The sequence below is a fragment of the Hibiscus syriacus genome, unplaced genomic scaffold (genome assembly GCF_006381635.1).
Source record: "Hibiscus syriacus cultivar Baekdansim isolate YM2019G1 unplaced genomic scaffold, ASM638163v2 tig00110505_pilon, whole genome shotgun sequence".
NCBI classification, from domain to species: domain Eukaryota; kingdom Viridiplantae; phylum Streptophyta; class Magnoliopsida; order Malvales; family Malvaceae; genus Hibiscus; species Hibiscus syriacus.
In genome coordinates, this window is record NW_024062765.1 from 1,165,638 (window position 1) to 1,237,726 (window position 72,089).

The 72,089-nt window shown below is 35.0% G+C and overlaps 1 protein-coding gene and 2 pseudogenes across 1 annotated transcript; all 3 read left to right on the top strand.

The window, feature by feature from the left end:
- The first annotated feature begins 13,561 nt into the window (after window positions 1-13,561).
- LOC120129976 lies at window positions 13,562-23,765 on the top strand. The gene is made up of 12 exons (XM_039147350.1): window positions 13,562-16,415; window positions 16,481-17,148; window positions 17,205-18,444; window positions 20,439-20,637; window positions 20,716-20,866; window positions 20,990-21,113; window positions 21,245-21,319; window positions 21,727-21,817; window positions 21,897-22,167; window positions 22,253-22,295; window positions 22,369-22,472; window positions 23,142-23,765. The coding sequence occupies exons 1-12, from the start codon at window positions 13,562-13,564 to the stop codon at window positions 23,583-23,585; spliced, it is 6,264 nt and encodes a 2,087-aa protein (XP_039003281.1). The 3' UTR covers window positions 23,586-23,765.
- Window positions 23,766-24,493: 728 nt separating this feature from the next.
- On the top strand, window positions 24,494-43,361 carry LOC120129851 (annotated as a pseudogene).
- Window positions 43,362-44,515: 1,154 nt separating this feature from the next.
- On the top strand, window positions 44,516-45,050 carry LOC120129977 (annotated as a pseudogene).
- Window positions 45,051-72,089: the final 27,039 nt, after the last annotated feature.

Sequence of the window (72,089 nt, forward strand, 5' to 3'; positions counted from 1 at the left end):
TTATTTTTAAGAAAAAATGGTTCTTAAAATAGATATATTAAAAGTTTAAATATGTTTAATTCGATGTTCTTTATAATGTTGTATAAATGATAATATCAACCGAACTAAATTTAATAAATAATTTTAAGTTAGTTTTTATTTTGTTTATTCGTAATTTAAATCATAAAAACGAATATGATATGTTTAATATATCATATTTTAACAAATTTGTATTTTATTTATATAGTAATGAAACTGAAAATTTCGATAATTGAATATTTATATAAAATAAACATGTACAAAGGAGATTTAGCTCGAATGTTCTTGTATTTATAGTTACATGTTTAATATGATTTAAGACTGGTTTAATATTACTTTAAAATGTTATGGTTTAAAATTTACAATCATTTAAATTTAATTCAACAAATTCCAATATTATTTTATGAGTTATTCAGGTGTTGGAAAAATAATATTATTAGTTGTACTTGTTGGAAAGTTGATCATCATCAAAGACAATAAATTTACAACATTTTTGTAATAACTTAGATTATTACTTTTAATCACTAAAAATCATCTTAAAGTCTTGTTTATATCGATACAATATATTTATTTATGTAGATTTATTTTTAAGAAATGTTGTTTAATACATTAATTTTATATTTTTAATTTAATATATTAAAATTTTTAATGCATTAACTTAGATTAATTTATGTAGTTTAATACATTAACTTAGATTAATTTTAATTTAATATTAAAAATTCAACTAGTTAAGAATAAAATATATAACAATGACAATCTAATAAAATTTATTTCGATGTAATCTTATATTTTTCAATTAAATAACGTAAATGTTTTTATAAAAAATCAAATAATATTAATAAAAAATTCTGATGATGTGTCAGATAACAAAATATTACAAAATTTATTTTAAGATTTAATTGCATCATATGTCCCTAAACTATGATGCCTATTTCAAATTGGTCCCTAAACTTTTGAACATTCTAATTTCATCCTCAAACTATGCTTTCATTTTCAATCAGTCCCTGAACTTTTGAACATACCAAATTCATCCCCAAACTATATCCCTCATTCTATATTAATCCCCAAGCTTTTAAATAATCTAATTTCAACTTTGAAGTTTAGAATGATTTAGGGGGACATTATTGGAATGTTTGAAAGTTTGGTGACTAATTTAGAATAAGGGTCATGGTTTGAGGATTAAATTGGAATGTTCAAAAGCTTAGGGACCAATTTAGAATGTGAGTCATAGTTTAGGGATGAAATTTAAATGTTCAAAAGTATAGGGACTGATTTGAAATAAGAGTCATAGTTTGGGGACTCATCTTGTAATTAACTGTATTTTTAAAGATAAACTTGCATTTTATGCACCAAATATACACTTAAATTATGTTAAGTTAAATATTACGAGATTTTTCACCCGCCCACCTCTTCCTTTTGTAAGAGTCTGGGATAAAACCCAGCTCCTTTTGTTCATGAAAAAACAAAAGATGAGGGCAAAGTGGTCCAATACAAAAACATTTCTTTTATTTCAAAATTTCAAGCTCGTCCACATAACAGTCATTGTCTTGAGTTCAAACTTTAAATTGCTTTGGCACCAAGACCTGTCTCCCCTTTCTTGGAATTTAATTAAAATAAAATAAAATAAAAAGCTTCCAACTAACCCCACTGCTATTGGGTTAAATTTAAGGTTTGTTTATGCCTCAAATTATGAAATTATTTATGATTTAATTTAGTTGATTTATGCATAAGTTATAAAATCATCTTAATTAAGTGATTAGAAAATTATGGATTGTAGATATTATTCAAATCTTGAACCTTGGTTGCATAAATCATCTTAATCAAGATATTATTTGATGATTAAAAAGTTTGTTGAATTTGTATTTTAAAACTATCTAATATATTAATAAAAATCAAATATTGTTTGATTATAGTAGATGTTGATTTTTATAAGATTCATTATTTAATATTTTTAAATTTATGAATACAGTATGTTATGTTCTTTTGAATAGTTTTGGATAGAGGTGTAAATGAACATAGCGCTCGGTAAACTGTTCGTGAATCGCTTGTATAACGTTCATTTATGTTCGTTCGTTAAGTTAAATAAACGAGTGTGAACAAAAATTATTATGTTCATGAACAAGCTCGTTTACACGGTTATCTTTTTCCTTTTATTTTTTCACATTTTAAATATTGGTGAAGGTAGATACTAATTGAAGCATGATAAAAGTCGAAATTTAAATCGTGGATTTTAAGGAGTTTTAGTGGTGTAATTTTATCATTTTTCTTTAGCTTGCAAATGCAAGGATAAAACTAAAAATTGAATATATAAACAAACGATAAACGAACAATAAACAAACATTAAACAAATGCTAAACGAACATGTTCGTAAAATCTAAACGAACACGTCTGTGAACATATAAACGAACACATTCGTGAACATTAAACGAACATGTTTACGAACAATAAATAAACAAACATGAACACCTTCAAAAATAAATAAACGAACATGAACACAATATTAAAAATTTAAACGAACATAAATCGAACATGAACACCTTAAAATATAAACAAATGAACACGAACATAACTTTGTTCGTTTAAGCTCAGTTCATTTTTTTTTGGTACAATTCAAGCTCGGTTCATTTACCCTAGTTTTGAAAATATCATGATTTGGTTATTTTATTTTAACAAAAAGAAGGAGTTTGACATTTCAAATACAAGTTTTCAAAAAAATAAAATTAATTTAATAATTTCAACATTAAGTGATAAAATAACCATCTTGACCTAAACTAAAATAAGGAATTTTCATCTTTTGTCCAGTTCAATATGAATTTAAATTAAAATAAAATTATTTTAAATTTTAATCATAAAAATATTAAAAATATTTTTAATAATTCATAACAATATATGAATATATAAATAATGAAAATCTGCCGTTGGATCAAATTGGGGGCAAACTCGACTACTCGAGCTTGAGCATGGATTTGGGCCATCGAGGCATTCAACGTCTCCACTTCACCACCAGCTAAGGCCCATACGGTTCAGAGAGCCCAGACTCGACCATTAAAACGATGCATATTGAATAACGTCACATGGCAGCTTATATAAAAATTTTACTATTAAATTATAAATAAATTTTTAAAATTATTATTTCCTTTTATGACCACGTCACATGATAGCTTTTATAAAATTTATTGGGTGATTTTTTTTTAAATAATGCAATTGGTTTTTTTAATTCGTAAAATAACGTACTCTCGAAATTTTTTTTTTAAATGGGGTGATTGCTACAGTACATACGAAAGATGCATTGCACTCCATGCGTCTCCCCTTTTCCCCTGGAGACGCATTGCACTTCATGTGTCTCCCCTTTCCCGCCCGTGACAATGTAGTTCTCCCCCACCCGTGACATTATTGCATGGCAGTCCGTGACACTGCCCTCTGCCCGTGACACTGCCCTCCGCCCGTGACACTGCCCTGCATGGCAGTCAGTAATGTTGCATGCATGCAGTTTTTACAGCAACAATAATGCTACAATCAAGTTAGGGTTTAGGTTTGTTTGGGTAATAATGGGGTTGGGTTGAGACTTATATAGGGGAGTGTATAGGAGGGAGGAGGCACCGGGAGAAGAAAGAAAAATAGGAGAAGGAAGAAATAAAGGAAGAAGACGAAGAATCAGGAATAAAGGAAGAAGAAGAAATAATAAAGTAAATATTTTTTTGATGTTTTAATATCTTACTGAATTTAGGTTAAATTAGTTTCGTTTATAATAATATTTATATTAAATTGTTAATGTTATTAAAATTATTATTTTTCTACAAATTCGTTGAAATGACAGAACAAAATCAATAACTTCGTCTTAATACTCAATATATTTCTAGCAATTTGAGAGCGATGGTGTTATTATTTTTTAATAAAATAATATTATTTTAGACAACATATTATTAGTAAATGGTAGAAGTTTATTTTATGATCAATAATGCATATTATAATTGTAGGAAGACGATCAGCGAGTCCTCTATCATTGGAACAATATTCCTGCTAAGCCACATCCTTTAATTGAAGATCATATGGAAGAGGCTGGATTTTATTATGTTACATTTGTTCGGGAGTATAAGTTGGTCCCGGGTTTGATAAGTGCATTGCTTGAACGTTGAAGACCATAAACACATATATTTCATTTTCCGTGCGGAGAATGCACAATAACCCTAGAAGATGTGGCTTTCCAACTTGGGGTTCTAACAAAAGTGATGCCGATGGTGATGAAAAATGATTACAATACCGTGGAAGCACTTTGCAATGAGTTTCTTGGGCAGACGACAATAATCCCAAATTAAAAAGGGTGGCGTTTGAGGTTGTCGTGGTTGGAGGATCAATTTCAACTACAAGAAAATAGTACCCCAAGAAGAAATTATATATGCAACTTGAGCATATATCTTGCAGTTGATTGGGGGAGTTTTGATGCCGGATAAATCCGGTAATGTGATTCACACGCAGTATCTCCCGTTTTTGAGAAATTTTAAGGATACACGTCAGTATAGTTGGGGATCTATGATATTGACGTTCTTGTACCATGAGACGTGCAAGGCGTCATTAATCGTCAATAATATTAATACATAAGAAATCAGTGGATATCTGATGTTGCTACAATCTTGGACTTGGCATAGACTTCCATTTTTAACATCGATTTATTGAACATTGATTGACTTTCCTCTTGCCGAAATGTAATATTTCTTTTCTCTATTTTAATTTAAATTGTTAATTAGAATTTATGTAACACCCCCAACCTGTACCCGACCCAGATACGAATCCGAGGTGTCACATTGACTTTCCAAAGCACTAACATTTATAAAAATCGTAGTAAATTTAAACTTTTATTAACATAAAAACTATATTTACATCGTTAAGTTCAAAACATTACAGACTTGATCAAAGCGTACGTACCATATGACTCTATTTACATACCAACACATATATTACATAAACAGACATACTGTGTGAGGGGCTTCTGATCTGATCTTCAAGTTGTGATATGTTGCTCTACTGCTCTTAAGACTGGTCTTCTTGTTTTTCTGAACCTACGTGTAAATCACTTACACACTAAGTCATAGACTTAGTGAGGAATAAACTTATAATAATGCACTTCTTATGAATGTGAACATGCAACATAATATTCAGAATTCAATCTCATTTCATATAATTCAGTATAAACAATAATAATACTATAACATATGCATACATACTTTTCATATTATTTATAGGCCCATGTATATAATGAGAACTTAAGGTATTTGAGTACATAGAGGTTGTGCACATCTACTGTCACCACAGCTCGTATAAGTCCCACTGAGTGGCATATGAGGTTTGTCCCGAAAGACCTATGAATATGTCCCGAATGACCTATGAAACCCTCGACTCTTGGCATGCCAACTATACTTAGAGCTCTCATATTACATAACATGGGTATTAATATTTTTTTCCATATAAACATGTACTATTGTCATTTCCCTTATAATCACATATGTCTTTTCTTCTATCACATTTCTCATGTGTATATAATCATCCATTTCATATCATATAACATATATCAAATCATATGTAAACATATATAACTTATGCATGTTTAACAATGACTATAATGTATGCATGCTCATAACTATTAGACTATGAAATTAACTTAGGAAATAGACTTATTGCAAGTCTTATTTCCATTAAATTATACCTATATTATGCACTCACCTTAGCCTTGGTTCCCTGATTCAATCCTAATTCTTCGATTGTTTTGGAATATGATTACGTTCTCTATCTACATAATAATGCAATGATACATATCAGTATTCTAATTGATATATTCTAATCTTGCATTTCTTAAGCTAAAAGAAAGGTTAATTTCATTTTTTATTTAGGGTAGGTATCGATACACTCTATAGTGTATCGATACATCCCTTAACTTGTGTATCAATACACACATATGTATCGGTACCTAAATTACATTCTAAAGTTTCCATTTTGAGGGGGTATCGATACACTGACTGTGTATCGATACACTGCCCGTGTATCGATACACTTATTTCATTTGATGTTTGTTCCTTCGAGAATGTATCGGTACTAATTGAATGTGTACTGATACACCTTGCCCAGAAATCTCTGTTTAAGCACGAAAATTCACTATTTTTAGCTTCAATACTTCATGTTTCATTCCCTTTCATATTATTAACTAAAGTACACATACTTAAACCAATTTCTACTAATTCAATACATCCTTAACCTCAAAATTCCTTTCTCCATATAGAAATCAATAATCATACCAATTTTTTAATATGTTCTAAATTCAATTTTATCACTTCATACCTCTTAATTGAGTTGATGACAAGTCAAATTCCATCTCAAAGTTCTTTTATCAACTCTTTTTCATAAATTCATTTAGGAACCTCTTATCTTTAATCTTTCATAACTTCTTTCTCTTTTGATTTTAAGACAACTTAAGCTTTCCTTAAGCTTAAGTATCACCTAAGGATCAAAACCCACTCTTAAAATCAACAAATAATCAACTACCCAGAAACTCACCTTTGCTACCTTGGTTCACGATGGAGAGAAAAAAGAAGAATGAAGAGAACTCTGGAAACTTTGTTTCCTCTCCCCCAATCCTCACGTGTATATACCTCATCCTTATCACCTGTTAATTTATTTATTAGTCAAATGACCATTTTACCCTTTAATTCATTTAATAATTACTAACAATCCTTCATGAAATATTTCGCAATAAGTCCTTGAACTATTTAATTATTCTACTTTAATCACCAAATTCTGAAGTTTTACAATTTAGTCACTATCCCAGTATTGAGGATGTTACAAATCTCCCCCTTAAGAAAATTCATCCTCGAATTTTCATTGTGCAAAGAGATGGGGGTACTGATTTCTCATGTCCTCTTCACGCTCCCAAGTTGCTTCCTCTACTTTGTGATTCCTCCACAAGACTTTAACCAATGTAATAGTCTTATTCCTTAATTGCTTAACCTTGTGAGCTAAGATTTGAACCGATTTTTCCTCATAAGTTAAATCAGTTTGAACTTATATTTCCTCTGGAGTAACTATATGAGAGTGATCAGACCTATATCTTCGGAGCATGGAAACATGGAAGACATTATGAATCTTCTCCATTTCCGGTGGCAAAGTTAATTGGTATGCCATTGGTCCTACTCTTTTATAATCTCATATGGTCCAATAAACTAAGGACTCAACTTTCCTTTTAACCAAACCTTAACACCTTTAAAAATACTTTATCTCCAACTTGGAATTCAATTTCCTTTCTCTTTAGATCTGCATATGATTTCTGTCTATCAGGTGTCGCTTCCAAATTGTTCTGGATCACATGAATTTTCTCTTCCACTTTCTGAATCAACTCAGGACTGAGAACTTCTCTATCTTTAAGCTCATACCAGTTCAAAGGCGTATGACACTTCCTTCCGTATAAAGCCTCATAAGGAGCCATTTTGATACTTGACTGGTAATTATTGTTGTAGGCAAATTCAGCAAGTGGCAAATATTACGAGGGTAAGCACAACGTGAATTGGGTTATAAGGCACGCGGACTACATTAATGATTGGAACAACAGAGCTTCACACGTGTCACCTCTTGATCTAATGCAAGATGATGAATTTATTTTTCAGACTTTGGCTTACCTTCAGTATTATTGGGATCATGGAAAGTCGTACCTAACGTCGTTGGGAGAAAGGTAACACTTTAAAAAATATAAGAAAAAATTTAGTACAACCGATAAATTTATACCAAGTGGAAGTGGGAGCTCATCTCAACAACATGAAGCGGAAACAACACAACAGTTTGATGATTCTTTTGTTCCGACATACATGCCAGAGTTGATGCATCCTTAATCGACGTATGACTTTCAACAAATTACATTTATTCAAATACGACTATTTGTCAGTCTACGTTTCCAGGAGGGATGAAAGAGCATAGTGATGGGCATATATTTACAACACCAGCTGATATGCCCCCAATGAATGAGGAGGATGAGTACCATACTCCTGAGCAAGCGCAACGACCACAACGCATTAGACGTCTGCCTCGACATTATCATTCCACAACATCGACAAGAAATATAAACTCAATTGTTATTTGTATAAAAATTAATAGTAAATAAAATGAGTATTTTATTTTGTTAACATAAGTAAATATTATTTTAAGTTTAGGGTTTAGTGTGTATCAATATTACCTTTGTAATATTTAAATAAACTAGCATTTGAAGACCGTTGGGCCTGACCAATATCGATACTATGCTCATGGTAACAATACCACTATGTAAAGTAGTATTGGTACTCCTTTGAGTATCAGTACCTATTTTGCATTATGAAATTTGAGTATTTTGGAATACAACTGGTAGTATCGATACTACATAGAGAGTATCGATACTTATCTTACATTTGGTATCGGTACCACATGAACAAATATCGGTATTGTTCATGTAATATCGATACTATAAGAATAGTATCGGTACTACGTACCGAGAAAACTATTTTATGTTCAAATTCTAGTTTAATGGACTTTGAATTAATTTTGAAAACTTTGAACAAATTCAATCAAGTCCAAAAACATTTTGCCTTAATTACTAGTTAATTATTATACTAAAAAAATACATAAATCAAGTTAATTATGTAAGTATATTATAAAATCAAGTTAATTATTATAAAAAAAAATTCATATATATACATACATACAATTACATATATAATTACTGATGAGGCCTATATCTTGGTAGATTTGAACATTTTTTTGAATAACCTTTACCCCTACATAATTCGCATATCTTTGGTTGACCTTTCTCTCTAGCATGGAAATCCATACTGGTATGAATACGACTAGACTTAGGTTGACTCTTTAGACTTTTACGAAGCATTGGATTTGACAACCATTCGTCATGATCCTTTTTTGGGTCAATATGATTCATTTGGGATCTGTCTGAATGCATAGTTGTACACATTTAATATCCTATATAACTGAAAGCACTCATCAACATAACTATATGCGATCACACCAGCATACATACATGCAGCGACTGCATGAGCACATGGATATCTCCATGCCTGAAAGCGACCACAATCACACCATTTGTGTTGTAAATCAACTCTAAATATTTGGCATTCTCCTCTATCGTTGCAGCGAATGCATGACACAACAAAAGTATGACCAACTCGGTTGAAATTATGAACAAGCATTGAGGTTGTCAATCGCTCGTTTGCTTCCATTGCTTGGACCAGTGTAGGAGCCCAAGTTTGACGTCTATTTACGAGACACTCAATCTCCTTGCCTTTATTGGACCAAACCTTAGCCAACCTAAAATATGTCTCATTCACCACACTCGCTATTGGGAAATGATGTGTACCTTTTAGTACTAAATTAATGACCTCAACAATGTTTGTAGTCATGTGAATTGTATCGTCGACCCTCATCGTATGCTTGCGACCATTTTTCTTGCGGTATTTTCGAAGCCCACTTCCAAACACGTTGCTCATCATAAAATATCTTCCAATTCTCCAATCTCTTGTCAAAATTTGGTCGGCGTAGTTCGTATCCTGTTTTATAATATATATATATATATATATATATATTGTGTTAAAAATCAACCAAAAAACCACATAAATCAATACACACATGTTGAAAATAAAACTTACCCATGCTTACTATCTCACTACGAATGCGGGCGTTATGAATCTGATCGATACTATTCTTACCAATATGGTGTATACAAAATGTGGAATATGCATGCGGAGTTATCCAACAACTTCCTGGTCGTTCAATTACTGCCAAAATGCTTGTTCCTTGATCGGATATCAAGCAAACTCCATCTTCTCGAACGATATATTGATGTAGATTAGTCAAAAAAAATCTCATGCCTCTGTTGTCTCTCATTCAACAATGGCGAATGCAATTGGGAAGATATTTAGTTCACCATCTTGCACAACCACCATTAATAATACATGCTTATATTGGCCATACAATCACGTACCATCTACTTGGACCATACGTTTGCAAAATGGAAATCCTTATATGCATGACTTGAATGCCCAAAATAGTATATGAAATATTTTCTTCCCTACAACAAGTTGACCTTCTTTGTCATATGCAGACAAGGTTTGAGACTTCACTATGGTTCCCGGGATAAATCGCTTCATTGCTTGTAACAAATGTGGTAGCTCATTGTACAATGTATCCCAATCTCCATATGTCAGATTCATTGTCTTCATTTTCGCATTCCAAACCTTATCGTATTTTACTTGGTATCCAAATTGGCTTCGAATAAATGCAACAAACACTGAACAAGGGATAATTAGATTATTCTCAACCAACACCTTCACGTATTCACATATTACATCGGAGTCTAATAGTCGATGGTCTTGTTCAATTGAGGTTCACAAACATGCGTGAAGATAATTGTACCTTGTGATGACCCAAACATCGTGCCTTTAAATTTTAGAGAATTGATCTTCCACTTGCACTCTGGGCCATATTTAACATACTTCATATATATGCTTTTTTGGTTGGACTCTGCAACATAGACATCAATATAGCCTTTGATGCAATACTTTTTAATTACCAACATAGCTTTCTCTTTTCCTTTAAATTGTATCCCAACCGAAAATTCTCCAAAATTTTCGAATGATTCGACCATGTGGTATTGAGGTATATGTGGCATGTCTGGGAATTATGGTGCCCTCATCGCATCATAGTCTATCTCGTACATGTGAGGGGTAGGTTGATACGGTGTACATACTTTATTAGTGGCCAGGTTAGGTTCACCACCACAGCCAAAATTATCATCATAAGCCAAAACCGGTTCCTCATTTTCTTCATATTCACTAGAATCATCATGGTTTTCTCCCCATCGATTTTCAACATCAACATCAACAGTCAATTTCAAGTTATAAATGTTTTTCTCCTCGTACACTGCTGTTGCGGATGTTCTACCGACTTCATTTCCACTTTCCAATAGCGCCATTAAATTGTTTATCGATCTGTATGTCGGGTACTTAAACTCACTTCCGAAAGCTATTTGAGATGAATCTCCAGTCATTTTTCTTGATGACCCAGGAAAATCATATATCTTATGCACACCAACAAAAAACTCAATAACTGAAATATTTGTTGACCTATGTAATCCAATCATGGTCCAATATCATCATCTTCTTCAACTGGTACTGCAACATATTTAACTGGATTGAGACATACCATGAACCTGTACCTCAAACCATCAACTGTAGCTCGAATTTTTCTTTCTATCATTTGTTTCATTTCTACAAATGTGATGTCCCTTTTGAACATCATATTTATAGTTATTTCAGACTAAAAAACAACTCCGACCTTATTTTTCATAATATGTCCATTATAATGGACAATCATGAAAAAATTATTGCTTATTTTCTCTACAAATTCAAATTTTATATTTAGAATAGCAAAATTATGGTACACTATGATCATAAATATTAAAATTTATATTATACAATATAAAAATAATATTAACATAAAAAAATCGTAAAAATAACAAATATTTATAAAAATAATATTAACATAATAATCAATAGTCAAATACCTCAAATAAAATTTCGGAAGACAACTAACCATGTTAAATTTATCGAATAATGTAGCATGAACCGATTCTAACTTTCTTCTTTTTCTCTTATTCTTCTTTCTTTATCTTTTCCATTCTTCCTTTTTTTCTTCTCCCCGATGCCTCCTCATTCCCATACAATACCCTATACAATAACAAATGAACCCTATTATTACCCAACTAACCCACCAAACCCGTGATTGCAGTATTATTGCAACTGTTATTTCTACATGCAGACTGGCATCAGACAAGGAGAGAGCATGGAGTGCAGTGCGTCTGCGTAAGGGGGGAGACGCATAGAGTGCAATGCATATCCGGGGGAAAGGGAAGAGACACATGGAGTGCAATGCGTCTTTTGTGTGTACTGTAGCAATTACCCCATTTGAAGAAATAATTCTTAGAGTACATTATTTTACAAATTAAAAAAACCAATTGCATTATCTAAAAAAATCATCAAAATTTATTAAGTAGGGTTAACTACTTCAAATACCACTCACCTTTAAGCGTGTGCTCGAAAATACCACTGACGTTTCAATTTTGCCAATTTTAACACCGACGTTAATGTTTAACTCCAATTATGCCACTCCGCCATTAATTCGTTAACGAAACGATGACATGGCATCTCTGCGCCGTGACGTTACTGGCGTAGCTCCCTCGCCAAAATTACGTAGTTTTACTTAAAAAAATAAAGGGTAAGCTACTAAAAACCAGTAAATTAAAATGCCCCAACAGATCAAACACCCACGTATCTTCTTCAACATCTCTCTCTCTCTCCTCTTCCTCCTCTACATACCCATTATCTCTCGCTCTTCCTTTATAAAATCTCTTTCTCTCTCTCTCTCCCTCTCTCTCTTATTCAACTATTTTAATACTCAAATTGCAGACTTTTTACATTGAAACATAATCACCTAAAAAACCTCCAACAAACAAAATAAAACACCCATTAACATTTTACCAAAATCTTCCAATGATGTAACATGAAAGCATTAGGTTTTTCTTTTTGTTGGGTGAAGAACAAGTTTGAAGGAAATTCATTTCAAATTATGTTTTTAATTCCACTTGATGCTACTTCAAATAGTTTTTTCCTTTAAGTACCAATTTGAGTTATTTTCTGCTACTTCAAATAGGTTTATTGAGATTGAAAATCCATTTTTGATAAGTTTATGTGAATTTGCCAATTCATGGTTTATAGAATTATTGCACTTATTGGAAGTGGATTAGTGAAATTGTATTTTATTGGTAAAGAAAAGAAGGCAAAGACAAGGAAGGCCTTGTAAATGCTCGTTCAATATTTTTTTTTGTTTCCATAGCAACACATCGATCATGTTTTCTACCATTTTCTTCCATTTCATCAACTAAATTTCATTAATGAATTTATTGTTTATAAATTGTATTCTCTCCCTAGGTTATTAAAGAAGAGCGAGAGACAATGGGTATGTAGAGGAAGAAGAAGAAGGAAGAGAGATATGTTGAAGAAGAGATAACATGGGTGTTTGATATGTTGGGATATGTTAATTTACTGGTTTTAGAAGTTTAACCTTTATTATTTTTTTCTTAAGAAAAATTACGTCGTTTTGGATTTTTTGAGTATTAAAACAGTTGTGTCAAAATGATGTCATTTTGGTGAGAAAATCACGTCAGCAACGTCACGGCACGAAGATGACATATCATCGTTCCGTTAACAGATTAACGACAGGTGTCATAATTGAAGTTAAACATTAACGTCGTTAAAATTGACAAAATCAAAATATTAATTGTATTTTTTTAGCATGGTGAATGATATTTGAAATAATTAACCTATTAAATATATGAAAGAAAAAAAGTTGAACTTGAAAAAAAAAGAGGGAAGAAAATTGCTCTGCCACAGAGAAAAAAAAAGGTACTGAAATACTTGATTGGCGAGTCAGAATTATCGAACGCAAAAGTCCAATCAAGCCGACAATGGATCCTTCCTCCTATCTCCACCACCACAAGCACCACCACGCCAATCTCCCCAGGTACCTTCCTTTCTCTCCTCCTCTTCACCCTCCCCCTCAGCCCCCACCTCCCTATCAACAAAGCCCTAGCAATCCCTACCCCTCCCGCCACCAGCTTTCGCCGCAACTCCGGCCGCCTCCTCCTCCTCCTCCACCGCAACAAAACCAACAGCAACCCTACCAACCTCTCCTTGCCCCGCAACCTCTTGTGCAGCGACAGCAGTATTCTGATCATCCGCCTTACAACCCTCATCATCCTCAATACAATTCCAACCCCAATTTCAAATCTAACCCTAAACCTACCCATATTTCACACCAATTCCACGATGTTCCTCAACGGCGTGCGCCGGATTTCGATACCCGCCCTGATTACTGGCCTGAAAATCGGGTTTCAAGGACCCGTTCCGTTTCTAGTCTGGATCGGGAGGCCCAATATCATCAGTTTGATCGGAGACCCGCTTCTCCGGGGATTGTTAGGTTCATGCATGATTTAGAGGGGACTTCTAGGTTTAGAGATTTCGATCTGAATCAGAGAGAAAGAGAGGACCCTGGTAGGGTTCATAATGATAGGTGGATATCTGATAGATCTTCTAGGGATTTTGGGGTTGTTTCGATTGGATTTGATTCCAATTCGAATAATTCAAGATTTGACCACGAATTTGCTGGAAACATGAGACGAGGTTCACGTTTACGTGAACAGTTGATTGAGAGTGGAAATAATGAGATAAACGAAAGAGATGAGATGAGGGTTTTTCCGAGAAAAAATGATTATTATGATTCAAAAGCAGAGATGTATAGTGATAAGGGAAGTGGTAGAGAGGGTAACCATGAATTAAATCGCACTCCACGGAAGCAAATTCAGAAAAAGAGTGTTTTACTTAGGATTAAGAAGGCGAAACCAAGTCATAGGATTAGGGAAGATGAGAGATCACATTACTCGGGTTATCATAATGAGGGGAAAACTGGTACTTCTAGAGGAAAAGATTTGGACTTACATTCGGATCATGGGATGGATGAAGAAAAGAGAGAAGGTACCCCTGTAGAGCTTGATGTATCTTTCAAATCAAATTCCTTGGTGGCTAAGGCAATTGTGACTTCTAGTCCTGCACTGAAATCTGATTCAAATTTGATGCCTAGGAACACCAAAATTTGGAAAGTTATGACATTTGATAAGGGTGGTATGAGTTTTCAACCCAATAAGGGTAGAGAGGGTGGTGAAAAATTAGGAGGTTCCAGTTCTGCTGTAAATGGTGTTTCTGGGGGCATGGACACTAAACAGTCTGAGGGGAAAATGAAATCTTCCGGTACTAGTAAAGCTCAGGATGGCATTAGAAAGCCTTTCTTGAAAGGAACCAAAGTTCCCCTTAGAAAGTGCAATGCCAAAAAGTCTTCTAAGGTTGCCGGAACTGCAGATGCCCCAAATTCTGACAATAAACGAGGACCATTAGGGGGGGAAGGTACAATTCCTTGTATTGGTGGTATGCAAGACGGCTGTGAGCAAACTCGTTCTAGTGGGGTCAAGATTGCAGTTGGAGAGAATAAAGTTGAAGGGACTGTTAAGACCACTGTTTCATATAAAACCGGTGCTACTGTTGGTAAATCATCCTCCCTCAAAGTTAACAAGAAGAAAATAATTGTGAGGAAAGTGGTGAAAAAGGTTTTCAATTCTCCCTTGAATTTGGGAAATTTAGAATCAGCAAAGAATGTTGATCAATTTGTTAAGACAGGTATCTCTACTCGATGTCTATCTGCTAACTCAGTGGCTGAGAAAAGTGTTACACCTCTTAAAATGAAAGATGTTTCTGCTTCTGGAGAGCCAGTACATGGTGTTGATTCAGAGTCTAAACCTGAAGAATCTGCTCTGATTCTTGAGAATGAGAAAGTGAATGGAGCATCAAAAGGTACTGTCTCAAAGGATTTTTGCACTAATGCTGATCCTGGTAGTTCTGCTTCATCTAAGAATAAGAGAAAGAGAAACAGCTCCACTCATGGTTTGGGTTCTTCAATTAATGAAGAAACTAATGTTGCTCAGGGTTCTACTAATGCTGCTGGTAAGTCTTTCCTTGGCCTGCATATCATTTCAAATATGAAGGAGGATCATACTGAAAAACCAAATGAGACTATTAAGTCTGGCACTCCTGGTGTTGAAGATCTTAATAAACAGTTTTACCATAATGAAAGTAACATTAACTGTGATTTATCAAGATCAGAGGACATCAAAGCTCACGAGGGTACAGGTTTTGACTGTGGTTCATCTAGCCCCGAGGATAAAAATATTAATTGTGATATTGGCAATGCCAGTTCTGGTAACAGGCAGGTTTTTACATCTCCTTCCAGTCCATTAGTTGAGGATGGTGCTAATGGGGAATTGCCAGAAGCTAATTGTTCAGTAGGAAGTGACAAGGTGCCCCATCTGCCATGTGTAGAGGAAACCCAAATTAGCAGTGGTTCCATCTATGGAGATTGCTCCAATCATGAGAGGAGTACAAATGGTGCTCCTGATATTGTTTGTGTTAATTTAGGGGGGAGTAACCATGAGATAGGCCACGATTTTGTCCAATCACTTGGGGTTTCTGGCCCAGGAATCCCAGATGCTGTGGGATCAGTAGAATGCAGTAATAAAGGTGTAATTAACATCCAGAAGCGAAAAGCTGGGATTGGTGAACTAGATTTGTCCAGCTCAGTACTTACAAACATATCTGCAGGATCTCCAGATGTTCTTACCTCTGCAAATTGCGTTGACAGTACCATATGTACATCTGAGATAGATTTCAATCCTGCTGAACCTATGGTTAGTGTTATTGGGTGGCCTGATGTTGGTTTACAGCATTCTAGAGATGAAGTTAGTATTTTACGCGGAGCAGTTCAAATAATTCCATTACAGAGATCGGTGGTAGTGTTGATGGAAATGCTCCTGAGAAGAAAAAGAGAAAAATCTCTACCTCCAATTCTGGTTTGACATCACCCCTAATCAGCCAGAGTACTGCAGTTTCTGATATCTTCAAATCTGCTGTACAAGTACGTTCCAACTTCAATGATGGTCTATTGCAACTGGAACCTGAAGTTAAAGTATCTAGTACAAATGACCTGCATGTGCAGGGGATTGATTTATTGCATGCAAACAGTTCAGTAGGTGGACCTTCGGAAGTTGTTGGCTCTTTTAGTGATGCCTGCAGGGGAGATCTCCCAAGGATTGATCCTTGTTCAGCTTTTGTTGAGTCAGCTGCTCCAAGCTCCTCATACCTTCATACTTTGAATTTGGGAGGTGAGCAGTTTTCAATTGGAACACCAGTTTTTGCTATAAGTAGCCATCAAATTGATGCTATGGTTATTGAAGACGGTGACAGGGATGAAGTGCTTGTTGATGCTGCAGAAGAGCAAAGTATCATTTCTAGTGTGGTTACACCATGCAGAATTATTCCAGAACATAACACTCTCAGCTTGGATAACGTGGTACCTAGCATGGATGTGGATGATGATAATCATCTTCCTCTGAAGGATGATTTACCTTCTACCTTAAACTCTTTGATTTCTGGAGTTGACGTTAATGAAGTTTCTACAACCAACTCCAATGATGAAGCAATGCCCTCACCTGATATACTGTGTGATGCGGGTTCTCTTGGAAATCTAGTTTTAAGCCCATCAACTTGCAAAGGGCATCTCTTCCAGAAATCAGAAGAAAGACTTGTGACAATGTAACATTTTCAGATGATAAGCCTGTGATTGAAGGAGTATGCAACTCATCTACCCATTTGTCAGATTCACAGCTTAGCAAAGCTATTTTGAAGTCAAATGATGTGATTCTAACCAATCAATCAAGTGCTGGGAAGGCAGGGTTTTTGCCATCACATGAACCCGAGAACACTATTTCTCTCAATCTCCATAGTGGTGAAACACAGGGGAGGAAAACCCAGCTAAGTCTTGTTGGTCCCAAGAGTTATCCTACTCGGTCACCATTTGTTTCTTCCGCTTCCAAGAATGCAACATCTTTGACCAGTATCACAAAGCCCCGGACATGGCACCGATCTGATAATTCTTCTGCCTATCCTCTATTGGGGAACAAACCTTCCTTAAGTGCCAATCCTATGCAAAGGCAGATGCCGACTTACATTCGTAAAGGTAATAGTCTTGTTAGAAAACCTATATCAGTCCCTGGTCCTCCACAGTGTCCTACTTCTTTGAGTTCTTCAGTTTACCGACTAAAGTCTGGGATAGTGGATGAATTGAAGAAGGGTACGGGACCGAACAATAGAGCTGATGCTGTTGACTTGAGAACAACAGGTGCAAATACCACTTCTGAGAGGCACACAACACCCTCCTTATCTGGTGTCACCAAAGTACCAAAGCATGCTTATAACTTATCTGGGGAGTGTACATCTTCCCCATTAACAGAGCCTTCTACTAGTGATTGCTATGAAACTACAAGTCATCCAAGTTCTACGGAAATTAATGATATGCTCAAATCCCCAGAGGATGAACTGAAAACTTCTGAAACTCTAAACAGAAATGGTTCAGTTAACAATTTGGAAAACTGCTATGAGCAAAATGAAAGTGACTTGGTTCCTTCAAATGAAAAGTGGGTGACATACGTAAAGCCAAAATCAAATCAATTGGTTGCAACTTTAGATTGTGATCATATCTCTATTCTTGATGTTGATAAGAACCAATCCTTTTCTGCTTCTTCTGATGGTTATTACAAGAAAAGAAAAAACCAGCTAATTAGGACTATCCTTGAGAGTCATACGAAGCAGGCAGTTACTATGTCCGACGACATCTCCAACTCAGTGAGACAAATAGCCGCTAAGGTTATTTCCTGTAGAAGTTTTGGTAAGAGACGATCCAGTAAAGGTACACATTTATGAGCTTTCGGTATTCAGAATATTCATACCCATCAATTATTTTATTTATTTATTTTTCATATGCATTTTATTGAGTACCAAAAATACTACATTGAGTTTGTCTTGTAGACATTGCTTAGCTTTTTTATGACTTAAATTACTCAATTTTTTCCACGGAGCGCTGAAACGTGTGTTCTTTTGTCATTATTTTCATCTTCGGAAGTTCATATCTGTTGGCTGTAATGTTTTCCCTATTTTCTGCAGTACTTGCAATGTTGTTTTCACTTTTCCAATGCTATGGCGTCCTACCAAACTGGTGCTATGTTGGAACTTTATGCACTAACAATCATGAGAGATGGATTTCTGAAAACTGTGTCACCAGATTTATATGCTAATTTTGAATATTATTTTTTTGACCTAATTTGCCGTCCTTTCATCAATTCTAGTTGCCTATGTCCGTTTTTATCACCCTTTATATTTTTAGTTCCCCATCTGTCCCCCCGACCCGAGTATTGTCTTCAGTAACAAAATGGTCTGAATTGTGAAGAAGTTGGCTGTAATAGTGAAGGATGTATGTTGCCTCTGCCAAGTTGTCAAGTTCTGTTGAATCTTTAATGTGGCAGGTTGTGCTTCGTAAGTTAGCTGTTAAATCCGAATTGATTAAAAGAGGTATTCATGGTATTGAGGATGATTTATGCCCTCTCTGTAAATTGGCTGAGGAAAATTCCACACATTTATTCTTTACCTGTTCGGTTGCATGGTCTTTGTGGAACAATTTTTTAAACTTTTGGAGGTTTAGTTCTGTGTTTCCTGCTGATGCTATAACCTTTCTTATCGCTTGGGATGAGCTGAAAGGTAATTATGCTATTTGGACTTTCATTCCGGGGGCTATCATTTGGACCATTTGGAAGACAATAAATTTTATTGTCTTTGAAGGGGGAAAGTTTGATCAGATAGAATTATTTTTCTTATCAAGAGTTAGGCTTGCTTCTTGGTTTCTAGCTAAGAATAAGGATGTTTCTATTCATAAGGATTCTTTGATTACTGATCCTTCATTAGCGGATTCCTACTCACCCTACAGTTTATTGAAGTTTTCTTCAATCCGTGGGTACCTCCCCCTGCTGGCTTTTTTAAATTGAATGTGGATGCAACCATTAGCAATGATTGGAAGAAATCGGGTATAGGAGGTATTTGGAGGGATCATTCAGGTACAGTCCAAGGTTCTTCAAGAGTCACTGGTCCGGGACCTCCGACTTTGCTGGAACTTAAAGCTATTCAAAGGGGTATTTCTTTCTTTGCTTCTGCTCAAGGGAGGGTTAAAGATAGGCTGATTGTTGAGAGTGATAGCAGGGTTGCAGTAAACTGGATCAACAGTGTCGACTCATGCCCAGTTGTTTATGCCTTTGTTGTTAGAAATATAGTTGATAATCTTATAATTTTGGGGGGGGTTATTAATTGGGTTGCAAGGACAGCTAATATGGACGCTGATGCTTTAGCAAAGGCTGGAATAGGCTAATTTTTATGTTGTTTGCATTCTAAGTTTTGTCTTTGATTCCTGTTAGGGTGGGTTTTGTTGGCTGTTGTAAGGGTTATTTCGAAGAGATCTCTAGGCTGTAATTAGTATTTTCTTTAATGAAAATCTAAGGCACTCTTTTCCTTCTTCCGCTGATTAAGGAGCCGTTTTTAAGCTCCATTAATCAAGGAGGTTTTTAATGAGGCCTTCAAATTTTATAAAAAAAAAAGTTGTCAAGTCCCAAGTGCATACTTGTATTTACTACGAGCGAACTTTTATAAGTAATTTGTATTGCATTATGATTATTAATGGTAGCTAGTTATTTTATCTTGGGCCATCTCTAAATGTTTTTTGCGACCATCTACCTCAACATATTAAAGTTAGAACTTGGTCAAATGGATGAATCTGGAGATCAATTGCAGTAAGTTTCATTGCGTTGTACTGGCATGATCATAGGTGAGAGGTAGCTTAAATGACTGCTCCTTTTGCAGTTGTCGCAAAGACCCAAAAACCGACCAAATTGTCTCTGGTCTGGACCCTGAACGGTGCAAGGGTTTCAAATAATGATGGGAATTCACTATGTTACCCGAAGTTCCGCCCGCAACTGTTTCCCTGGAAAAGAATGGCACACAAGAGAAGCTTTAAGTTAAGCTCAGTTTCTTCATACAATAGCTCTTTATCTACAATCGGGTATATTTCTTGTTTAAGCAGCTTCTTGTTTTTATCATGCATCTGCTGTCCAAGAAAATAAGTACTTTTATTTTGCAGACGGAAAATGCTGCTATTGAGAACGAGAAATACTGTTTATACCAGGTCAACTAATGGATTTTCTATTCGCAAATCAAAGGTGTTAAGCGTTGGTGGTTCTAGTTTGAAATGGTCAAAATCTATTGAAAAGAATTCAAGGAAAGCTAATGAGGTAAGGAGCATCATGTACTGGTGGGCCAAGCTCTGACATCTTTTGTATACACTTTAAAACTGAACTGATGGAATTGGGAATTAAAATAGCTTTTTTGCTTGTAATCTTTTATGTGTTTAATAGGAAGCTACGCTAGCAGTTGCTGAAGCAGACAGAAAGAAAAGAGAACAAAATGGCACAGTTTCCAGGACAGGCAAAACGGGTCCCTCTTGCCATAAGGTTCTTAATGGTACAGAAGTTCGGCGAGGTAGGTGAATTAACAAACCTGGTCCATTACATGACAAAGTAGTGTATTGGTACTTTATCTAACGTGCATGACATATGGTTTTGAAAACTATGCTTCAATGATGTGTTTCACTTATATATATTATACTTCAGGAGAACGAATATTCCGCATTGGCTCAGTGCGCTACAAAATGGATTCTTCGAGGTGTTCCCTTCAGAGGATATCAGGTTACTCTCAATTTATCTCATGGTGAATTTTAGGCCCCTTAAGAAAAACTAAAACAATGTTTGCGGACGTAAACCTATTACGGATTGAACTCATAGTGGCAGCTGTCACTCGTAAAGGTTTACTTTTTGATCTATAATTGCACATTGGAAACATTCTTATGGACCAGTTTCGGGGATGGAATTGCCTTGTTTGGCTGGCAGATCTGTTGGCGCTTGCTTCATCTCATTGGGCTTGCAATTTATTTTTTCTTTTTGACTTTTTAGAACTTTTTTTTAATAAAAAAACAAGATTGTTACTGAACTTTCTAGTTTCTGATCAGTACCTACTGTCTGCGTAAAATCGGATGCTCTTTTTCCCTTTTGATATATTTTCATGCTGCTTCTAACTCTACTTATTTTCTGTCTAGATGATGCATCGTCATGCTTTGGTAGTCAGCAATCAGAAAACAGTGTCAAAAAATCTTATGTCCCGAGGAGATTAGTGATTGGGAATGACGAGTATGTTAATATTACCATATAAAATTCTTGACGGAATTACTACAATATATAAATCTAAAATGAACTCTGAAATCTCCAGGTATGTTCGAATTGGCAATGGCAACCAGCTCGTTAGAGATCCAAAAAAGCGCACACGTGTTTTGGCAAGTGAGAAAGTTCGGTGGAGTCTGCACACTGCCAGGTTACGATTGGTTAAAAAGCGAAAGTACTGTCAATTTTTCACAAGATTTGGAAAATGCAACAAAGATGATGGAAAGTGTCCCTATATTCATGATCCCTCCAAAATTTCTGTATGCACAAGATTTCTCAATGGTCTATGTTCGAACACAAGCTGTAAATTGACTCATAAGGTTCGTCACTTATCTGGTTGATTTGACATTCTGCTGGAGCTTGACTTCTTGGTTAACATCTGACTCTTGATTGGATATTTTACAGGTTATTCCAGAACGAATGCCGGATTGTTCATATTTTCTGCAAGGTATTACTTTTCGAGTTTGTGCTTTTGTTTTTCTAATTTTAGGCATGCAGATTCTGACAAAAATTACTTGCAGGTCTATGCACTAATGAAAATTGTCCTTATAGACATGTTCATGTGAATCCAAATGCTTCTACGTGCGAAGGATTTCTTAGGGGCTATTGTGCTGATGGCAACGAGGTAGTGCCTTACCATTTTGGAAATATTATTTCAGTAATTATTTTGCAATTTATGTCATACCTGTTTCATGTCATGTTATGGAGATATCTTCATTTGTTTGGTTGCCTCACACTAGTCTTAAATTAATATTAGACTTCTGAAATTTGACTTCTATGAAATAAGGTAAAATCTTGTTCTCAACTTTTGAAAACAAAAGAACAGAATATTTCAACCTATATTCTCTGACATGCCATCTCAATGTGTGCAAACCTTTGTAATCTGATTTTGTCTACTGTTGCAGTAGATATTTTCATTTAAAAAAATATTCACACGAATGTTTTTCCAGCGAAATGATAACATGACTTGATCAGTGTCATGGTATACTGTTTTTTAGTGTGTGTATTGCTGTTTGTGTGTGTGCATGTTTACTTGAAATTCCTTCAAAATTACTTGAATAGGTAGTTATAATGATGATTTTACATTAAACAAGTCTAGACTGTTCAACCTTTTTTAACATAACTAACATATCTATTGCCTCTCCGTCTCCGTCTCCCTCTCCCCGTGCCTCTTCTTGGAGGAGCCGATAATCATCCATTATTTTAGATATTCTATTAGCTACCCCTCTTCTCTAATGCACACACACAACGCACAACATTGAATAAGTGAAATGTAATGCATCTCTGCTCTCAGTGTCGGAAGAAGCATAGCTATGTCTGTCCAAATTTTGAAGCAACGGGGTCCTGCCCTCTGGGATCTAAATGCAAGCTTCACCACCCCAAAAACCGAAGCAAGGCCAAGAAAAACAAAAGGTCAATGGAAAATAAGATTGCTCGTGGGCGTTACTTTGGTATCGACATTTCAAAACCAAAAAGAATGGTTTCGGAAAGACTGCAACAGGTACTAGAGGATGTCATTTGCTTTGGTGGGAAATTCTCAGATTACATTGACCTTGATGCTAGCGATGATGAAGCTGGGGAACTTCATCAAGTGATTTTTGATCAAACAACCTTTGGTGACAATGATTCGTCAGATTTACAATCAGAAGATCTCGAGGATTTGATCAAACCCATTCGTATTATGAAGGATCATAAGATGACAGAATCACATCTGGCTAGTGAATCCACGAAGTGTTGAATATAACGGAGGAACTGAATATGTTGTATATAGGGAGAGCAATTTGTGTATTTTAGCTTAGTTTAACATCCATCTATAGACTTTCTTTCTCTTTTGTTTTAAGATTTCCATTTTTACAGCTTATACATACATTGCCTTGTGTACTTTGCCTATTATCCATAATAAGATTTTTAACATACATACATACATTGCCTATTATCAAGCTTCACAAGCCTGAAATGAATTTAACAAAAACTTCTTCTGAATTAAATTTTCATATCATATCTATTTTTTGTTTATAAATATAAAGTTCAGTGAAAGTATCGCATATACTTCATATTGAAAAATAATATAAATTTTTTCTTGTTTTCTGTTTTCCCTTTATTTATAGTAATCATATATATATATATATATATATATATAAATTATACTATAAATTTAAACACATATACATTAAATGAAATTAAATATATATTTAGATATTTAAGTAAAATAATTGATATGGAATTATTTTATTTATATGATTCAAAGACTTAATTAGTTGGCTATGTGAATATAGGATATTTATCAAATTCTTTTGAGATCATCGATTCAAACAAAATACTTATTTGTATGTTTGGATACAATCATATTACTATTTTTTTTAGTCGTGATATTTTCTTATTCAAATTTAATTTTGTGATATTATTATTATGTATGTTATTTTATATAAAAATATTATAAAAGACTTGGTTATCAACTGTGATTAAGGTTTGGTAATGTTAGTGAAATATATCTTTCGAAAATGTTTGGTAGATAGTGGCAATAGACATTCTCAACTAATAATTGTACGTTATATCAGAGTAGTCTAAGGGGGTGGAATTAGGCAGAATGAAGTAATTTAAGATGCGGATGCTATTCCACTCTCACTGATCTGATTTCATCCTCTCTCTCTCTCTCTCTCCTTCACGCTTCATACTATAACAATCCACGTTATAAGTTCGGTTCCCTTGTTGGACTTCTTATACAGTAGAATTATTCTCCTCTATTTTCTTCATACTTTATTCGAAAAATAAATTCCGGCGATAATGGCTTCGGCGACGGCTGATTCAGTGGCGAAGGTTCTGTCCGACCTCAACATCAACGCCGCAGATTGGCCTCCTAAACTTGTCAAGAATCTTCATCTCCTTCATCTGGATCAGGTTTTGCATGTCCTAAATTCCCCATTTCGTAAAAGTGATACTCATATACGCGTATATGTATACTCTGTTTTGTTATTTTGGCAGATAGAGTTGGCGAAGATGTTGGTGGATTTGGGACAGAGTCATTTGTTTCAGCATTGGCCAGATCCTGGTGTTGAGGACGAACAAAAGAAAGCCTTTTTCGCTCAGGTCTTTATATTATTTTTGAAGAACCATGGAATCCTAAATTTCTTTTGTTTTTGGTAAATGCAATTAAATTATGGATGAGAAGAAAAAGGAACGAAATGGGTGTTTTTAAGGAAAAATCATTCCCTCTGCTGTTGGATATGGTTGAATTGTGTTTAAGCGATTTTTAATATTATATTCTTGAGCTTAGTGTTGTACCCTTTTTTAGGTTTCTAAGCTAAATTCAAGCTATCCTGGGGGTCTGACATCCTATGTTAAAAATGCTAGAGAGCTCTTAGCTGACTCAAAAGAAGGGAAGAACCCATATGACGGCTTCACACCTTCAGTAAGGAAATTAGTCTTTCACTTTGTAACTTCAAGTGATTATTTACATTTATATGGTTGTACTGAGTTACATGATTCTATAAATGTAAACTGATAATAGTATTAAGTTTTCTGTACCCTATGTCCTCTCCAGTTCTCTGTGCAACATTGTCTTAAACACAATGAATTGCTTTTGCAGGTCCCAACAGGAGAAGTTCTTTCTTTTGGTGATGATAATTTCATCAAATTTGAGGAGGCAGGAGTCAAGGAAGCCCAAAATGCAGCGTTTGTTCTTGTTGCAGGTGGGCTTGGTGAACGTCTTGGATACAATGGTATTAAGGTAGATAATCTATAGACTAACAATATATGTTTTTATACTGTTAATTTTAATTATTTGGTTTCATGACAGCTAGGCAAGTCCGAATAGTTCAAATATGTTTGATAGATACTTTTGTGTTAACTGTTGGTTCCTATGACTCATGCATTTTTGCATTAGAGAGATATTGTATTGGTGTTTTTTCCTTTTTTAAAAAGAGTTGATATCATATTTTATGTCGCATTCCTCAGACCAGTTTGAACACCCTAAAACAAAATTTTTGACTAGCAACCTTGTACACACTGTAGGTAGCACTTCCAGCAGAGACCACAACAGGAACATGTTTCTTACAGCTCTACATTGAGTCAATTCTAGCTCTTCAGGAAGCTAGTAGTAGGCTTTCACAAGGTTTGTTCGGCATCTAATTGTTTTAGGAGGCATTACAGTTCCAAATTTTTATTAGTCATTTTATAAAATTTGCTCCTCCACATGATCAAGAAAGATCAAGTGTTATTGTTCTTCAGTATCATGTGTGGCAGCAACCAATGGGAGACTACTGAGCAGTTCAGCGTACTCAATTTTACTTGTTGAAATGTATAATCATTTACTTACCTCCTTAGTGTCCAAATCACAGAAAGAAATCCACTTCGGTGAACTTATGTTTAAACTAGAGCGATTACTGGAAAAGTCACTTTTAAAGAAGTGAAGAGTTGGCAACTTGCTTTTTCTGTACATATGTTACCTTTTACACTAGGAATGTTGAATAGAATGAACAAGTCGAAAAGATCTCCAAGTTACATTGTAATGAGGTTCCGTATGATCAACCTTTCACTTGCAGTAGTTACTAGGGATGAGAAAGGCACAACAGAAATCTGTTTAAAAATTTAGCTTATCTAATAAGCTAGATGCAATTGTCCAAGTCACCTGAGCTTATTAAATACTTTGTAAACAACCTCTCTGGTCTAGAAAATAGTACTAGTTCATAGTTTTACTCACATTTTCCTAAGAAGTGTTCATGTTAACATGTTTAGCTTACCAAGTAAAAAAAAGAAAAAAACATATTCACTTCCAACCTTTTAGAAGAATATTCCACTGTTTATTTTATTTTATAATTTATTAGCTCTCTTTATTATCTTTGAAGTTTGTTTTTCTTTCTATCTCTTTCTCAATTTTAGCCACATGCCGAAAGGAGATTCCTTTTGTTATAATGACATCGGATGACACACATGCCCGTACTTTAAACCTTTTAGAATCAAACTTTTATTTTGGGATGAAACCTGCTCAAGTTAAACTTCTTAAGCAGGTACGTAATCACTTATTATGTGTTTTTTGTGAGTGCTTTTGTTAAGTTCTCTTACATAAGTGTCATATCTTTAGGAGAAAGTTGCGTGCTTAGATGATAATGATGCTAGGCTTGCTTTGGACCCTCATGACAAGTACAGAATTCAGGTAATCGTCATAAATGCTGTACACAAAAGCAAAAATATAAAACTCAAAGGTTCTTCCCTTTAAATCTTTTCTGGTTTTATCTTGTTAGACAAAACCTCATGGCCATGGTGACGTGCACTCACTTCTCTATTCTAGTGGCCTTCTGAATGTGTGGTATGTCTCAGATGCTTACATTGCTTCTAAAATCTGGAATCTGGAAAAGAATTCCATGCCTTTGCAAGTTAATTTATGTTTATGCATTTCAAGTTGTCATTATTTTATATCTTTTTGGCACTGAAACTCCATATCTGATGATATTTGTCTCTGTTCTTTCCCTTACCTCTCCAAACAGGTACTAAGAAAAATTTTGTTTTCTAATCTTTTAGGCTATAACATTTAAACAAACTGATAATACCCATTTGAATATGATATTAGTCTAGCTGCCATACACTCGTATCTATTTTCTTGCTCTTTTTAATGTTAGTTGTATTGACATTTATCTGCTCCGCAACAGTCGCATTGCATAGAATGCCAACTGGCCCTTTTTTGAAATTGGTTTAATGGATAATTTCTTGTATTTCATGTCATACTTTTTGCTAGGCGTGATGCTGGTCTGAGATGGGTTCTCTTTTTCCAAGACACAAATGGACTTCTTTTCAAGGTTAACTGCTTAAATTCCACCACTTCATGTTTAATTGTTCTTATTGTAAATGTTCAAACTTGGTTGTGAATAAAATTTTACAATTCCAATGCAGGCCATTCCAGCATCACTGGGAGTCAGTGCTATTAAACACTACCATGTCAATTCTCTTGCTGTTCAACGAAAAGCAAAAGAAGCCATTGGTGGAATTACAAGACTCACTCACAGTGATGGTACTTATATATGAACTCCTCTAACTATTGGATGCTAGAACTGCGAATTGTGTGGGACTATTTTCCTATTAACCTATTTCTATAGGGATGTTGACAATTGACTAAAATAAGACCTCTATTTCACTAATTTCTGATTTCTTCAGTGTTGTTTGTTTATGCTTAAGGTTTTTTGAGATATAGGATGGTGCATAATTGCCTCTTTCTTCTCCACCCCTTCTTTTCATTTTATGTTGTGTGTATGCGTGTATAATACAACTCTGATATGATGCGTGTATAATACAACTCTGATATGATAGGTGTTTTAGGCATCAAATTCACAGGATTTACGCATTACCACTAGTCCACTACCAGTAATGTGACTTTGACGTTAACTTCAGGGAGGTCAATGGTGATCAATGTGGAATACAATCAACTTGATCCTTTGCTTAGGGTCACTGGACATCCTGATGGAGATGCTAATTGTGAGACCGGTTATTCTCCTTTCCCTGGAAATATAAACCAAGTAAGTTTTCTGGCTCAAAATGACCAATTAAATATTTCATTTCTAGGTGTATAGTGTGACAAATAAAGTACTTGAGCCTTTAGAAGTTCTATCAGATTTCAGGTTTGTACTATAACATGGGTTATTTACTTACGCAATCACCAGGGTCAGGAGTATTTTTTTTTGGATAGGAATAGGAGGTCTCATTAAAAACCTCCCTCATAGTTGCCTTTGAGAAGAGGCAACTAGCGAAAGGAGGAAAAGAGTACCTCAATAGATTAATTAACCAAGATTACATAAGACTTAAAAATTACAAATAAACACCCGAAATAAAGTACCAAACATAACCACTATAACACTAAAGACAATCAACCTATCCCCTCCTTAGTTAACTTGTCTGCCTGCCAATTACAAGCCCTGGGGACCAGCCTAACCATAATATCCCTAGCAAAAATTACATTCCCAATTTCCCCAATCAAAGAACTGAAAAACGAAGGGGTAGCAAAAGGCCTCAAAATCCAATCCACTTCTGTTTTACAATCACTCTCAAGAATTAGTCTTCCCTTCATCGCCCATTCCGAATCAATAAACATATCAATGCCTTCTTTAATAGCTTTCAACTCAGCAAACAAAGGAGGACCTGGTCCCACAGCCTTAGAAAAGGTGATCAAGGTATATCCATTCGAATCTTTCAACAATCCTCGAATTCCACCCTGCAAACCATCACCTCTAACCGCCCCATCCACATTGAATTTATAGAATTCAGGTGGAGGTGGAAACCAATAGAGATCCTTCTTATTTTTAGGAGAATTAACATTAATACTGTCTGCTAGCCGCGGATCTCCTATTAATAAATCAACCTGGATATTAGCCTTAGGAAATTTAGCTAAAAACCATTTGGCCAGCCTAAATCTGCAAATGAAGAACAGAAGATTACTGTCAAAGTTCGACTTTTCAAACACCACTAAATTCCTAGCCTTCCAAAGCGACCACAGAACCACTCCCGGGATAAAATTCCAGATAGAAGAGGGAGCCTTTATAAAAGACCAAGAGCAAAGTAATGACATGGGATCTCTTAGCAAAACTGTAGAAACCTCCCATAACCTCATAAACCTATTCCATAGCTCCCAAGCAACATGACATAAGATAAAGAGATGATGAATTGTTTCTTCCTCCTTTTGACATAGAGGACATAATATATCTACAAGGAGAACACCTCTTTTCTTCAACTCCACTCTGACAACTAGTTTTAGGTGAGAAAGTTGCCATAAAAATGTTTCCACCTTTGGAGGAGCCAATCCCGACCAAACCCATTTTTTCCACTGAAAATTCCCTCCAGAACTGCGTGCAATTGTTGATCTACAAGCCTTAACTGAGAACAAACCATCTCCGTTTCCTGAAAAAGTCAGGAAATCATCAATTGACTCAATCAACACAATATTATCAATCAATGTCATTAGAGAAATCCATTGATCCAATTCCCAGTCGCATAAATTCCTCCTGAATCGAATGTTCCAAACCCAACAACTGTTTTCATAACAACCAAAGTCTGCAACTGATCCTATTTGTTAATCGATAAAGCATAAATCCTAGGGTATTGTTCTTTTAAAGTAGAATTATTCACCCAAATATCATTCCAGAATGCAATTGATTTACCATTCCCCACTTGAATATTCGATTTAAACCTCAAACAGTCCCCAATATCATCCTTCTTCTCATAGTTGTTCAAGATTCCTCTCCAAATCCATGAATCATGAGGATTTGCAGCCTTATTAATTGATAAGGGTAAATTACTGATATTATGCTTGCAGCAGATCATCTTCTTCCACTGAGAGTCTTTCTCATTTGCAAACTTCCAAACCCATTTCCCAAGTAACACTCTATTAATCATAGACAAATCCATAACTCCCAAGCCACCCTCATAAGGTTGACAAACCGATTTCCAATTTACCCAATGAATCTGTTTTTTCATAGGACCATCCCCCCAAAGGAAATTAGCCATCAAAGAGTTCAACTTATGATTAATCTTAGAAGGAATTTTGAAGATAGAGAGGAAAAAAATCGGCAAGGATGACAAAACTGCCTTCACCAACACTAATCTCCCTACCATCGATAGTGATGTAGCTTTCCAACCTGGTAATTTGTTGTTAAACTTCTGAATTATTGGTTCCCACAACAATTCTGAATTTCTGTTTGAACCAATCGGTAACCCGAGGTATGTCATAGGAAAAGCTCCCACACCACAGCCTGTAGTAGAAGCCCAATCCTTTAGAATCTTCTCCTCTAAATTAACACCAAACAACTTACTCTTGGATAAGTTAAGATGGAGGCCTGACATTAAACTGAAAGCCCTCAAAACTCTCCTTATATTAAGAATCTGAGTAGGAGAATCCTTGCGCAAACTGCAAGTGAGTCAAATGAAACATATTATCTTCCCTACCAACACTGAACCCTTCAAACAAAGCACAATCAGCAGCCTTGTTCAGCATTAAATTCAGTAATTCCCCAACTATATTAAACAGCAGAGGAGACAAACTGCATCCTTGTCTCAACCCTTTGCCCATCTTAAATTCCTTAGTTGGAGAACCATTGACTAAAACAGAAATAGAGGCAATTGAAATGCAAAAATCAATCCATGATATCCACCTATCTCCAAATCCCATAATTTTCAGTAATCTCAACAAAATCGGCCATTCCACCGAGTCATAAGCTCTTCGAAAGTCAACCTTGAAAAAAACACCTTTCCTCTATTTTTTCCTCCAAAAATCAATAGCTTCATTAGCTAAAAAGGCATAGTCAAGCAGCTGTCTTCCAGGGATAAATGCGAACTGTGAGGGACTAACAATATCCTTAAGTACAGAAACCAACCTTCTAGCTAGGACTTTGGAAATTATTTTGTATAGGCTGCCAACTAGGCTTATCGGTCTGTAGTCTTCGATTCCTTCAGGATTTCGGATCTTGGGAATCAAAGTTATAAATGCATGATTGACCCCATGCTCCCAAGTCCTTCCATTGTAGAAATCCTCTACAAATTTCATAGTAAATGGCTTCAAGCTTGGCCAAAATTTCTTAAAGAAACCCATCGTGTAACCTTCTGGACCCGGTGCTTTGGCACTGTCGGAATGCAAAACTGCCTCCCACACTTCCTATTCTGAAAACTTCTCTTCAAGAACCTGCTTTTGATCATCTGTCAATTTGGCAAAATTCAGATCCATTTTATCCACCTCTAAAGTTGTTTTCGAATTATAGTTATCCTTGAAGTACTCAAAATCAAAACATCTCAACTGTTCCGGATCTGAAATTACATCATCTGCTACCTTCAATGCTGAAATGGTATTAATTCTATTCCTATTAAGTGCACACATATGAAAATACTTTGTGTTTCTATCCCCATCTTTACTCCATTTCACTCTTGACCTCTGTAACCAAATACTCTCCTCCTTCCTATGCAAATTCCACAATTCCTTCCTCGATAAAACAAGCAGGTCTCTTTCTTGAGCAGATATCCCCCCTCCCTGTATCTTCAGTTCCAGTCCATTAATTCTGGCTTCTAAATCTGTAATATCATCAGAAATCCCCCTCTGGTTATTCCTTGGCCAGTTCCTAATAATCTGCTTAGTTCCTTTAAGAAGAGAAAACAAACCCCTACACCCCTTGTCTTTCCTCAGTTTTGAAAATGAATTTTCCACCAGCCCATCAAACCCATCTTCCTCAAGTAAATAGTTGAAGAACCGAAACGGTTTCGGACCCCAATCACTGCAATCTTCTACTAACACCACTGGATTATGATCCGAGAGGGATTTTGGAAGCATTTTTTGAATCACTTTAGGGAACTGATTTAGAAAGGGTCCACTTATCAGAAATCTATCCAGCCTTACCCAAGTAGGGTACTCTATTATTGCACCATGTGAATCTCCCCCTACTAACGGTAAATCCAACATATTATAAAGCTGTATAAAAGACCTAAACTGATCCATAGAATGCCAATTCTGAGTAAATCCACATTTCTCCTCAGGAACCAGATAAGCATTGAAGTCCCCCCCAATGCATACTGGCATATTAGACTTTGCAGAAAACACAAAAACTCCCTGAAAAATTCTTCTTTATCAGCCTCTACTGATGGACCATACACATTTATAATAACACATTCAAAATTGCTCATCTTGAACTTCCCTGATATGCCAAAAATCTACTGTGGTTTTGTTATGCACCGACTTCAAAAAATGCTCATTCCACAAACACATCAATCCACCTGCAGAACCATCTGCTGGAAAAAGGCAACCACCTCTAAGCAAATTGCCCCCAAGCTTCCTCCTCACACCACTTCGACAAACATTAAGTTTAGTTTCCTGTAATAGCAAAATTACCTACTTCTCTCTATTAACCATTCTTGACACTGCTATGATTTTCTCACTTATCCCAAGCCCCCTAACATTCCATGGAATAATTTTTAATGATGACATTTGATTAGATTATCATTCAACGCCAAAAACAAACCGCAGGAAACAATCAGGAACCTTTTTCAGACCCCTGCATCTGCATCTTGAAAATCTCTTCTTCTAAAATCTGTTGCCCCCCTTTAAAAGAAATTCCCAGCATGTCACATACCTCCCTAGTAGCTGCAACTTCAAACCTAGCTTGATCATACTTTTGAGAATGTTGAGAGGTCTCCCTAACATGTTCCAAGGATTCCTTGACCATACTATTAAGCACCCTTCTGTAAACTCTATCATGAAAACTTATCTCCACTTCACCATCTGAGCATACACTACCCGAATGACAAGGTGCAATTTTTAACCTTCTCCGATTCGTTAATTTAATTGCTTTAAAACGGCCCTGAGCAGAATTTTTTGCGACATCCAAACTGCTTTCCTTTATTTGAATAGTGTCATCCCTCATTGTTTCTGAACTGATTCCATCTTTTAATACCGAGATTTGGTCTCTTACACTCGTCTTTGAATTGCTACCCTCCTTAAGGTTGCCCAAATAATCCTCCATAACCACCTTCTTCTTCTTTGAACCAACCGCTTTCTCACCAGAAACAGTATCCCTCTGTAAACATTTGTGCCTATGAGGACCTAATCCAAGATCCCCATGAATACTCCGTTGCCCAACAAATTGCTCAATATCCAAATCGGTTCCCTGACCATCTTGTGCCAATTCCTTCTCCCCCTCTGTAACTAATGTCACCAGCCTAGGATCAACATCTTCTGCAGTGTACATATGATTGGGTTGAAGTATGAATTTATCACCAATCCATTTTATATTAAAAGCAGGCCCAGAAGGACAAATTCTCTTGGTAGTATTAAAGGAAACTTCATTATCATCACATTGGGCTTCTTCATCGGATAAAACAATTTCTCTCAGACCCAGCCCCACGTGACCACCCACTTGGGTAATCCTATTTTCCATAAAACCTGACAGCCCACAATCAGAAATTTCTACAGTTGACTTCCTTGATGTAGCTTGTCTCCCACTAACTCCATTCAAACCACTATTCTGGCTATTATTCAAACAAGAGTTAACTTTCTGCCTAGAAATCTCTGCTGACTCTTCTCTGTCAACTGCCAGAGCAGGAACACGATCTTCCTCTGCCTCAGATAAGACATAATCACTGTTCAACTTATTTGAAAATTTCTCATCCATCTTCCTCCCCAACTCCACTGGTTGATTCATCACCGACCCCATGGAAATCTTAACTTTGAATGATCTACCATAAGAGCCTATAGTCACCAATTCTGGAACATCGAAAGGGCTCTCCACCCTGAGCAGAACTTTTTCCGACGATAGATCATTTCTATACTTTGATTCATTCTTAAAACAAATAAATCTTCCCCATTTCACAGTAAGTTTCTCTAAGAAAGCCTCATTCCAGCATAGCAAAGGCAAGCCGCACATTTCTATCTGGCACAGAGCCAAAGGAACACCATTCTTGTTTAATAATGGAGCCAACCAATCAAAACAGACGGACAGCTCTTCCTTCTTGTTCTCCCAAACATATGTGAACTCATCCACCGAGTCAAAAGTGATGATACAAGCTTTCCAAACACTTTATAAAAATTAGGAAATTCTTCACCTGATGAACTGTCATTGTCATCATTATGACATTTATAAAAATTGATCTGATTCTTTTGCAATGTAAATATCATTCATATGCAAGCGCTTTTCCTTATTTTATCTAATTGCTTTACCCTTCCTGTCATGTATTTGTTCTATGCTACAGCTGATTTTGGAGCTTGGTCCATACATTGAGGAGCTAACAAAAACAGGAGGTGCTATTAAGGAATTTTGTTAACCCCAAGTAATTCTTCCTTTCCTTTTTCACTAATTATGATTGAAACTTGTCAGTGTTTTGCTTTGTGGATGATTTTGCTGCTTATTTTTTCTTATAACAAGATTTTGGAATAAAATATTTGCACGTTTTGTATTCATCAAGTATTTTATAAACCTTGAAGCATATGTGCCATATTAAGCAATATGGGAATTGGAATTAAACTGAATTTCTGGGAAAGATATATCATAATAGAATTTTGGTGTAAATGGTAATCTCACTTGGTAAAGATATATCATAACAGAATTTTGGTGTAAATGGTAATCTCACTTGCATCATCTGTTACTCAGACTTCGGTGCGAGTGCTGGCCACTGGGTACGTGTCCGACATGGGTGTGTTAATATTCCCCCCCCCCCACCACCACAAGATCTCCATATATTTGGAGAAATTTTGGAGGATCACATCCCCATACCCATATCCACTTATGTGTTAGTGTAAGACAAGGGTACTTGAACAAAAATGACAAATCAAAGCAACATAGGTGTCATGTCCAGTTACCGCCAACATTAAGAAATGTATTCTGTTCCTAGAGTTTTCCTGCTGTAGGAAATGCCTTCTGGTTCTTAAAGTTGTTATGTTAATCAGACATTGGGTCCTAGTAAGTTAAAGTCAGATTCGTTGAGTCCATATCATGTTGGAGAATTTCTACAGCTTGATATGGTTTTATGAGAATGCCTTCTAGTTCTTAAAGTTGTTATGATAGTCAAACATTGTGTCCTAGCAAGTAAAAGTCACATTCATTGATTCCAAATCATGGTGGAAAATTTCTGTGTCAGGATTGGAGAGGAAGAAGAGGAACGGCGAGAAAATATCGAAGAACAATTGGGAAATGAAGATCGAGGGTTAGGGATTGAAAAAGAAATTGGGAATTCAATCATGTGAGAGGCACGGGTACTTACAGAGCAGGCCGAGCAAAGGGAAGAATGAAGGAGAAAAAGAATGAAGGAGAAGCCCAAGACAGAAGGCCCAGTACCAGAAAAGAAAGAGAAGAATCAAGTAGTTACATAGTTGGGACAGCTGGCAATTTCTAAATGGCATTTGTAACTAAATAAGTAAACAGACTCGGGTGGAAAAAAGGCTTATGCTATGAATGATGAATTTTCTTTTCTATCATCTCTCTCTCGTCTAAATTCTTCTCCTAAATCCTTCCTTTTCTCTCAAACCATAACAATTGGTAATCAGAGCTAAGATTCTGGCAAAAAATAATTTTTTTTTTCCGAGGGCATGACAAAGAAAAATCAATCTATGGCAGAAACAGATTTAGCTGGGATTCAGAAACAAATTGAAGACCTTGCTACTTTGGTGAAACAAGGTCAGAATGAGACGAATCCACTAAATGGTGGGAGACCCAGAAACAAGGATTACTGCATTGGAGGCTAGGATGACCACAAATCACAGATATGTGGAAGATATATTGAAGATACTGACAGGCAGAACTGGAGACCAAGAGAAATCTGTGGGTGAGCAGGTACAATCTCCTGATACTTCTCAAAATAGGGAAAAGACTCCTGTTATGGTGACTGTGGTGAATGACAAGTCTAGATTTACATATAAACCGGATGAACCTGGGATATTAAAGACTAAACCTGATGCTTGTTTAGCTCTTAAGAACAGTTTTAGGCCTGAAAATCAAGTGGGTGAAAACAGTGACTTTAGACCTAATCTGTTTGGAATAGAAACTGAAAAAAGGGGGCCAGGGGGTTCACTTAACAGTTAAGGAACTATATGGCACAGACCTAAGATAGAACTATCATTTTTTGATGGGGTCAATCCTAGGGGATGGATTCAAAAATGCTCGAAATATTTCTCTATATTTAGTGTTCCTGTGGAGCAAAGAGTAGAGGTAGCTACTATGTATTTGAAAGGCAAAGAAGAAATATGGTTTGATGGGTATATAATGCAAAAGCATCATGTAACATGGCATGAATTTGAAGCTGATATCTGTCACAGATTCAATGATAGATCTTTCTGTGATATTGTGGAAGAGTTCACTAAATTGACTCAAAAGGGGTCAGTGGAAGATTATCAGGAAAAATTTGAGGAGTTACAGCCCTATATGTTGTTGCAGAATCCTACTTTAACTGAGGAGTTCTTTGTATCACTTTTTATTAGTGGTTTAAGAGATGATATTAAGCGGTCAAGGCTTTGGATCCTAGGAACTTGTTTGAAGCATGCAAACAGGCCAAGCTTTATGAACTTTCTGTGGAGTTTGAAAATAAAAGATTAAGGCCCTCTTTTAAAAGCCCACTCTACCCAAACCCCTTATCTATATCTAAGACACCTGCTTTGCCAGTGTCTACAAAGCCTACTTCAGCATCAAATCCAAAACAAAATCTTATGGATTATAGAAGGCAAAATAATCTTTGTTTCAAATGTGGAGAGAAATATTTACCAGGCCATCAATGTAAAAACAGGCAGTTAAATATGATCACTGAAGAGAGTGATAATTTTCCTGTGGAAATTAGTGCCACTGATACAGAGCAGATTCAGCAGCCAGAAGAAGAAAATCTAGAAATTTCTATGAATGCCATTACTGGTTGTATTGGCCATAATACCTTGAGAATTCAGGGTACTATTCAAGGGAAACCCCTGAATATCTTAATTGATAGTGGCAGCACACATAGCTTTTTGACCCCTAAATGGGCTGATGCTGGTGTACAGGTTACTACCCCTAATCCTCTGGCTATCACTGTGGCTAATGGCCAGAAATTATTCAGTTCTGCTCGGTGCAATAAGGTAGAATGGCAAATGCAGGGCCATACTTTTTTACATGATTTTAGGCTGCTTAAATTGGGAGGAAGTGACATGGTCTTGGGAGTTGATTGGATGAAACTATTCAGTCCAATATTAATGGACTTCAACAACATGACCTTAAGCTTTGACCATCAAGGGGATCAGATTTGTATTCAAGGTCAACAACCCTCTAATGAATTACTACAAATTTCTGGAGCTACACTACTTAAAATGTCTGCTTGGGATTCAGATATTTTGGGTCATGTTGTTTTATTAAATATGGAAGGGAATTCTACTGTTATTCCTACTGAAATTCAACATGTGTTGGACCAGTACAATCAGTTTTTGCTGAACCTAAAGGATTACCTCCCAGCGAAGTCATGACCATGCTATTCAACTAAAATCTACTGCTACACCTGTCAACTTAAGGCCTTACAGATTTCCTTATAATCAAAAGGCTGAAGTGGAAAAACAGATAGCTACTATGCTTTCTTCTTCTATCATTCAACCTAGTAAGAGCCCATTTGCATCTCCTTGCCTTCTTATTAAAAAAAAGGATGGAACTTGGAGATTTTGTGTGGATTACAGAGAATTAAACAGTATGACCATCAAAGACAAATTTCCTATTCCTATAGTGGAAGATTTGTTGGATGAGTTACATGGGGCAGTCTATTTTTCAAAAATTGATTTGAGGTCAGGTTATTGGCAGATCAGAATTAAACTGAAGATATTTACAAGACAACCTTTAGAACTCATCAAGGTCATTATGAGTTCAAGGTAATGCCTTTTGGTCTTACTAATGTTCCTGCTACATTTCAGGCACTTATGAATGAATTATTCAATTCTTTCCTCAGAAAATTTGTTTTAGTTTTCTTTGATGATATATTGGTGTACAACAGTAGTATGCAAGATCATATTGAACACTTACAGCTGGTTTTGGAGGTGTTGAAGGTGAATCAGTTATTTGCAAAATTGTCTAAATGTTTCTTTGGACAGAATCAAGTAGAGTATCTTGGCCATATTATTTCTGCTGCAGGGGTATCTACTGACCCTAGTAAGGTAGAGGCTATGCAGAATTGGCCTAAGCCTAAAACTCTTAAATCTTTAAGAGGATTTCTAGGCCTAACTGGATATTACAGGAGATTTATCAGAAATTATGGCATTATTAGTAGGCCTTTGACACAGTTGTTGAAAAAGGATGGATTTCAGTGGACTGATGCTGCTTATAAAGCTTTTCAGGATCTTAAATTGGCCATGTGTTCTGCTCCAGTTTTGGCCTTACCAGATTTTTCTAAAACATTTTATTTAGATACAGATGCTAGTTCTGGAGGTATTGGGGCTGTTTTGTCACAAGAAGGAAGACCTATTGCTTATTTGAGTCAAGCTCTAAGTCCAAAGAATTCAGCATTATCTATATATGAAAGAGAATACCTTGCTATTCTCTTGGCTGTTTTAAAATGGAGACATTATTTGGAGAGTAAACCTTTTATTATTAAGATAGATCATGAGCCTCTAAAGTTTCTTTTAGAACAGAAACTGACTACCACTATTCAGAAGAGAGGGTTGACAAAGCTACTGGGGTTGGACTATACTATACAATATAGAAAAGGGAAGTTGAATGTGGTTGCTGATGCCTTATCTAGAAGATGGGAGGATCAGGCTCACTACTTTGCTTTGGGAACTACTGTTTTGATACCTGCTTGGGTTCAAGAAGTGGAAGAAAGTTATCAAGAGGATACTTTAGCTCAGTACTGGATTTCAGCTCTTACTATTAATCCTACAGTTGACAGTAAATGGAAATATTCTAAAGCTATCCTTAGATACAGTGGTAGAGTTTATATTGGGGATCATGGCAGTCTTAGATTGAAGATTATTAAGACCTTACATGACTCTCCTCAAGGAGGACATTCAGGAGCTCAAGCTACATATTATAGGATTAGGTCACATTTTTATTGGCCAAATCTTAAAGCTATGGTTGTTACTTATGTGAGAAGTTGTGAAATATGCCAGCAGATTAAGGTTGAACATGTAGCAAAGCCTGGGTTGCTACAACCCCTTCCTGTTCCTAATCAGGCTTGGGAGATAATCACTATGGATTTCATTGAAGGTCTACCTACTTCATTTAAGAAAAATTGTATTTTAGTGATTGTGGATAAGTTTACAAAGTACAACCATTTTTTGTCTTTAGCTCATCCTTATTCTGCAACAGAGGTGGCTAAGATATACCTAGACAATGTCTATAAGCTACATGGCCAACCTAAGATGGCCATTTCTGACAGAGATAAGACATTCACAAGTGTGTTTTGGAGGGAGTTAATGAAACAGTTGGGAACAAAGACATTTTTCAGTACTGCTTACCATCCAGAAACAGATGGACAAACAGAGAGAGTCAATCAATGCTTAGAACAATATTTGAGGGGCCTTTGCTTCTATCAACCTAAGCAATGGGCTAAGTGGCTACCACATGCAGAGTGGTGGTACAACACCACTTATCATACTGCTCTAAAGATAACACCTTTTCAGGCATTATATGGGTATAAACCACCTATTATGGTTTGGCCTATTGAGTCTACAGTACAAACTATATCAGAAATGATGAGCAGTAGAGAGACTACCAGGCAGTTACTAAAGAACCAGTTGCAGATAGCAAGCAATAGAATGAAGCAGCAAGAAGATAAGAATAGAACTGAAAGAACCTTTGAGATTGGGGATTTAGTTTACCTTAAGTTGCAGCCCTACAGACAGACATCGTTAGCTCTGCGAAGAAATTTAAAGTTAGCAGCAAAATTTTTTGGTCCCTATCGTATTTTGGAAAGAATAGGAGCAGTCGCATATCGCTTGGATTTACCTGATTCATCTCGATTGCATCCGGTCTTCCATGTCAGTTTATTGAAGAAGTTCACAGGCGATTCCTCTATTGTTGCTACTGCCCCTCCTGCAGTAGATGAAGAAGGAGAAATACAGATTAAACCATTGAAAATTATGGCCAGAAGAATTATAAACAGGAATAATAAACCTGTTACTCAACTTCTGGTTCGCTGGGAGAATCTCGCTGTAGAAAACGATACTTGGGAGGATTACTCGACTCTGCAAGGGCAGTTTCTGGCGTTCGATCCTTGGGGACAAGGCTCGTCTCGAGGGGTGGGTATTGTCAGGATTGGAGAGGAAGAAGAGGAACGGCGAGAAAATATCGAAGAACAATTGGGAAATGAAGATCGAGGGTTAGGGATTGAAAAAGAAATTGGGAATTCAATCATGTGAGAGGCACGGGTACTTACAGAGCAGGCCGAGCAAAGGGAAGAATGAAGGAGAGAAAGAATGAAGGAAAAGCCCAAGACAGAAGGCCCAATACCAGAAAAGAAAGAGAAGAATCAAGTAGTTACATAGTTGGGACAGCTGGCAATTTCTGAATGGCATTTGTAACTAAATAAGTAAACAAACTCGGGTGGAAAAAAGGCTTATGCTATGAATGATGAATTTTCTTTTCTATCATCTCTCTCTCGTCTAAATTCTTCTCCTAAATCCTTCCTTTTCTCTCAAACCATAACATTCTGCAGCTTGATCTGATTTTATGGGAATGTTGATGTCCCAACCCCCAAGCTCTTTTATTATTATTAACTACATATATTCAGTTATTTGTAAAAAGAAGAAAGTGAGTCTTGACATTTCATCTGTTTTGTTACTGCAGGTATAAAGATGCTAGCAAAACATCATTTAAGTCCTCAACTCGGCTTGAGTGTATGATGCAAGACTATCCTAAAACATTGCCTCCATCAGCAAGAGTTGGATTTACGGTAATCGGTGGTTTCAAGTCTTTCTGGTTACTGCCCTTAAGCTTTGGGTCTTGTTAGACTTTACCTCATATTTCTCATCATATAGAACCTTTTTCTCCCTGTTCTGTGAGAGAATTTTAAATACTTACTCATCACTATTCCTGATTTAATGCAATTGTGTAGGTGATAGATACATGGCTTGCTTATGCACCTGTGAAAAACAACCCTGAGGATGCTGCTAAGGTGAAATTATATTTTAATAACACCTCTGTGTATCTGTCTTTTTTTGCAATTATAACAATCTGGCATGTCAATAGATGGCAAATCCTGGATTTCTGGTGTTGGTTGGTCTATACAAAATGGTGTTACAGTGTAATTGGGTTCTTCTGTGAATATCAAAATATAGAAAAACTGTGACATCTAGATGATGTGGTTCAATTTTTTTAGGACTCTATCTCAGAGGGTAAACAACTCCGCTTGAAAATCATTTATGTTTTTCTTTAGTTCCCCTTGCATCATACTGGTTTAAATATGCTAATCACCGGGTTAGTATTCTGCTGCAACTTTATACTGAATTTTGTCAAAGTAAATTAGTTCCTTTAACATTCATTACTTGACCAACTTAGCGTTGTTTATAGTGATGCTATACAGTTCATTTAGATGGTGCTCATCATTCTAACATCTCTTTGCCTTTGCCTTTTTCTTTTCCATTTCATCATGCTAAGCTTGTACCTCTTAGCTTTTTTCCTCCCTTAAACTTCTCGGTTAAAAGCAAGCGGCCCTTGGGCTGTGTATTGTCTCTATCTTTGTACCAAGGCTTCTGATTGGATATTTTAGTCACCATTGAGTGCTTCCTTTGTTGGTTCAGGGTATGTTCTTGGTGTCTTTCTCAGTTTAATTTCATTTACTAATGTCCAATCAACCTTTAAGGTACCAAAAGGGAACCCATACCACAGTGCTACTTATGGAGAAATGGCTATATATCGTGCGAACAGTTGCATCCTTCAAAAGGTGGTCATATTATCCTTTTGTTAAATTTAACTGCTGAAATTCTCATTCCCTAGAATCTTTCTTTTTTGATCTCTCTTTATGATCCCCAATTTTATTGATAAATCTTTGGGGGTTCCAATTTTAATCTGTTTGCCAGGCTGGTGTCCAACTGGAGGATCCAGTAAAACAGGTTTTCAATGGACAAGAGGTGGAAGTGTGGCCGCGTATTACATGGAAACCTATATGGGGGCTGACTTTTGCTGATATCAAAAGCAATGTTTGTGGAAGTTGCTCCATTTCTCAAAGGTCTACCTTGGCTCTTAAGGGTCGCAATATACTTCTCGAAAATTTATCCTTGGATGGAGCTCTTATCATCAACTCTGTTGATGGTGCCAAGGTATGATACAACAAACTGATGGTAGATTCATTACATTGTTAATCTGTTATTCCCTTTTAATTGGGTTTTTTTCCTTGAACTGCTTGCTATATTTTTTGTGCAAAAATTAATGTTTTAAGCATTGTCTATAAATGCTAGGTTAGTAGGATTATTGATATATTTGACATATTGTGAAATAAAAACGTAAGAGATGATGTTGGCTTTGGCTTTCATGACTTCATTTTTTATTAGATTTGTCTCTGCCATCCCAATCATATCATAATTCATACAGTTCATCCATTACCATCATTACCAAATGTTCAAATAACTTATTCAAGAATGAGACCCTTCTGTGCCTGTAAATGTGGAAGTCGGTTTTACTTTATTTTGGACTTTGAGCTTACTTCTGTTGAGTATGGTTTCGTAATAAACATGGTTTTTGGGAATAGGTAAAAGTGGGAGGATCAATACAGAACAAAGGATGGATTCTTGATAACATTGACTACAAAGATAATGCTTTCCCAGAGGAATTGAGGACGAGGGGCTTTAGAATCAACAAAATAGAGCAATTGGAGGAAACTTACAGTGAACCAGGGGAGTTCAGCTTAAAGCCATGAATTTGAACACTTGGAGGGAAACATTTTATTATTTTCAGAGCTTTACCTGATAAGGTGAAGGTCAACTAATCTATTTCATTAGTTGCTTGTATTTCAATCCAAGTTAATTGATTTAGCAAGTAGCAATAATGGTCCAAGAGTGGTGAACCCACACCTTACTCTTTCTCAACTCTTCCTTTTTTTCCCTTCAAATAAAATGTTTGATATATATTGTAGTGTGTTTAATTTTTAAAATGTTTTTTAATGGTATGAGGTGATTATAAAGTAGTATATGTTCATAACTTTCTTAACTTATTGACAACACATATGCATCCTGCAGATGCCACTATTCGAATCCAAAACATCTATGGAGATCAATATTTTCTTTTTACCATTGAGTTCACTTGATGGAACGCTTAATTATTTGTGGTGCTTATGTTTATATAACCGACACACAAAAACAGGAGGTAGCGAATAGTAAGTTGGGAAGAAAAAAAATATTGTACGATAAGATGAAGAAAATGTGTTGTATTTGTATGTAATTGACAGTTGAGCCTTTGGAAATCAACTTCTACACTCAACAAGGATTTGGCCCTTCCAAACATTCAATCAACTAAAATTTCCGTAATTCCTTACTCAATACCCTATTTGCATGTCGTGGTCAGCGTGATAATTCTAATTATTTTGTTAATATCCATAATTAATAATTAGGTTTTGAATGGTCCAGATTCAACTTGGAACGCGTTGTAGAACAAACACAAATTATTTATTGTGGAAGATTTGAGACTAAAATATAATACAACAAATGTTGTGCGCATTTCTTTTATTATAGTCAGTCATCTCAAATTAATATTCCCATCTAATTCCCTTTTCCTTCTCACAATATTCGGAGGACATTACCAATTTATTTTTTTTAAAAAATCTTCTTAAGTTGTTAAAAAGCGATTTTAGGGTTTAAAAATAGAAAATGCATTTCTTTTATTATAGTCGGTCATCTCAAATTAATATTCCCATCTAATTCCCTTTTCCTTCTCACAATATTCGGAGGACATTACCAATTTATTTTTAAAAAAAAATCTTCTTAAGTTGTTAAAAAGTGATTTTAGGGTTTAAAAATAGAAAATTTCTATTAATAATGTAGAAATGATATCTCAATAGATATAAATATGGGGAAAATCAACTAAAAATATATATATTTTTTTGCCATAAATAATTTTCCGTATAAACTTCTTGCAAGGTTCCATACCTCTCTTCTCCATAAACTGAATTCTCACAATTCACTAACCGTACAAAACACATACAAGTTTCTTCGGCTATTTGTGTACACACGCATACATATATATATATAAGCCCTTGATTATGCCGTTAGTCCCTGCAGAAACGCGAAATCAGAAAGCTTCAACAGTTGATGTTAATGGTGGTGTTTACTTTCTCATAGACGATATGTCTCCAGCCCTAAACAAGAAGGACCTGCAACGGATATTCGAGAGGCTCGACAAGAACGGGGATGGCTTTGTCAGCCTCGAGGAACTCAATTGGCTCCTCAACAGAATCGAGGTCCGTTTCAGCCTCGACGAGCTGGAGTCCTTTGGGAAAACCATGTTTGAACTTGGATGAATTCTTGTCGTTCTATGATTCCATCTCCAATAAAAAGATGATTGAAGAAGATGAAGAAGAAGAGGAAGAAGAAGACAGTGACCTTGCCAAGGCATTCGAGGTGTTTGATTTGAATGGAGATGGATTCATTTCTTGTGAAGAGCTGGAAAGCGTGTTGGGGAGACTGGGGATGTGGGATGAAAAGAGCGGGAAAGATTGCCGGCGCATGATTCGGTTCTACGACACCAACTTTGACGGCTTGGTGGATTTTGAAGAATTCAAAACCATGATGTTACACTGCGGTTTCATTTCTGGGAACTAACCTTCCTTACTCCATAACCCTTTGCTTCATCCTCAACTTGTACTTTTGTAAGCAAAATCTTTTGTATTATATTCTTGTTTTCTACTTCGTTCATCCTTGTATTTTTATTCATAGAACATGTAAATGTAATACTTTGAATTCACAAATTATCAGTAACTACTTTAATATTTTTGTAAGATGCATTCATATATATATATAGGTTATGAACAAAAATCTTATCTATATATATATATATGATTTTGTAATACACTGATGGTTATGAAAAATATAAAAATCCTAAAACTTCATGACTCAACTTTTGTTCCTTCTTTAGAACTGTACTTCTCTCTAATCCTATCTTTTAAATTTAGTAATTTCATATACAATAATAAAATAATGTAAGAAGGATGAGATATTAGTTTTCTGCCCATTGCATTGAAAATTATCTCTGGAATTTTAGTAAATTTGGGTCCAACTTTCTCACCCACATGTTTCAGACTTTGATTATTATAAATTCAGCAATTTCATACTATTATTTTATTAGGAAAGTAAATCAAATATAATCTCCTTTCAATAAATATAAATTAAATAATTCTATAATATCTTTGAATTCCTGAATTTTTTTCTTCAAATTTAATGATTAAAAATATTTTTAAAATTAAAATACTTATTCTAATTATTAGAAAGCAGGTTAAATATGATTAAATTCATTAAACTAAATAGAGATTCGATTGAGGATTTAAATAAAAAAAAGTGATAGCTGAAAGTTTAAAGATCAAAATAAAAAGATGATGAAAGTTAGCATGCCAATTATTCCAAAAAGCTTGATAGTAGTTTTGGATGAACATGAGGTATCAATTATAGACTTTATTAAAATTAATAATACGATTGTTAATACTCGAATATCTTAGATTTTTTTTAGAAATTTGTTTAAATTATTCTAAATGTGTTAAAAAAATAAAACCTTATTTTTTTAGTCTCTACCGATTTGATAAAGAAGGTAATTTTCATATTCTTATATTCTTCAAGCATTCAAGTGGCCGTTATTATTTATCTTTGTTGTAAGTTTAGATTAGGTGAGTATGGTTAAAATTGAATTTATCATTATATTTATATGTTCTGTGAAATCGGTTTTTGTAACTATATTGTGTTAAATGTCTAAAATTATGATTTTTAGCTTAATTCAACATTTGACTAATATGTCATTCGAAAAAGTATGTATTATGTATGGATGATGCTGTCACGTTCGACGAGCACGAATGAACACATTTAATGATGTTAAATTAATTTATAAAACATTAAATTATAAAGTACCAAACGTATAATTATAAATTAGTTAAAAATCTAAATGTAAGTTAATTAAAATACAATATTTATAAAATATTAGTTTTTAGGGTAAACTATACCATTGACCACCTAACTATTTACCCCTTTTACTTTAACCACTGATTTTTCAATTTTGTCAATCAGGTCACCTAACTATTTAAATATTGTCAATCAAGCCACATGTCATTAAATATTAAAGGGGAGATGATGTGTCAGTTAATAGAATTGTATAATTACACATTTAGTCCTCATTACTTACACATTCTATTAATTTGGTCTTAACTTTTATTTAATTCAATAAATTTAATCTTCAATCTGATGGTGACATGTGTCATTGTATGATTGTATGTTTTTTTTAATATTTTTTTATTTAATAAAATTTTAATCCAATCAAATGGTGCTACGTGTCACCAATTGAATGAATGAAAAAAAATTAAATCAATAGCTAATAGGGTTTGAACTTGGGACGCAAGCCAAAAAGTTAAGTGCCCTAACCACTTAGCTAAACCTCTAAATTTGTCTACTATATAGAACATAATCTATATAACTTATGATATACTTAATGGTAAAAAAATGACCTTATAAGGAATCAAACATGAAATAATTGAATAGTATGAAAATATAAAATATATATAAACAAATATTATAATTGATTAATAAATGAATATGTTTTATTTATATTTTAAATCATATTTAATGCAAAAATTAAAATAAAAGTGAATTTAATATGTTATATTTGAAATGTATAATTTTACATATTTTAAATTAATAAATTGTCTTCATTATTCTAATTTTATTAAACTGTAATATATCATATCTTATATTTTAATATATTATAACATTGATCGGATTCTAATCTTATTTAACAACTTTATATTAAAATAGATTAATTCAATAAAATCAAGTTTCTCCTAAAATTTTCTTCAAATATATAATGAATAAATAATAAAATATAAAATTCTTACTCAAACCGGGATATAAACAAGTCAATGCACAAGTTAAAATGTTTACTATGATAAACCCTCAACTATTAGGAAAATTTCTCTTTTTATTGTCATTAACTATATATATTATGTCGTGATAGATTTGTTATTTGAATGGTGCAACCTAGTGGTTGGGACATTTGCTTCCTCTCCTCACATCTTGGGTTCAAACCCCATCAACAACGATTATTGATTCAATTTTTTTCTATTCATTCAATTGGTGACACGTGGCACCATTTGATCGGATGAAAATTTATTAAATTAAATAAAAATATTTATAAAAAAATATCCAATCATATAATGACACATGTCACCATCTGGTTTAGGATTAAATTTATTGAATTAATTAAAAGTTAGGACCAAATTAATAGAATGTGTAAGTAATAAGGACTAAATGTGTAATTATACAAAATTTATTAACTACCACATCATCTTCTCCGTTAATATTTAACGAAATATGGGTTGATTGACAATATTTAAATAGTTAGGTGACCGATTAATAAATTGAAAAATCGGTGGTTAAAGTAAAAATGATAAATAGTTAGGTGGTCAATGATATAGTTTATCCTAAAAACTAATGTTTCATAAATGTTGTATTTTAATTAAATTACATTTAGATTTTTAACTAACTTATAATTATAAGTTTAGTAATTTATAATTTAACGTTTTATAAATTAATTAAATGATACTCATTGTTAACTGTGCTCATCTACGCTAGACGAGCGTTTGTAGAATTTTTCATTATTTATTATGTATTTTTTTTATGAAACTTTGATGATTCGATGTATTTTAACATGATAAGCATAGTCAGCTGAGGCAACACGTGTCTAAGTAAGTTAATTTGGTAGCTAATTAGGCAGTTAAAACTAACTGCATGTAATTGGATGGGATTTTTATGCTATATAAGAAGTGTATTAGAACATTCAATATTCATTCATCTGAAATACTAAACATCATTCTTCTTCTTATACTTTCTCGGTACCGTCTTCTTGTTAGATATAGTTTAATGGTAATTAAATATGATATCAGAGCTAGCTTACCTAGAGAATTTTTTGCTATATTTTGTTAGTAATAATGTTGCAGAATAGCTTGGGGCAACACAGTGCGAGTTAAGACGCTGCGCAAGCTCCAATCAGTGTACGACAGCTTGAAGATGATATAGATGTAACTAGTCAGTCTGCAGATAACGTGGCTATAAACCGTGTAAATCCAAGTTTAATTCGACACTCCATGTTGACACAGAGTAAATGTGGTGTTTTTAAACTCAAGGTCTATTCGAGTATCCTGGATAGTGTGGTGCTTGCTGATGTCCATGGAGCAATGAAGTCTGATGAGTTTGACGTGTTGAACAAGAATAACACGTGGTCCTTGGTCAAGCTTCCATAAGGGAGAATTGTCGCGGGTTGTAAATGTCTTTTTAGGTTAAAGAAAAACTCTGACGGCTTGGGTTAGTGTTACAAAGCTCGATTAATTGTAAAAGATACTCTCAAATTTCAGGTCAAGATTTTAAAGAAATCTTCAATCCGGTAATTAAATTTTCCACCTTGAATATCATTCTACTACTTGCAGTCACAAGGAAGTGGGTTATGCGACAAGTGGATGTAAACAACGTTTTCCTCAATGGTGATCTGTGCTAAGACGTGTTCATACAACAATCTTCAGGGTTCAAATAACGGGAACCTGATGATTGACAGTTGGTTTGCAAACTTCAAAAAAACTCTATGATTTGCGCCAAGCTCCAAGATTTTGACATTCTAAGTTGAAGGAGAGTCTTGCCCAAATGGGGTTTCAAGAGTCTAGGGATGACACTTTGTTGTTTATCGAAAATAAGGGTGGATACATACATACATACTAGTGTATGTCGATGATATCATAGTCACTGAACACCCAGAAACTAGGGTTGAGAGTATTGTGAAATTGTTGGGTAAACTTAATTACTTTTTGAGGATAAAAGTTAGAAAATATAATGAATCTCTTGTCTCGAATAAATGAACATTTATATTGGAGTTGTTAGCTAAAACCAAACTAGCTAAGACAACACCAACCTTTACTCTTATGATAGCAACGACAAAATTGGCTCAAGATGCAGGCAAACTCCTTGAAGATGCTCGTGGATACCGTAGTATAATAGGAGCATTGATGTATGTCTGTTACACGAGACCATATATTATCTCTGGCATCAACAAGGTAGCTTAGTTCATGTATGCTCCATGTGAAATACACCTGATTGTTGTAAAAATAAATTTAAGATACTTGATAGGAACATTGGATTATCGGTCAGTGTTCTCACCAGTTACGTTTGGGTCACGTATAGTTGCGTTTGCAGATGCAAACTAGAGAGGAAGTATCGATGACCAGAGGCTTATTTGGGGCACTTTGTGTTTGTGGACAACAATATTGTGTCATGAAATTTAAAGAAGCAGAAATTTGTATCAAGGTCGACTAAGAAGGTCGAATATAGAGGTGTTGCAAATGCACTTGCAGAAGTCGATTGGGTTAGTGCCTTGTTGACATTTGCGTCTACCTTGTCATAACCATTTTTTTTAAAGAGAAAATAATTTGAATGACCGAAATACTTTATAATATACGATTTCAATCAAATTTTTTTAGATTTGCGAAAATAACTAAAAAAATTTGCAACGCGATCTCAAATTCGCAACACGAACTCCAATTTCGCAACACAGTTTCCAAATTCGCAACTCAGTTTTGAAATTCGCAACTCGAATTTCTTTTTCGCAACGCGAATTTGGAATTCGCAACACAGAAGTCAAATTCGCAAAGCGCGTTTATTTTCGCAACGCGAATTTTATTTTTGAATTCGAAACATGAATATTAATTTCGCAACACAAATGTAAATAATATATCCCGTAAATCGTAACTCATAACCTAAATTGCAACTCAGTCTCATCTCCATCTCTCACTCTCTACGGCGACATCCGTCCCCATCTCCGGCGACATTCGTCCCAATATCCGGCGCCCCCCTCCATCTCCATCTCTCAGAGCCACCCTCTCACAACCATTCACAACCACAAATGGAAAATCAACCATCGAGAGTTAGTTTTTTTAATTTTTTTTTTGAAAATTTTGTATTATTATTAGATTTTTCATATTTAAATTGATGATAAATATACTCTTAATTTCAATATATAGATTAACCATTTCACTTAGATTGCTTAGTAAATTCATTCGGTTGCTGCCAATACTGCTAAACTGTTTAGTCTTTAACACTGTGAAGTTAGTATTTGTCTTTTGGTTGAAGTAATGCAATTCATTTAAGTTTCAATTTGCAAAAGAAGAGTAGTTTTTGAAACTTAAATTTGCAACACGAAAATGAAATTCTCAACACGAAAATTGCAATGCGAAAATGAAATTCACAATGCGATTTTAGTTTTCGCGTTGCGAATTGCGTGTTGCGAATTTCATTTTCGAGTTGCGGTTTTCATGTTGCGAATTTAAGTTTCAAGAATAAACTACTATTCTTCTGCAAATTGAAACTTGAATGAATTGCATTACTTCAACAAAAAAACAAAGACAAATACTAACTTCACAGTGTTGCGAATTTAAGTTTCAAGAATAGACTACTACTCTTCTAGAATGTTGTCCTTGAACCTGCACTAAACCTATATGTTGTCCTTTTAAATGTTTATACTTACTTTTGGAATGTTATCTGATGCATTCTGTGAACTATGATAGAATAATGACTTGGGTGAATACCGGGCTAGTTTGAAACATATTTGGCTATATTTTCCATGTTTAATATCATGTCTGTTTATTGTGTATAATTTGTAGTTTTTGGTATATTATTAGTATATCTAACTTGGTATGTTTATTGTTTTTGTTAGGAATTTTTTTCGGCTGCATTGACTTTAAGGAATAAATTAAGCCTAGTCACTACAATTGCGTTGACATTTACATTTGTCCAAAGAAATTTGTTTGAGAATACTTGTTTCGGGCCATGGCTGAAAGTACAACATCCAGGTGGAGATTCTATATTGACTCATTTGTTTCTTCAGACCATGACTAACGATCTACCCGAGGGGATACAACGTGGTGATGAGGAGATATGGTTTCATTTTCCACCGGCGTATACTCATTTTGGGCGGGAGGAGTTTTGCTTAGTCACTGGTCTACGTTTCGAACGACACGATGAATTAGGCCCGTACACTAGTCATATCGCTCGCCCATCATGGTTATTTTGGGTTTTTTCTGAGCTGACAAAGGTGAAGGCCACTTTACACATCAATGATTTGAGAAGATTACTTCTTAAAGATGGTTTTACTCGGATGGATGACCTTGATGTTGTCCGAGTATGCTTTTTGTTACTTTTGTATGCCAACTTTTTACCCAAAGAGGGCAGACAACCTATTTCTCAGGATTTAATATTATTGGTAGAGGACCTAGATGCATGGAACGTGTTTCCGTGGGGTTCATATCTATGGAAAACTACCTAGAAAAATTGTCGTACGCCTTTGAGGACCGTCGTAATTTGCTTGGGCATGGTTCTAAATACACTTTGGCAAACTTTATTTGGGCCTTTAAGGTAAGAATTTCTATATAATGTTTCTAAAATTAATTATTTAACAATTACTAAAATTAATGTTTGTGTATTATATTGTTTGTAGATTTGAATATTTGAGGCATTTCCCAGCATGCGTACTTATGCCATCAAGAATTCAAATGATATTCCTAGGGCTATTACTTGGAGGAGGATTCGACTGTTGGATTGGGAATATTTACCATATACGACGATGAATGATGTAAGTTAACACAAATACTATCATATATAAACAAGTTATTACTAGTAGACGTTTGACTTTGTTTGGGCTTTTATATTGTTAGGAGGCAAACTATCCATTACAGACATTGACACCCAGAGAGGCTGAGCTTGCCACTGATTGGTGGCAAGCTAGTAGGTTTTTTTTTGATGGGACAGATGATGAGCATCCCCCACTTCGACACCGAGATCCATCACCTCATCGAGCCTCTTCTCCACTTCGACACTGAGATCCATCACCTGATCGAGCCGATTCTACACCTCGACACCGAGAGCCATCACCTGATCGAGCCGATTATACACCTCGACACCGAGAGCCATCACCTATTCCATCATATCATCGAGTCTCTTCTCCACCATCACCTCATGATAGGCGACTGGAAAAGATGCCACGATATTTATCTCCCCGTTCTCCACCTCCAAGGGATGAGTTAGGTGCTTTACGTGATGAGGTCAATGCTTTACGTGATGAGGTCGGTGCTTAACGTGACGACAATGGTGCATGGCGTGATGAGGCAAGGATTTTACGTGGTAAGGTAGCTGTTTTACGTGATGACAATGGTGCTTTACGTGGTGAGGTATCTGCTTTACGTGATGAGGTAGCTGCTCTACGTGAGATTATTTCATCGTTGCAGAATGAGATTCATACTCTATGCAATGAGGTAAGTTTCTTTAATTTTATAAGAAATACTATACTAAAAATGCAAATAACCTTTTTTCGGTATTATTTATTTATTTATTTACTGATTTATATATTAATTTATTTTTAGCGGCCCGATAAGGTATGTACTTTACGTCGGGTTTTTCTTGTACGACGGGGTTCACGCATCAGACGTCGTGGACGTGCCATTACGTCTCCTTTCACCCCAATAGTTCTAAGACTGCGTAAGAAGAAGCTCGTTCCACCTATCATTGTTCAAGATCCACCTCTCATTGTTCAAGATTTACCTATCATCGTTCAAGAGGCCCCTCCCATCATTCAGGATCCACCTCCCATCGTTCAAGATCCACATGGCATACTATGTCGACATATTGGTAAACCCCCTCTTGTGCCCGATATGATGGATCAGAGTTGGCTTTCGTATCAGTTACTGACTAGTACCATTCCTCAGCACGAGATATGCACACTACCGAACACAATTATGGATAATATCGTTTGGGCTAAGACTGCAGTTGATGTTTATCTACATGAGCGAAGCCAGGGGTACTACACTGACATATGCAAAATCGACAATACACATTTATTTCTTGAGCGGTCTTGGTGGGGTGTTTTATTAGGGGTTGAAGAGAATAAATATTTTGAATAGGAGGCAAGTATTATATTCTTTTTATATTGATTTTGATTATTATTTTTAAAATTTATTAAATTCACTAATATATGTATTTTTTTTATAAAACAACATATTCATGCATGGGTGTCACGTCTTCTAATTCTAAGGAAATTGAAGAAAATCAAAAAGACGCGATGGACTATTATGCCTTCGTCTTTTCATGCAGCTCACTTGCAGGATCAGAGAGACGCTTCATATGCGTTGGGTAATGGCAAAGCTATCCTTTATCCTGTGTGGTGGGAGGTTGATAAGGTTAATATTTATTTTTTCATATTTAAAGGTGTTCATAAAATTTATTTGATGTGCGCAGTTGAAGTATTATTTATTATATTGCAGGTGTTTATCACTGTTATGGAACGTCGTCATTGGATTCTCGTCAAGCTTCAGCTCCCATCCCTGAAGACGATAGTATATGACAACATGTTGAATTACATACCATTGTCTGATTTGAAAGATATTATTTGTAGGGGATGGAGCGATCTTTTGGCTAAATACTTGGATGCGATTGCTTATTGGACTAATTCAGGAAACAAGAAGCCAAATAAGTTAAAAGTTACAATATTGAGAGACGAGACAACACCACAACAAACGTCCGGAACCAGAGGGGATTGTGGTCCTCTTGTATGCATGTGATTGGAACTTATGACGAGAGGAGGTAAACAATTTCTACCTCTGACAGATAGAGATAGAGATGCAGTAGGGTTGTGGTTTCAGTATTTTATGGCTAGAGAGATATATGTGAGACGTGTCCTACCTGTATCCGGGTGCTTAAAGTGTGCATAAAAAACCATTTGTTATTGATAAGTTTGAGCAAGGGTTGTTAACATGTTACTCTTTGTTTTATATGAAATATTGATCAAAAGTAGTTTGAAAATGTTTGGTTAAGTACCTAGAATTCAATAATTTCAGCTCATATTTGTTGGTTTTGGATGTGTAGAAAATCTCATAGCCATAACGTTTCTGCAGGTTAATCCTTCCAGATGTTATAATGTCTGACCAATGTCTGTAAGCTCCCATTGTTAGGAGTATTTGGATGTACTATTTGGGGCAAATTGATGTATTAATGTGCTATAAAGTGTAAATAAATTTTTTTTTGTTTAATTGATTTGTTTTTTAATTTCAATCTGCATTATGTTGAAGGCAATAAAGACCTGTTGAAGGCACACTACCTTTAAGAAAATCGAATTTGCGTTGCGAATTCGATTTTCGTGTTGCGAATTTTAGTATAAAGTTATGATTTTCACGTTGCGAATTTTATTTTCGCATTGCAAATTTGAGTTACGAATCGGAGAAGTTCACAATAACCATCTTTTTTCTAGTTTCAATTCAAGACAAACACCTTCAAAAAGATAACAGACAACAATCTGATAAGTGATAACAACTGAACATATCATAGCAATGTTCAAACTCAAGTCACTAATATATGGCTAACTGAAAATGTATGCATTCACACATAATAGAACATTTGGATTTAAAAATCACCTAAGTTAATAGTCCAAAAGGTGAAGGCGGTTATGATTGGGATTTTGATTTTGATTTCCTTTTGCTTGGCACCATATGAGCTTTGGATTTTGATGAGGATCCATATTTTGGTAGAGGAAAATATGATTGTGATGACACTGGCGATCCACAGGTAAACCTTGTATGACCACGTTCCTTGCACCGACTACATATTGATATCTTCTTCTCTTAACCCTTAGACGGAATACGATCGTGATATTTTGGTCGGCCAGGTAGCCTTCTGTCCATGACTGGTGGTAAAACTATTTGTAAGTCATCTGGTATGTCCCACTCAGAAGGATGTGGAATAGGGTAGACAATCTCAGCATAAGTCTGTCTATATACTTCTGTAGTGTAGCAATCCATAGCGTATGCGCTTGAATCATCTTGGTTTAGATGAAGAGCAACTTTTATAACATGGCCACATGGATAACCAGATGTTTGCCATTTCATACAACTACACGTCTTTGTATTTAGATCGACAAGCCCATTTAAGTTATTATCCAAGACTTCAAACAAAGTGTTTGAACATGGTTCAAATCTCCATGACGTTGGCTTCACAACACGTTTCATTATCTTTTTTTCAGTCCATGGTGTAACACGACGTTCCAATGTTCCTGTAAATTTAAATAAATAATACTTAGTAAAATCTATTAAATATGATAAGTTACGATTTTCAAGAAATAATACCTGTATGGTTTATTTTCTTGTAGTATTACTGTTGAATAGAGGCTCGAAAAAACTCCATTAACATAGTAATGGGTAATTTTCGGGAATGACGACTTAGAGCGTTGATTGATTATGCACTATTAGACATCATGAAACCATATCTTGCTCCAAGTTGATGTACTCTTGACCATCTTTCAAACTCGACATCTTCTAGTGTTTGAGCACATTGAGGCAAAACACGTCTTAAACAATTTATATGCTTATTAAAATCCACTTCCCGATAAGCTTTTACAGCCTTCCAGTATGTCTATTTGTGATTTTTTTTATACCAGCAGACCTTGATTTTAGATTTTTGTACAAATGAACACTACAAAGTCCATGAAAAGCATATGAGAAACACCTTCTAATAGCGTTGTCAATTGAGTTTCCCCTAACGGATATGATTTTCAGATTGATAATAGGACCTATGCAATCCCTAAGATGCCCCATAAACCATGTCCATGAATCAGAGGTTTCATATTTGCCAACCCTGTAAGCTATTGGCAGTATCCCATTGTTAGCATCCATGGCTACAACTAATAAGTTTACTCGAAGGTATCGACCTTTCAAATGTGCTCAGTCAACTATATTAACTGGGCGCATGCAAGTAATAAACAAACGAATCTACAAAATAATATACACAAGAAATATAATCATTTAAATATGAAATACATGTAACTAACACAAACGAGTCAACAAAATTATATTGATTTACTAACCGCAGCACCAATGGAAATAAACAACAACTCAAAACATCAATCTCTATCTGTTTTGATATGAGTTACCGACCCATGATTTTTCGGCTTTAAATTATGACAATAAGCTGACAGTTGGGCAAACAATGTTTCTGGTGACTCACTCAACAATTCCAAGGCATAACATTTGGCTCTCCAAGCTTGAAAATATGAGATACTAATATTGAACCAAGCATTCATATCAGTCATAATTTCATGTCCCCTATATACTTTGCCATTCAAAAACATTAACTCAGCCAGAAAACCACCCAACACCTTTTTGTTTGCCTGTCTATGGTGAGGAAAAACTTGGGTTCTTGAACATGTATGTTTATCGATAAAAGTCCTAACTTGAAACATTTTGCAATCTTTTATCCTCTTTGCAATCATACGCCACGTATAGTTTTTTTCAATCCTACACTTTGTTTCGAAACGATCTTTGCTTGATTTGTTAACTTTTAGTTGATAGCCATCTTCCACACATTTCGTATACAAAGCTATCTTCAAGTCTTCCTTTGTATCAAAACAATCATCTTTCTTGACACAAATAACTTTTGTGTAACAATCAGCTGCTATCTTTACCAACTCTTCGTCTGATATCTGAAGTAATTATGGCATATTTCAGTTATACTCCCGTGGTATTTTCTTCTTTTTCTTTTCTTCGGGGACTTTTTCTTCTTCTTTTTATTCTTCAGGGTTATATGAATTACAGAATGGATGTTCAACATGTTCATTCACAGCTGTAACTTCATCCTCATTATCATCAACAACATCTTCCTCGGCAGCGACTATTTCATCATCAAAATTCGGGTATTGACCAATATCAAAATCATTACATGCATGGTCTGTTTCTTTTTCTGAAACATCATCAAAATCTGAGTATTGACCAAGATCAAAGTCTGGGTATTGACCAAGATCAAATTTCGAATACTGACTAGTACTCACATTTTTTTTTCTGTTGGCTCATCATCGTCTAACTGGTCAATATGAAAATTGGAATTTGGTACTGAAAGTTGATTGGGATTTGGATTAGGGAAAGGTTGTGAGTTTTGAGATTGTGTTTGATATTGTGTTTGGTATTGGAAATGTGGTGAAACAAAATTTTCTTGGTGATGAAATTGTGGTGGAACCAAGAAATTTTGAGGTTGATAACAACGTTGTACATTGTGAGCACCATAAACTGAGGCTGAAGAACTTAGTTGATTACTACCCGTTACTGACCTAACTTCACTACTTCTAGGTTCAACAACATACAATGTAACATCATCTTGCGAAACACTAATGTAAGCAATGAATCGTTCAACATCTTCATTGTCGGTAAACAAATAAACTTTACCTTTTCTCTGATAAGATAGCCTAAATCCACTTAGAGGCTCTAAATTCAATTTTTTTGAAACACGAAACATTAAAGTTTCATAAGTTAACTTTTTTAATGACAGTTTTAGTTGAAGATTCATGGGTAAAAGCATATATTGTAAAACACCATTAACATTCTCTCATGACCCTCCATAACACAAATCTATCCAAACATGATCAACATTAGATGATTTCATTCTACAAATTGTAAATTAATTTACTAAACAAACGACCTATAAACTAGATATCATCACTAACTTAGAGAAAAACATACCTTTATTAAGTTGAGAGTTGATAATTTGGGAGAGAAACCATTAAAAAATAATATAGAAATCGAATTATGTAAAAAAAATTAGAGATGGTGAAGGATGTCGTTGGATATAGGAATGGATGTCGACGGAGAGAGTGAGAGATGGAGATGGAATGAGTTTTGATTTAGGGATTTAGGTTATGAGTTGTTGTTGCTACGTAGTTTATATACCAAAAACATTTATATTGTGAAAATAAAAGCTGTTGCAAAATTAAAATTCGTGTTACGAATTCGAAAATCGAGTTGCGAAAACAAAATTCGTGTTGCGAATTAGAAAATCATGTTGCGAAAAGGAAACTTGTGTTGCGAATTTAAAAATCGCGTTGCGAAAAAGAAATTTGAGTTGTGAATTCAGAAATCTAGTTGCGAATTTGAAATTCCGTGTTGCGAATACCAAATTCGCAACGCCAATTTGGGAAATGCGTTGTGAAATTGGAGTTTGTGTTGCGAATTTGAAAATCGCGTTGCGAATTCATAAATCGAGTTGCGAATTCGAAATTCCGCTTTGCGAATTTGGAAATTGTGTTGTGAAATTGGAGTTCGTGTTGCGAATTTGAGATCGTGTTGCGAATTTGTTGGTTATTTTCGCAAATCCAAAAAGAGTTGGTTAAAATCGTATATTATAAGATATTTTCGGTCACTCAAGTTATTTTCTCTTTTTTAAATAATTAAATATTATTTAAAAACAATTATGACTTATTTGAAAATTGGCGATTTTTTTAGTTGATTTAGATTAAATTGGATCGGAGTTGCTATCGACCTTTAGGCTAGGTAGGCCGAATACCTAAAAACGTATTTTAAAAACAATTTAAGGAAAAATCGTTTTTAAGACTAAATTTGGTATGCGTTTACCAAAAATCCGATTTAATGGGTTCAGGAGTCTATTACGCGAGGGGAAGGATTAGCACTCCCACAACATCCAAAAATTGGTACTCAGTTGCTTACACGTTGTCGTAATGGTGGAAATCATAAATCGAATATAAAATTAAAATATGATTTATATATTGAGTAGCTTCGAATTATTTATATTGTTAGGGAAAATTCTTTAACTCGAAAAAAATCTCAAAATTAGCAATCCTCCATCGGGAAAACTATCTCGCCTATTTCTCATCAGTGAAATAATATTTTCTCCACATTGATTAAAAAAACTAATCGAATATAAATAAAAAATCAGTGTTTACATACAACAAAATAAGTTACTCCATAAACAACGCATTGGATCATAAAATATTTAATTAGTAAAATAAATTGGATTTATTTCAAGTCCCATTTCGTTAAAATGTCGTATTGGATCGCATCACTTCGATCAAGTGATACTTTCCACGCTCATTCTATGAATACGTGTTCTTGAAAATATTCGAATATCTCATCAATCGATAAAAATACAATGGAAATAAATGTAATTGGAAATCTACAAAATAAAATATTTACAGTAAATAGAACTAATAATATTTATTTAATAGAATACAAATAACTACAATATGTAAAAAAAACTAATCATACATAAAGGACTAAAATAAAAACAAACGAACATAACAAACTCAAAATAAAATACCAAAAATAAGCATTTAATGGATCAAAATATGATTAACAAAAACTTGAAGGACCTAATCAACCATTATGAAAAAAATAGAGGCCTAATCTATATTTTAAACAAATACAAACACTAAAAATGAAAATAACCCATAAATGTTGCTTAGGACTAAAATGCATTAAATCAAAACATGGAGTAAATAATAATTATACCTAAATACAACAATATTAAAACAATGACCAAAACGAAACATGCATAAATTACAAGGTCGGATTCAAATATCAACAAAAATACATAACACACGAAATTAGTGACTAATATGAAATAATTACAAAAATTGTGACCAAAGTCAAATATTGATAATAATAACATAATTAGTAAGAATAAGACTAAAATATAAATATTAAAACATTAGTGCTTGAAATAAAAAAATATAACTTCATTAAATGGCTGAAAAGTAAGGTTACAACACTAAAGGGACCTACACTGTTATTTACCCAAAAAATATGAAAAGCACGGGTGAGATTACAAAAGGGCAAGGACTAAACCTGCTATTAACCCTTTCTCAAAACACGATGAAACCCGCTTTGGCCAAAATGACGTCGTTTCAAGCGCATATGGCTAAGCAAGGCCATAACCCGCCATAACCCTTCATTTGTTTGGTTTGAAAACCATAGGGAAGAGAGAGTTTCAAACTCTCTCAACTCCCTCACCGGGGAGGAGAAAGGTCCCACCGCCGCCGACCCACGGTGGCTGGAGAAAGGAAACCACTCCCAAAAGCTTCATCTCGCCCTTAACCCGAAACCCAACCCTACTAAGCATAAAAACTACCATATCCTACTAGATCTAAGGTATACGAAAAGAGAAAGGACTGACGACTTCTGGGCTTTCGGTTTCGAACGGAGGTAAGATGCTTCTTTCCTTGTTATTTCATTTTTCCTTATGTGTTTTCCTCCCCTTCGTTTTTCTTTTTATCCCCTCAACCTTGAATGGTTTCTCCATGTTTTTTCTCTCTCTCCCTTCCTCTTTTTTCTTTTCTCATTGCTTCTTATTTTAACTATGATGGTTGTTGGTTTGGTGACATGATGAAATCTAGGATATAAGGTAATGAGTTTTTAATTTAGGGTTGATGAAATCCAAAATTTTAGGGATTTAAATCGGGTTTCTGACTTGGCTTGATTTCTCTTTGATTTGGTGTTTTTTCTCCCTATTGTGGATGAAGACAGCGGCTTGGGAGTGCTTGGCGGTGGCTTACGCGATAGTGGGATGAACGGTGAGATCCGCGTGCGTTGATGGAAGCTGAATAGTCACTGACGATGGTTGTTTTAGGGTTTTAAAACCCTAATTATATGGGTTGTCAAACGGGCCAGTTCAAGTCAGATCTAGGTCGGGCTCCAATTGGGCTCTGTTGGGTCCTTTGTAATCTGGTTTGTAATTGGGCCCCAATTTGGGATTGAGATTAAGGCCTATAAAAAATATTTATTTTGTTAATAATAATAATAATAATAATTTTTAAGACCCAGACAAAAATGAGTGTCTACAATTGCCCCTCTTTGCACATTCTTGTGTTAATAAGAACAGGGCAAATATGATAAGACAACGAGTTTTTGTCCGGTTCTCCTTTTTTGCTTTGAAATTTGATATGTTTATTGTTGGGGATGACACTGCTCATACGTGATGAATAGTTCTGGTCGTCTAAGGGTGACACAAATCATATGTGATGAGGAGATCTGGTTGGTGGATGACACAGTTCCTACGCGATGAGAATGACTGGTCATCTTTAGAGACGATGATAACACAATTTCTAAGTGATGAGGATGACTGGTTATCTAAGGGTGACACGACTCCTACATGATGAGGAGTTATGGTCGGTGGATGACATGGTTCTTACGTGATGAGGACGACATGCAATCTGTAGGGATTATAACACGATTCCTACGTGATGAGGACGGCTGGTTATCTAAGGGTGACATAGCTCCTACGTGATGAGAAGGTTTGGTCGGGATAACACGGTTCCTACGTGATGAGGACGGCTGACCATCTTTAGGGATAATGGTTTTAAGAGAAATTGTCTCAAGAGAGACAGAATTCGTTCAAGGGAAACGACTCAAAGATGATGTTTCAAGAGAAACTGTCTCAAGAGAGACAAAATTCGTTTCAAGAAAACGACTCAAAGATGATTATTTCAAGAGAATCTATCTCAAGAGAGACAAAATTAGTTTAAAGGGAAACGACTCAAAGGTGTTGTTTCAAGACAAACTATCTCGAGAGAGACAAAATATTGTTTCAATGAAAACAGACTCAAAGATCTTTGTTTTAAGAGAAATTGTCTCAAGAGAGACTAAATTTTGTTTCAAGGGAAATAAACTCAAAGACTTTTGTTTCAAGAGAGACAAAATTTGTTTTGAGTAAAAATTGTCTCAAGTGTGACAAAATTTTCTTTTTAGAGAAAACTGTCTCAAGCGAGAAAAAATTTGTTTCTAAAAAAAATTATCTCTAGCGAGACAACACTTTTTTTCGAGAAAAACACCCTCAAGGGTGATAGACAGTCTGTTTGTTAATGCATGTTGAGGAAATGCCTTCAGAAGATCATTCACTTCAGGATATCAACTCTGTGGATGTCATTGTTCTTTCAAGTTGAATACATCTGATCATCACCAAACTTTTATTTCCTGAAAGATCAATAAAAAGATTGATGCATTTATGAATGACTATCATGGATGTTTATGGGTGTTATGATGAATTTGTCCTCATGAGATGGGAAAATGTCTTTATTGTACATGATGATGAATGTTTGATGCAAATATGCAAATTCTTGTATCATGTATGTAGGTGTTGATGTATGTATTCTCGATCTGTGAGGGGAATGGTTGCATAAGCAGTCTTCATTCTATCCCTGTTTCAGTTGTCTTTATTTTCCACCAGGGTGTACTCTTGCAAACTTCGACCTGAGAACATTTGTTTTCCTTGCCCCAACAATTTTTTCCCAAAACATTTGGCTTCCCTTGCCCTAGCTTTGATCACAAACTTCTGAGATATATTCGTTGAATTCCAAGATATGCTTATAGAGAAATTATCTTGTTTGAAAATGTTTTTCTTCCTTTGAAAGAACTTAATGAAGAAAGAATTTGTGAATTTTGTTGTCAAGTGAACTAAAATAATGCCCTATCCTCGGTTTCAGAATTGAAACAAATCACAAAACATGAGTTCATTGAATATCAAAAGAATCAACTACTCTTTTAATCTTTGATAGCTGTAAATCTTTGACAAATATCAAGATCGACAAGTTGATTTTGAGGTTAGCTGCCTAAATTCTAAGGTTTGATTAATCGATTTGTCTTTTTTCCTTTTCTCAATCATCGTGAAAATTAAGACATGCCCCTCTTTCTTGGTTTGGCATTTTGATCGAAGGCGGACAAAATGAAGCGAATAACATAGTCAATTACTGGACTTTTTATAACACTTTTGTTTCAGTTCTCTGAAATCTTCCATTTGTTCAGGCTTTATAGACATCTCTGGCCAAGGTAGTGCAGAATAACGGTCTAAAAATGAGATTTTTGAGTGCTCGTGTGAAGTTGATTATAACAGGTGTTTCTCAACTCCCTTAGTCCATATTCAACGAAACTCTTTATTTAGTAATTTTTTTTAATTTTCCATTGTTTGGCTAGCTGAATTCAACTTTATTATACATATATATTATAATTGCCTTTGTTTGGCTAGCTGAAGGATTCATGTCATCACAAAGTATTCGACTTGACAATCACAGTGGAGTAAACACTGAATTGCCAAGTACCCGATCAATGTCATGGTTTAAATATAATCTATTCATAAAGCCAGGGCTTTCGAGTTTCCTCTATACCCAATTGCTTTAGCAGAATAGCTCAGCTTTATTGTATATATATATATTATGGATATACGGATTTAATTTTTTAAGCTCATCGAGGAGAACCTATTATAGTCTCGGTGTTTGTTGAATGTCAGAAAATCTCATCGTTAGAGTTTAATTCCTAAGCAATTGACCTAAACTAGATTTACCTACTCAACCATTCCATATGTGAAGATTATGATCATCATTGAACGTCATCAACAGAAGTAGGAACCAATTTGTTTTGAAATCTCATATGTTAGATGCCCCCATTTTTTTCGCTCCTAACACATACCTGAATGCCAAGCCCCTGACTGACTCTCCATGTGAAGAGAAAGCTAGCTTGGTCTCTACAAGAGAATAATATGTATTCTGGAGTATCGTCTAGAGTAGGATTAAGGGTTATTGTTTTACAGGGTTCAATCTGGTCATTTGTCAAATATTTACAACCTCAATTATTAAAAAACTTTTAATTAAGATGATATTCAAGGAATTTCAAGATTAAAACTTGATCATTGCTCATTTCCTCAAAAGGAAGCCTTTTATTTAAAATGTTCGAACGTCAAGAGACTTACAAACATTCACACATAGAAAAAGAAAAACAAGTTCAAACAAGATGACATGCTTTGATGAGAATGCAACAAAGTTCCTGATGGATGCCCCAGCCTACTCTTGATCAGAATACCCTATCATTTAGAATGTCAGTTCCCCTAAATCAATCAGATCTTGGACCTTGCCGTTCAATGCCCCACAATTCTCAGTGGTATGCCCGGAGCTCCCAATATGATAACTACATTTAGTGTAAACATCATGGTATTCAGGATATGGGGCCTCTCTTGGTTTAGATTGAATTGGAATCACAAGTTTTTTCTCTACTAGCGTTGGGAAAAATTCCTCATACGTCATTGGGATTGGATTGATGCGAGTCCTTTCACGTAACACCTTATGAGGTTTGGTCATTTGCTTAGCTAGATAAGATTCCACAATGTTAATTTCAGCTCTTTCCTCAAAGTCATTATTGTTAGTGCCTCTTATCTGGCTATTCTTGACAGCTCTTTCGATCATTTCTCCATACATGATGATGTCAGAGAAACTCTTAGTGGCAGCTCCAACCATGTAGTTAATATATGGATATTTTAATGTGTCGATGATAGAGTGATGAACTCTTTTTCAGTCATCGGTGGATGCACTTGAGATACAACATCCCTCCATCGTTGTGTATATTATCAGAAGCTCTCATCACTCTTCATCTCTATATTTTGTAGTGTTGTTCGATCAGGGGCCATATCAGTCATGTGCTTGTATTGGTCTAAAAAGGCACGATCCAAATCCTTCCAAGAGCGGATTTGAGTACGACTCAGTTGATTATAGCACCTAGAAGCAGATCCAATCAAACTAACTTGGAAGCATTGGATCAATCTGATCATTGTTAGTGTATCCAGTCATCATTCGAATAAACATTGTGAGATGGACATTAGGGTAACTGGTTCCACTGTACTTTTCAAACTCGGGCATTTTGAATTTGGACGGGAGAACCAAGTCAGGAACTAAGACTAGTTTTATTGCATCCATTTCATTATGAGAGCTGTATCCTCTCATTCCCTTGAATGTCTTTCTATACCACTGTTTCAAGTTATCCGGGATCTCATTCTTAGCTCTTTTTATCTCATCAGAATTTGGCATGTTGTGATCAATAGGGTTACCCTGAGGATCTAACACGGCGGCTTGAGTTTTAGTGGCAGATAAGCCTACTTGGTGGCTTGGAAGCTTGAGGGGAGAAATGAGTATTTGTGGATTTGCATGTGCACTCACACATTTATAGGTTTCACGGGTTGAGGAAATCTTCTCTTTGTCTCTTTGATTGAGCCCAGTCATCTGTGCTACGATTTGGTCAACTAGGTCATTTTGGTTTTGCAAGATACGATCCATGGTGACTTTTTGCGCCTGCTCTATTTTAGCTTCCCAATCCATTTGCATCTTTTGCAAATTCTTCTCAAATTTTACATCCATTCTCAGTATTGTGTGAACGAAGTTGCACAGTTAGAAATACTTCCTCAGAGTCCTCCATGAGATAAAACCATGATTCTATGATTAATGCATGTAAAAATGCTTGAATGAATGTCATGCACAATGCAAAGATACAAATGCAGATGCAAAAAATATTGATCCCAACGGTGAATATCGTAAAACAATTTTCACCAGAGATAAAAGCTTTCAAATTACATGATAGTTCATTTTATAGACATGCTTTCACTTAGATGTTGAGTCTGAAGTGTGTCACTTCTTCATCTCGGATATTCATCCTTGAAAATGATGCCCTTTAAGTGCTCTATAACCTAACTTTGTTAATGCTCCGTGTGGTGCTGAAGTCAGTGCGTCGCTTCTTGGTGGTTGGAGATGAAATGATCGTAGATAAGACTCTACTGCTGGATTACTCCTCGGATCAGTGAATCATCATTTCAATCTCGATTTGTTGAGTTAATCGATCGATGGAATAGGCCAAGAGGGGGATGAATTGGCAATAAAAATTTTGGTGGAAGCTTTTGCAGAAAATTGAAAATATTTGCACAACGATTTAAAGTGGTTCGAATTTCTCAACCAAAGTCTACGTCCACTACCTTAGCTATCCACACTAAGGATTTTCCATAAATTCACTAATTCTTTCTTTTGAGGACAAAGAGTAACCTTACAAATCCCTCAAGAATTATACCCCAAATTCTTGAGAACACTCTTTCCCAAAGAGAACAATACAAATTTTGCAAACTTACGAGAAAATCCTCACAAGGCAAGATGTTTGCACAATTCTAGAACAAAGAAAGAACACTCAAGAATAATACAATTGAGCACAATAAGTGTTCTTGAAAGCAAAAATGAATATTGAATGAAATAGAATTGAAAATGCTCAAACTTGAGGTTTGATGCTTTCTCTTTGATTCTCTCTTGATTCTTGAGAATTGTTGTTGATCAATGGGTTAAATACTCCTTGGATCACTTCTGAACGTTGGGGATCATTAGTGGAGTCAATAGAGTCGTTATTGTGTGAAAATAATTAATAAAATAGCTTGGAGCATTGGGGGGTATCGGTACCCCTACATAGGGTATTGGTATCCTGTTGTGTAAAATTCAAATATTTTGACCGTTATAATATGGGGGTATCGTTACCTCCTAGGGGGTATTGGTACACTCTAAGCAATTTGTTATTTCTCGGAGCCAAATCTTACATAGGGGTATCAGTACCCTATTGGGGGGGTATCGGTACCCTATGGGCAATCTGGTTTTTCGGTTTAAGATTTATTAAGATAATACTTTTGGCTCGATTAAGGCTCGAAATACTTTGTAAAATTGTTTAAAAGATAAAAACACACTTTTACACTTGAGTAAGGATTGAAATTGATGTTTGAAAAACTTGGAGTAATATTTTAATATTCGAAAGGTTTAATCGAATATATATTTGAAAATGATTAGAAAATCTTGAAATCCAATAACATTTAATTTGTTATATCAAAACATCAAAATGTTTTCAACAATCTCTCCCTTTTTGATATAACAAAACAATTTAGTAATTTTAAGATTTTCTAATTGAAAATCATTTTTGAAATCAAGTTTTGAAATTACCCCCCCTTACTCTAATACTTTGAAAATAAATTACTCCCTTACTCTAATATTTCTCCCCCTTTTTGTTAAATAAAAAAGATATTAAAAACAGTTTTAAACAAGGTTTTTGAAATTTAAGTCAAGTGATAGATTAAGAGAAAGCGTAAGCTGCTAAGATCAAGAGAAATGTTAGCCATGAGTTTCATAATTCAATATTCAAAAAATAATGTGAAATGGTAAATTGGTCATATTGCAACTATAATGTAAATGATGCAAAAATATTAAACCAAACCAAATAAATATAAGCATTCAAAGTTAAACATTCAAACCAAAACCATTCAAATTCAAACGTTCAATCCAAAAACATTAAAATGTTTAACAAGTCAAAGTTCTAAATCCGAAGTTCAGTCATAAGAAAAAATCGAAACTAGGCAAGGTCTACTCCATTGGAGGATCGGGAGGAGATAGATGTGTCCATATATTAGCCACATCTAGTGTAAGTGCGTCGAGTCTATCGTCTATAGCATTGAATCGAGTATTCATTGCTTCACGGTTTGCTCGAATATCTTGTTGATACTTCAATTGTTGAGACCCCATTGTGGATAAATAAGACTCTATGGATGTAAACCATGAATTCATGGATGCATACCGGAAGTCGAATGTCTCCATAAAAGATAAAAAATATGGAGGCATTTGATCCTCTTGTTGTGCTTTTTCCTCGTGCTACTCCGGATCATCGTCGGGAACTTCGTCAATATCTTGCATCAACTATTGAAGTTCAAGATCATCATCCGCTCCCGGTGCCGGTGGAGCTCTTGAATAACTATCTCCTGGTGTATGCTCAGTAGATCGAACCCATTGCCCGGTTTTCTTATCCTTTATCCATCCCAATTTTGTTAAGGAAATGAGGTTAATTTGATTTTTGAGAGGGATTGTGACATCAAGGCTTACCCTAAGCTCAGCTTTGGCAAACAGATTATTTAAAATACAACCGTAAACTAACGATGAACATAGTTTCTTATTAGGGACAATGTTTACGATTTCAACAATTTCAGCAAAGATAATCCGAGGTAGGTTAATTTGATTATTATTTTGGATACAATGTATCCACCAAAGATCTAGAACTCTAAGAGTGGATTATTTTCCTCCGAATGGTCAAAACCACCAAGAGATCATCAGATGAAGGAAACGATTATGGAGATCTAATACACTCGCACTCTCCTTTCTTTTATAAGGAGTTCCTACCGTTTTTTTTTCATTGTCTGAGCCGAAATTATCTAATCCAAATGTACGAGCAATGTATTCCGGGTCAATATAGATGAATTTTCCTAGAAGGTAGGATATAATTCTTAAGGTTTCGGTTTTATCCCGGTTTTGGACACAAATAGCATTGTAATAGAAGATTCGAACAAGTTGATGATAAACTATTGGTTCAAATTCAAAAAGTTTATCAAATTTCCACTCTCGTAAGGTAGGAAGATATCTAAAATCTATTTCTAACATAGCTTGAATAGATGGGATTCGTTCATCCCGGATTTTGTATGACTCAAAATATTGAGAATACTTGAAGAAGAGATTTTGTCTACGACCAGGTTCTTTGAAACATGAATCACGAATAGTCATATTAGTATCATCGGGATTAGGAAATTATTGGATAAGAGGTGGATTTAGAGGTGGGTTTGGCGGTTGGTTTGAGTGACTAGAGGATGTTCTAGGGCGTTTTTGAGACATGACTTAGGAAATCGGAATAGAAAAGATTAACCTGCAATTTTAAAACACATGTATGCAATAATATCAATCCCAAAACTCAAATGAGTTCTCATTATTTCAAGGTTCTCTAAAGCAATCCTAATGGGAAATTTTTGAAAACTGAGTTTGAAAACAATGTTTGAAAATCAATATATATATATATATATATATTCATGAAAACAACATAATTAAAGCAAAAACTATAATTTAAAAATAAAACCCATTTTTTTAATTTAAAATTTTTTGAAAAATCTTGAAAATCTTGTGTTTTTGATGAAATTAATTGTAGATTATAGTTCTAAACCAAAATTTAAGCAATGCCCAATATTTATTTCAACCTAGAACTAATTAAAACTAGTTCTATGTTCAAAATCAATAAAATAGTGGGTTTAGAAAAATTACCTTGAAAAGTGAAGATTGAGTGATTTTGATGTTGTTTGCACGAAATTAATGATGCTAGTAGGTTTCGGAGATGAAAACTGAGTGAAATCCGACTCAAAATAATTGTTTTCAAGCAATGTAGAGATTATGAGTAAGAATAGGAGTGAATGGTGAAAGAGAAGAGGAGAAAAGGGTTTTGGTACAAATGCTGTTTGTGGGAGTTAATAACCAGACCCCGTAGAGGGTATCGGTACCCTCAAGGGGGTATCGGTACCCACTCAAAGGGGGTATCGGTAGTACCCATGCAAGGGGGTATCGATACCTAGCCCAGAAAAATCTGTGTTTAAACACTCACAAAGCTAAATCATTTTGTTCTAGTGGTATTGGCAACTCATATTATGAAAATTAAAATGTTCAAATAATGTAAATCTATCCTTAAACTCCCCCTAACTAATAGCAAATGATACAATCAAAAGTTTTATTTTTATAAGCATTTTCCAAAACTAATTAAAAGTGCTAAACTTATTTTAAACACTAAGTCAAGGTAGGTTGGTCAAACCTAATTATCTCCTAAGTGTCCAAAATCTTTCTTTATCTAAAGGTTTTGTAAAGATATCCGCTAATTGGTGCAAAGTATCAACATATTCTAGAGTTATATCTTCTTTAGTGACATGATCTCTAATGAAATGATGTCTAATTTCAATGTGCTTAGTTATAGAGTGTTGGATTGGATTTTTAGTGAGACAAATAACACTAGTATTGTCACACTTAATAGGTATGGTACCTACTTCAATTCCATAATCAAAAAGTTATTGTTTCATCCATAAAACTTGTGCACAACAATTACCCGCTGAAATATATTCCGCTTCAGTGGTAGATAATACAACACAATTTTGTTTCTTTGAAAACCAAGAAATCAACATATTTCCTAGGAATTGGCAAGTACCGGAGGTGCTTTTCCTATCTATTTTGCATCCTCCATAATCCGCATCAGAGAAGGCATGCAAGCTAAAGCTAGAGTCTCTAGGATACCAAAGTCCTAAACTAGGAGTGTCCTTAAGGTATCTAAAGATCCTCTTAACAGCTAGTAAATGTGATTCCTTAGGGCATGATTGAAATCTAGCACATAAGCATACACTAAACATAATGTTCGGTCTACTTGCGGTAATATAGAGCAAATAATCGATCATTGACCTATATAATTCAACATCCACACATTTACCTCATTCATCTTTGTCAAGCTTTGTAGAAGAACTCATTGGAGTGGTACGAGGTTTCCCATTTTCCAATCCAAACTTCTTGAGCATATCCTTGACGTATTGAGCTTGATTGATGAAGATGTCATCTTTTCTTTGCTTGATTTGGTGTCCCAAGAAAAATGAGAGCTCCCCCATCATGCTCATATCAAATTCACTCTGCATTAGCTTAGAAAATTCTTGGCAAAGAACATCATTAGTAGAACCAAATATTATATCATCAACATAAATTTGAACTACTAATAAATATTTACCTTTATGCTTTAAAAACAATGCAGTGTTAACCTTCCCTTTTGAAAAACCTTTTTCAATTAAAAAAATTGACAATCTTTCATACCAAGCTCTAGGAATTTGTTTTAAACCATAAAGTGTTTTTGTCAATTTAAAAACATGATTTGGAAATTTTGAATCTTCAAAACCAGGAGGTTGTTCCACATACACTTCTTCTTTTATAAAACCATTTAAAAATGCACTTTTAACATCTATTTGATATAATTTAAAGTCATTGAAACATGTAAATGCTAATAACATTCTAATTGCTTTCGTCCTAGCTATGGGAGCGTATGTTTCATCATAGTCTATGCCTTCTTATTGAGTATAGCCTTGAGCAACAAGTCTAGCCTTATTTCTCACTATATTACCACTTTCATCAAGCTTATTCCTAAATACCCATCTAGTACCTACAGTAGATTTATTACTAGACCTTTCAACTAATGTCCACACTCTACTTCTCTTAAATTGATTTAACTCTTCTTGCATAGCCATAATCCAATGTTCATCATTTAATGCTTCTTTAATATTCTTAGGCTCTATGCATGAGATAAATGCGACATAATTACAAATATTTCTAAGAGAAGCTCGAGTTGTTACCCCTTTGGATGGATCACCTATTATCTCACCATCCTTGACGTAGTTGTACTCTCTTGGGTAAGAGACTTCCCTTTATTCAATGGTTGGATTCTTGAGAGGATCTTGAGTTTCCTCATCTTTTGTTTCTTCTTTTGATGATGGTTCTCCCACGTTATGTCTAACTTCATTTGTGTTTACAATACCTACATCATTATATACACAAGAATTCTTCCTCGGAAGGGGATTATCAACGAAAACAACATGTATAAACTCTTCTACAACTAAAGTTCTTTTATTAAATACTTGATAAGCTTTAGAATTTAAGGAATAACCCAAAAAAATTCCTTCATCACTTTTAGCATCAAATTTGCCAAGATTTTCTTTACCGTTGTTTAAAACAATACATTTACATCCAAAAGGATGAAAATAACTAATGTTAGGCTTTTTATTTTTGAAAAGTTCATATGGAGTTATCTTCAAAATAAGCCTAATCATTACTCGATTAATAACATAACAAGCGGTATTTGTGGCTTCCGCCCAAAAATATTTTGGCAAATTGTTTTCACAAAACATGGTTATAGCCATTTCTTCTAAAATTTTATTTTTCCTCTCAACAACTCTAATTTGTTGGGGGGTTCTAGGTGCTGAAAAATTATGGCTAATACCATTAGAATTACAAAATTCAGTAAATCCAATATTTTCAAATTCAGTTCCAAGATCACTCCTAACACTAGTTATAGAGTAACCTTTTTCATTTTGGATTGCTTTTGAAAATGTGATGAATTTTTCTAATTCTTCATCTTTAGTACT

Excerpts from the sequence above, each read along its gene's own strand:
- LOC120129976 (XM_039147350.1), top strand. The coding sequence starts at position 13,562 with ATGGATCCTTCCTCCTATCTCCACCACCACAAGCACCACCACGCCAAT. Across the intron at positions 21,818-21,896 it reads TTAGTGATTGGGAATGACGA|GTATGTTCGAATTGGCAATG; the intron begins GTATGTTAATAT and ends TGAAATCTCCAG. Across the intron at positions 22,473-23,141 it reads ATTGTGCTGATGGCAACGAG|TGTCGGAAGAAGCATAGCTA; the intron begins GTAGTGCCTTAC and ends CTCTGCTCTCAG.